General features: G+C 39.7%; 1 protein-coding gene and 1 pseudogene across 2 annotated transcripts; both read left to right on the top strand.

The window, feature by feature from the left end:
- The first annotated feature begins 12,224 nt into the window (after nucleotides 1-12,224).
- Nucleotides 12,225-49,428, top strand: LOC149194096 (uncharacterized). Its single transcript, XM_089405035.1, has 4 exons — nucleotides 12,225-12,666; nucleotides 48,219-48,332; nucleotides 48,986-49,162; nucleotides 49,302-49,428. Exons 1-4 carry the CDS (start codon nucleotides 12,623-12,625, stop codon nucleotides 49,342-49,344), a joined length of 378 nt encoding a protein of 125 aa, XP_089261161.1. The 5' UTR covers nucleotides 12,225-12,622; the 3' UTR covers nucleotides 49,345-49,428.
- On the top strand, nucleotides 49,302-54,953 carry LOC149194095 (protein TPR3-like; annotated as a pseudogene). The gene is made up of 18 exons (XR_016255075.1): nucleotides 49,302-49,428; nucleotides 49,585-49,700; nucleotides 49,889-50,027; nucleotides 50,197-50,301; nucleotides 50,604-50,663; nucleotides 50,802-50,875; nucleotides 51,059-51,154; nucleotides 51,237-51,345; nucleotides 51,670-51,797; nucleotides 51,909-52,143; nucleotides 52,257-52,411; nucleotides 52,491-52,559; nucleotides 52,757-52,885; nucleotides 53,749-53,808; nucleotides 54,018-54,212; nucleotides 54,323-54,448; nucleotides 54,542-54,637; nucleotides 54,756-54,953. The product of XR_016255075.1 is annotated as a protein TPR3-like (transcript).
- The last annotated feature ends 17,136 nt before the right edge of the window (nucleotides 54,954-72,089 follow it).

Here is a 72,089-nt window from a genome sequence, read left to right as displayed (position 1 = left end):
CCTCCACCAGCGACCACCATTACCTCTTCATTATGCTCATGCATTAGAACCACATGGGATGGTATGATGGTGTTAAACCAACTCTTCCCTATGGATGTATGTGGCTATTTGGCACTCCTTCTCAAACATAGGTTATAGAGTGGGGCAATAAAGTCATTACAAATCCTAGGATAGTAGTGAATATGCTTCATATTCTAAATATTTTTGGCAAAATACATTGCTTGCAAGATACATTCTAGATCCAACCCAAAGGACATGTTAGGGAATGGGTTAAAAGAACATACTTAACAATCCAATGGTTAGGAGGCCATAAATAATTTGAAACATTAACCAAGGAAAGGATTCTTGAACTTATATATTGCATGGACCAAGTTGTTGGAGATGATCTCCACCTCATTGAAGATGGTTTTGTTTTCATAAAGCCCTAGAGCACAAGGATCCAATTCTTATAGAAATGGGTTATGTCTTCCTCTCTATATGATATTCTCATTAGGACCATGGAATCTTACTAACTAACAACTTGAAACTCTAAGTGGAGTACCACCCTTAGCTAAATTCCTCGAATGATTTGGTGTTATCCCATCACTTCACTAGTGTTTTAGGGGTCATTGGTTTCTCTATGTGCTTCCAACCACTCTCATATTAATTTCTAAGTGGGAGTGGGAAGATTATACATCCATTGTATGCTAGTAACATAAAAAAACCATCAAGTCTCCCTAATTTGGAGTAGATTTATGTAGTATACATCTGTATGATCTATCAATTGTTCCATATTATATGGGCAAGGGAAAATGTATACTTTGGTTGATGTTTAGTGAATGTGTAATCGTCAAATCATATCACCATGATCCCTTTCTCCTTCAGGCATGGGTTCCTCCAATAAAATTTTGGGTTTAATAAGAGGAGTGGCCACTTTATACATCTAGTAGAGTTGCATAAATGAACCACAAGTGGAAAGTTCCCATGTGAGTTTAATATCTCAATACACTATAATAGTTTTTCAATCAAAGTCGTTCTATATGGCCTCTAATATATGTTGGATTCTACACTTCCACTTCCTTTTTATCTTTCTAGACACCATTATGCACACAATATACAAAAATTGGATTTTATCTAATAATAAAAATAAAGTATTCTCACCAAAAACTTGAATCATAAGAATTAAAAAATACAATGGGGGTAATGAAACACTAAAACATGGGTGTATTTCTCTATGAAAAGCTCTTCAACGCTTTTGATATTTGTGCAAAATAATTAAAATAATTTAACAACTACAATTTTTTAACAAGACACTATCAATGAAGATTGAATATGATGAACCTATTCATAAACCTCATAAACAAACATTCTCTAATTGATCCCTTTGTTCTTAGGTTGGACACATCCTCTATCTAATCTTTGATTTATGATTAGATTGTGAATGCAAGGCTATGATCCCCAATGTTGCACCTTTTCTTCATGTTCTACCAAAATCTTAATTCCAACGTTGCCAAAACGCATCATTGGTATCAAAAATTCTTTTCTTGGATGGCTACATGCCACGATGCTTTGGTGATTCAATCTTGATGTGGTTTCCTTTTCTTGGAATGTTGCAACCACCGAACATTCTAATCCCATGCTTTCACCATGCATTAACTATATATGTTGACTTTGTTCAACATTCAAGGCATATCTAAAACTAAATTACTCACAATCAATAACCAATCACCATGAGACTAACAATTTGTATATTAATTATTAACTATCAATTCAAAAATTGAACTTTTTGAAGTAGACATTTTTAGGTTGATGTTTTTAATCTATTAACCAGACTTATCATCGTGACGAAAAAGTTAAGGAGAAGAAGGAAGGAAAGAAAAGATATTAATCCAAGATGGAGAGGGGGGGTGGGGTGAGAAAAGAAGGAAGAGAATGGTCAGCTTAGAGAAAAAACCTAAAAGATAACAAAATATTGCATTAATGATACACTATTAAAGAACAACATTCTTTGAATGAATCATTCTTTGTGTTGAGTTTCATGGATAGTATAGGAAAGTTTGTTGATCAAGTTTTGTAATTTTTCATCATACTCCCAAGAGCTTTCTCCAACCATTTTCTTAGTCTCCTTTAGCTTAGTCAAAATTTGTTGTTCAATGTTTATCGAGTCTAGAACTTAGCTATAAATCGCACCTTTAATTCATCTAAGGCCCTAGTTGCACCTTAGGGATCAATCTATATGAACTTAATGCACCATTATAGAAGCTTCCACCACATTGTGGTTAGGAACTTTATTGACTTAGGTTCTAGCACTATAATCCATTTTACCCTCCAGATGAATCCACATAAGAACCAATCTGGTTTTTCATAACCATCACCCTTCATAAAGATCTTGGAACTACTATAACCATATCATTGGTTGGATTTTTCACTAAGATAAAACCTTATGGACTTGTTTGAATAATTAGGCCTACTCCCCCACTTGAACTAAAATTCAAACATAACATATGCCACTTCTTTTACTTGTATTTCCACCTTCATTTTGTTTTTCACTACTACTATACCCCAAACTACTAAGAAAAGCTTGTCCTTTCAAGTCAAAAGTAGAAGAAAAAGTTGGGACTACCTCTAGGATTTTAAGATTCATAAGGGGATTGGTTTGGATTGGATCCACTTTTCTTAGAGTGTAGCATGTCTACTAATTGACCTTCCTCTAGCTCAAATAATTAGAACACATTACCAAGTGTTTCTTCCTCTTCTTCCTTTGTGATGATGTCTCTCTCCATAGGCTAATCAATGCCTTACAAATTGAGGCTTCCTTTTGGACAATCATGATCCATATAATAGAACATGCTCACCTCCTTGTGCCATCACTTTTCTTTTCTCTTCCAACTTTGTGGACATATTCTCCCCACCTATTCTTCTCTCTAGGCTCTTTCCAATTATTAAATCCCCTTCTCTGAACAAATGTTTGGTATTCTCTCAACACCTTTGAAACCTTTTGAACTCTTTTACTCATGCCTCTATGTTTCCATCCTCACTAATACTCCTCTTAATTACATTAGTATCATGATGAATCTCCTTCATTCTATTCATCCACCATTTCTTAATTATTGCATTTTGTTTCAAATCCTATTTTCCCCTCTTTAGAGCATGTGCTTCTTCCATGGCACCTTATTCCCTTAGTTATTCAATACCATTCAATCCATTCTAGGTCACCCCCAAGAATTGGTGCCTACAGTTCCATGGCTGGAGAACTAGGAAGAAGATATGGCCCATCTAGTACTTTAGGAAAAGGACCCTCAAATGACCCTTCCCCAACAACTATTCTAGCACACACTTGGAGTCCCCGTAGACATGAAGAGAGGTAATATTCAGTGAAGCTGAAAAATATAAAAGGACCCATGCAAAAAACACCTATACTTTGATGTTTGACCCAACACCAGAATTCAAACAAATATGGTAAGACACATTTCCAGGAAGGAAAAAAATGGCACCCCCTCCACAAACCCTGAATTGATATGCTCCATCAAAGAAGCCAACATTTGCAGATAGTGGACTGGGAGGGAAGTGAAAGGATCGACTTCATGGCTCCTTCCAAGGCTTGACATAATATGAGAAGAAACCCATGATCTGGACTAGGATGCCATTGATTTCTATAGGTTTACCCTCAAAGATGAATTTATTTATGACTTTCCAAATACCCCATGCAATGAAGATGGGTAAAGCTTTATAAATGCCCATGTTTTTCTCCCACCAAAGAAGGCATTGATCAAGAGGCGCCAATGGGCCATTATCTAGGATGTTTAATAACCCGAGGGCTTCTGACCAGAGAGTCTTGGAAAATTCACACATAAAAAATAAATGATTAACTATTTTAGAGTCCTTTGAGCAAAGGACACAAACATTTGGCCCTGAAAATCCTTTTTACAACAAAAGGTCCCAAGTTTGAATTCAATTTTCTAATGCCAGCCAAATAAAACACTTCAATTTCAGTGCTATAGGCCAATCCCATATTTTCTGGTGCCACCAATTTACCATTTACATAGGAGAGCAATTAGATATGGCATTGTAGGCACGACGAGCATTAATTTGTCTAGATGAGGAATTCCAAGCCCAAAAAATAGAATCATCCTCCTCATTTAGAGTAAGACCACTGAGAAGAATATTTTTTGTGAATAAATCCCATTCCTCAACAAGAGGACCCTGAAGACCCAAATCTGGAGCACTTTTCCACCTGTCAACAAGAGGCTACTATGAGGAAGACATAAGAGCATGGCATAATCTAAAAAAACTCTGAGAGTTGAGATGATTGATGAGCTCATAAGATAAATGGAAGAAAGAATATCCCCTTGTAATATGAAATGACCCCAGTTTGACCTGCTTCCCATTACCTACTTTCCATATCATCCATTTATTAATCCAAGGTATAGTGGTCATCATTCCCCTCCAAATTTTCAATCGTGTAGTGTTTTTTGGTGGTCTAAAGGACCTGAGCCAATCCTGCACAGGATGATTGTGCAAGTATCTGTCCAAAATTATGTTGCTCCAAATATCATCCTTTCTGATTGTTCGTCATGCACTTTTCATGACCAATGCAAGACTGAAACAATGGAGGTTCTTGAATCCCCAGAAATTACTCATACATTGTCGAATCTTGTGAATGGTAGACTTTGCAATATTTGCAAGAGAAAACCAATACATGGGGATGCTTTTCCAAATTTGATTTAATCAAAGTCATTATTCCACCAATTGAAAGCCATTTATAGCACTAGTTGTTAAATTTTCCTTCAATCCGCTTTATTAACCAGTTCCAATCCTCCACATGATAGTAGTTTGGCTTGAGAAAAAAGTCCAAGTATAGAAGACCATGATCCTAGGGAGTCATCTTATATGGTAGCATTGATTCAATATTCTAGATAGTCTACTTAGGGACATTATTATAAAATAAAGCAGGCTTATGTTGATTGATCAACATGCCCAAGGATGAACAATAGACTAAGAAAATGCTTCTAAATATTTTCCACTCATCTTTGGAACCATCACCCAAAATAAGGATATCATCGACAAACAAAAGAAGTGTATTTTGGATTGAGAAAAATCCCAAGTATAGAAAACCATGATCCTTGGGAGTCATCTTATATGGTAGAACTGAATCAATATTTTGGATAGTCTGCACAGGGACATTATTATAAAAGAATGTGGGCTTATGTTAACTAATCAACATTCCCGAAGTTGAACAATAGACTAAGAAAATACTTCTAAATATTTTCCATTGATCTTTGAAGCCATTTTCAGGAATAAGGATATCATCAACAAACAAAAGAACCTAGGAAGATGTTGAATGAATTGAAGTTGATTATGGATTAAACAATCACCAGGATCCCTAAAAAGATCATAAAAGTGGGTCCTTGTTATAATTTCCATATCCTATTGAGAGGCATAAGAATTATGCTTAGCATCCAAGATGTCCCATTTGGCATTCTTATTGTTCCCGTAGGAGGTAAACTTATTGAAGAATTTTGTATTATGGTCACACTCCTTTATCCTGATTTCCCTACTTTTGAGTCTCCAAAGTTCCTTCTTCGATTTGAGTAGACTTGCTTTCCTTTCGGCTAAGAAACGTATCCTTTTTTTTCAAATCATCTGGGAACCCTGTATGAATAAAAACATTTTGACATAAGTATATTTTAGATTTAATTGACTCTAACTCTTGGCATTGCTCATGGATAACAGTTTGGGATGAGGCTTTCACATGGAATTTAAAATTTTTCATTTTATCAATCCATGAATCCATGGAAAATAAGGAAGGATCTACCATATAATTATTCCAACATTCATACACAAGGGAAACAAAGGATTGCTCATTGAGCCAACATCTGTTAATTGTGAAGGGATACTTTGAAGAGGATTTATTAAAATTTAGCTGCAAGAAAATAGGATGATGATCATAAATGACTTCCTGACAGATCCAAGATCATTATTTACCCACTTTTTTAATTAAAGGATCAACGACTAGGAATCTATCAAGACTCTTTGCCACCCCCTTAGTCCCTGATCTTCCATTTTTCTAGGTTGGTCCAAGAGGAGACAAACATATGTCGATAAGATGAGACTCATAGATAATCCTGAAGATCAATTGTGCAAAAGGATCAGGTAGAGCATTCTCACCCCAGATTTCTCGGACAAAGGAGGAAAAATTTAGATCACAAACAAGAATAAGGGAGTGTTCCAATAAAATCCCACTATTGAACATGTGGTTCCAAAAGGATTCTCTTTCTTGATAGGGTCCATAACAATTTACGAGGATTACTAGATCATCAAATCCTCTGAAATGGCCTTCCAAGATAATACTGACCAGAGAAGAGCAAGGTTTAAGGGTAGCTTCCCTTGGATTCCAAAGGAAAACTTGGCCCCCAAAATGACCATCTATACCCACAAATCATATACATCAATCTCAGAAAATTTTGTGGAGAACATCCTTGGCTTTCTTCGCAGAGACCATGGTTTCTTGGAAGAAGATAATCGAGGGCCACTGGATGGACATTAATCTACAAAGGGCTCGAATATTAGGAGGACTCCCAACTCCCCTGATATTCAAGGACATGATAATCATTGGGAAAAGAAAGAAGAGGGTTGCATCATTCCAAGGGCCCTATCAGATTCATATAAATGCATGGTTTCCACCAATGGATCACCCTGCAATCATCAAATCCTCTAAAATGGCCTTCCAAGATAATACTGACCAGAGAAGAGCAAGGTTTAGGGGTAGCTTCCCTTGGATTCCAAAGGTCAACTTGGCCCCCAAAATGACCATCTGTACCCACAAATCATATACATCAATCTCAGAATTTTTTTTGGAGAACATCCTTGGCTTTCTTCACAGAGAACATGGTTTCTTGGAAGAAGATAATCGAGGGCCATTGGATGGACATTAATCTACGAAGGGCTCGAATATTAGGAGGACTCCCAACTCCCCTGATATTCAAGGACATGATAATCATTGGGAAAAGAAAGAAGAGGGTTGCATCACTCCAAGGGCCCTATCAGATTCATATAAATGCATGGTTTCCACCAATGGATCACCCTGCGAGATAAATTCGCGAGCCAATTCCTTTTTATTCAAGCATTTCTTCCTAACAATGATATTATTGAACGATGAGAATTGTTTTTCTTACAGAGGAGTATTAGACAGAGGGAAAGGATATGATGGAATAACTTAGGGGTTTAATGTTGAGGAATAAGAGTGGATTAGAGGGGATATGTTCTCTTGATGAGCCTTCTCCAAAGAAGCAAAGGTTTGTGAATGGATGTCCTAGACAGGGCTAATGACTTTCTAAAAAATCTGAGGCAAAGAAAGATGATCTCGGGATACCAGAAGTGTGCAAAGTGGGGTTTTGGTGAGAGGAGTAAGAGGGATTGAATATAGTGGGGATGGGGGTGACAAATGGAGGAGGAATGTTGCACAGAGAATCTTTAACAACAGAAGGATGCATGGTGGAAGAGGGCAAGCTACCATGCCTAGGATTATTAACAATAGATGGTTTAGAAACAGGATTTGCAAGACTATCCAATGATAAAACATCATTTGTTGAAATAGAACGAAGAAGCTTACCCGATATAACATCCATCAAGGTCGAAGAGTATGTGGCCATAAAAGAAGGATTCCCAGAGTTGACACATGACTGGCTAAAAGAGGGGTACCCATTGTAGGTATTCCTCTGAAACATTAGTATATTTCCTATTTGAGTGCAAACCATTTTTACTCTGGCTAGGGTTTTGATTACCCTTCGAGCTCAAAATACGACATGTCACTTTAAGGTGTCCCATTTAGTGACAGATATAGCAACATGACAGAATTTCCAATAATCCATATGTTGTGTAAAAGAAACATCACCCACAAAGATGTCCATTTCAGCTAGCAGTCCCTTTTGTAGGTCCATCTCTACTAACACCCATAAAATCCTCTTGTTAAAGGATACCATAGACATATCCTCAAAGTAAATGAACTTTCCAATATTTTTAGCCACTTTCATAATTATTTGCCTCGTCCATAACTCCAGCGGGAACCCTACCATTTTAACCCATATGTAGTGTGACTTGGGTTTTGCAGTGAGTGGGTTAAACCCTATTTTCCATCTCTACAACCATAAGAAACCTTGTCCAATGACCCAGGCTCGAGGTCGGATAGTTAGCAGGTCACCTTCATCCAAAACATGGAAATGAATCCAATTATTCATAAGAAAACTGAAGGTTGGACAATATTCAAGCAATGGATTCTAGTGGGTTGTCAACTAGGTTAATATCTGGTCCCTTGAAAGAGTAATGTAATGAAACTTTCCCATCAAATATTGTGTATATAGGCTCGCAACATGACTCACTTCTATATTGCTACCTAAAGAAAGATTGGGCTTCTCAAGACCAAGCGTAAGAGTTGAAAGAGAGTCTGGGAGGCCTTGTCTCAATGGAAAGGGCAAGAAAGGATCCTGAGGCTGTATTTACATATCATGGACCATCCATGCATTCTCCCAGATTCCACAACCTCTGCTTATTTACTCAAGCATTTCATTAGCATGAAAGCAATGATAGAAGGTAATCAACTCCATGTATGTATGATAAAATTGGATTCAACCCTAGTCTTTATTTGGAAAACAATTTCTTAACCATGTTTATCAAAAGTTGTATATGATTAAGGAATGTGTATGATTAGTTATCTTTGTTGTGGACTTTGATAGTCTGACTCAATGATTGATATTATATTCATCTTCATAAGTATGTTGCGCTTGAGATGTGATTGATCTAGCATTGGATAATGGTTGAATGCAGTGTGTGATTGTGTCTAGGGTGTGTTGATGTGTTAACTGGCATAACAGAAGCCTGGTTGTAGTACAAATAATGATGCTTTTATAATTTGATTGTTTTGAGTTTACCGATGATAAAATATGCCATACCAAAGAACCATGGTAGGGATTCTGCAATGCTAATTGAAGCTTATTAACACTTGATGTTGGCATAAATAATATTTCCACTCAACAAGACTTGTGTTCTTCAGATGCTGAATTTCCATGATGGAAAATGTGAGAAAATTTTCAAGCTTTCAATGTGCCATATTTGGCCTCAAGCATTTTGCTTTTCTTTTCAGCATGTATTGTCCCTCTTCTTTGTTTGATATTGTGACAACCCCTAGTTAGCCCCAATAAGTTTCCAATTATGATAAGAACTATAAAATATTTTGATTAAAAATGGGCTGAGTAACTCAACCCTAGCTATTCCAGGGCTTCCAGAGTATTTATTCAAACCCACAACCATAAGGAATTATGAGCATCAATCACAAAACAATCAAGTGGAAAAACCCACAACACCATGGCTATCCAGGAAATGGAAAGGCAAGGCTAAAACCACTGTTAATCCAAGCAATCCTCCATGCCAATGACAACACATAACCAAATAATCACATGCATATACCATGCATCCATAAATCAGCAAGGAAATCACACATGCAACCTGTTACCTACAAAGAAATCTAGCTGTAGCTATTGATCCACCTGTTCCCTTGCGCTTTCCTACTTTCCTTTGCCTTCTTTCTCCAAATCCAAGTGAGTACTAGAGTGATCCAAGAATGCTCTAAGTGTGTAAGAGTATGAGAGAATGGGATGATAGAAGAGAGCTCCACCCAAAAACTATCAAAAACTATGAACTGGTCCTCATAAGCCCTTTTATCATTGAGGCCTCTAGTTTCCCCAGTTTCCTTCAATTTTACTCACATGCAAATATGTGACCCTTCACCTTCATTTTCTCCTATTTTTCTTTATTTCATAAATAAAGTGCCAATTAATGCCTGTTTTCCTTTGCCAATTTCCATAGCCATTAATTATTCACTAGTGATACCCATCACTATGTTTTTCCCAACATTCAGCTTGGAATATGTGTCCCATGACCTTGGTTTTATTTGTATTTACATAGGAAATCAACTAGGGGTTGTTATAAGCCCGCATTTGATCAGCCATATCCCATGTAGCTTCATTGGGGCCAAAGTGCTTCCACTACACTTTAACTTGCTCGATTCTGGAGCATGAGCACCTTTCGCTGCGAAATGCATTGAGGTTCCGACCATAATTCTCCTACTGGTTCCACATGCAATGTAGACCAGTCAATTACATGATCAACATCCTTCACATACTTCTTAAGTAATGAGACATGAAAAACATCATAGACTTTCATTGTTGGAGGCAGTGCAAGTCTACAGGCCACTGGTCTGATCCTCTAAAGGATCTCGAAAGGCCTGCAATATCGAGGTGCTAACTTGACACATGATCTAATCTTCAAGGAGCTCCTATTGGGCTTGATGCGCAAGTACACATGTTCCCCAACCTGGAACTCCTTAAATGCCCTGTGTTGATCTACATAACTCTTCTACCTGTCCTATTCTACCTTTAGATTCTTCTTGATAACCCGCATTTACTGTTCCATCTCAACCAACATCTCTGGTCCAATCAATACCTTGTTCACTGGATCACTCTAGTTGATGGGAGTAGTACAACTCTGTCAATATAGTGCCTCAAACAGACTCATCTTCAATGACTCCTGATACCCATTGTTGTACGCAAATTCTACCAGTGGAAGATACTCTTCCCACTTCCAGGGTATTATCGCTTGAACATTTTTGTAGAAGGGTGGGGATGCAAGTCAATATTAGCAAAACGAAAGTAGTGGTTTTCTCTAAAGAAATAAAACATAACCAACATAAGTTTTACTTTGAAGGTAACATTCTGAAAGAAGTTGCGATTACAAATACCTCAGAATTGACTTCAACAAAAATCTACGTTGGGATGGTTGTAGAAAGAAAATAACTTTGGGGAGTTGGAAAGCATTTTCTGTTTTTCAAAATAGGTGTAGAGAGACAAAGTTATGGGACTGGAAAACCACTCAAACTCTTTTTGGGCTTCTAGTGATTCCAATGATTCTCTATGGTTGTGAACCATGGGCTAGTAGTTCATCCGACATGCAGTGGAAACAAATTGAGAAAATTCAGAAGCGTTTGATTACAAACAAATTCAAAATTAAAACTGCAGTTCCTTATGTTATCTTGTTAAGTGAAACAAGGGTTGCGCCTATTGAAGCAATTGCTATGGTGCGAGCCATAAAATATTTAAAAAAGTTGAGTAGATGGAAGAGGGCAGATGGCCTAAGGTTGTCTTTAATGACATATTGAACAAAAGAAAGAAGACTTGGATGCAATAAAATAAAAAATGGTTTAGTAAATGGGGTATTTGCTTGAACACGTGTTCCATAAATAGTAAAGAGATAAAAGCTTTTGTTATGATAAGTTCCACAAGCATATTTGGGATAAGGAGCCAGGGAGAAAGAAAAAATACTATATTAAAGTGTTTAATCCCACTCACAATCATCAACAAAAAGCGTATATAGAGGCCAATATTTCTTGGAGAGCCAAAATTCTTATTGCTCAGTTAAGGACTAATTCTTATCAACTTCGTCGTGAAACAGGGCGCTTGAAAAGGCCAAGAAAAGTGTGGGATGAAAGAGTATGTACTTTTTGTTCTTCCCGATAGAATGCGAGGCCTTCAAAGACAACAAAGAAAGTTATAAACATATTTCACAACTAGCTCTTGGGATAACCTATTTAGCGAGGGGTTTGTCGAGAAGCTGGGAGCATTTATTTTGAGGCTTCACAGGAAAATAATTGAATACACCAACCAAATAAAGAAAATAGCTGAATACACCAACCAAATAAAGAAACAATATGTCCCATAAATTTAGTGACATTAAAATAATTTTCTTTCTCTTTCCTCTATCAGGACGCTCCATTTTAACATCACCTTACCTTACCTTACCTTACCCCGCACCTTTATGTTTATGTTTGAATAAGATTGTCAGCGAGAAGTACAATGATGTGTGGTTTGACGATAAGTTTACCGGGGCGAACCCTGGGAGACTGTAGTTCAAATCTCATTGAGTACACTGGTCTACTGTGGTGGATGCTTGAGAAGCGGATTCCCCAACCTGCCTTGGTGGCACGAGAGTCTTGCTTTGCTGAAACCATAGGATCTTAGTATATCGACTTGCAGACAGTTGGATGTACTCTTGGTGTTATAGTGGCAGCTATGAGAATTGATCCTGAGTCTTCCATAGATTAGGATTAACAGTTACCGATTCACCATGTGATTAAAATAAAAAAAGATTGTCAACGGGAAATTTGAAGGCATGCATGGGCGAGGCATTTGTGTCTAAAATTTTATTAAATGCTCTCATCGAGAACCAAAGATTCATATGTGCGGGAGACCTATATATCTAGCTGAACATTGGAATTCTTGCATTCAAAAACTTGAATACCAAAATTCTCGTTGGGGTGCTTGGATTCAAAAAAACTACAACCTGATTTCTCTGATATTTTTGCAGTTAAATCTTAAATACCCCATCAGTAGTTTTTACAGTTTCTGATTGGTTTCAGCCTGCAAAATGTATGTCATCAAGGATGATGGCAGGCACGAGGCTATGCATTTTGATAAGATCATAGCCAGGTTGAAGAAACTCAGCTATGGTCTCAACTCCGGTCGCTACGATCCTCTGCTTGTTGCACTGAAGGTTTGCATAGGGGTTTACAAGGGGGTCACTATGAGTCAGCTTGATGAGCTGGCGGCTAAGACTGCAAATCATTCGGAATATGCCTTGGTAAGTCAAAGAATTCCAACCGATTTCTTCCTTTTTCATTCGAATGTTTTGCACATATATTGAAATCATAATCATCCGGAAGATTTATTGATTTCTGTGTTTTTCTGTTTATTGGATGTGGGCTGCATTTGGCTGCAAGGGTTGTTGTTTCAAACCTCCATAAGAAGCCCCGTACCAAATGCACATGTGCTAAGTGACAGAAGCCCTTCATTAGAAGTCCTATTCTTTAGCTTGATTCTTTGACTGTTCAGTGCCTTTCCAATACTCAATTTTTTTCTTGATGCTTGTATATGCTATCTCCACTCAGCACCATCACAAAATCATTGCTGGCATACCCTATCGTAAGCCTGTAACTATCAATATTACCTTTCCTGAACAAAAAAAAGAAAGTGTGCTAAACACTGAAGTCCAAAATGAGATGCAACAAGAGAACCATGCTCTGCAGTGTATAACATACTTCAAAATATTCTGAACCAGGTCTTTGTCTTTTGTATTTTGTCATACATATTACCATACTTTTCCTGACTGATCTTGTATGTGATCTCATCATTTTCTCTAGTAATACTTTCGCTGCAAACCATAATCTTGAAGTGCATTAACTCTCTAATGGAAAGCCACTAATTATATCCTTACGATAATATGCAGGCCCATATGGTAGCTTGGAAACAATCCAATTCTTACATCCTCTACATCGCCCACATAATCTCTTAGAGCTGATAACATGTTAAGTGTACTATTAATCTGGACAAAGTAGGCTTCTAAAAGCATCTCCATTTCCTGCCCATAAAGAACCATCTTTACTCCCAGTCGTCTTCTTGATTGAAGTTCAGTGACTAATGTGAAAAGAATATGCTTCGAGGTCCCATTGAATAGGGGCCTGAGTGAAATAGAAGATTTTGATCCTCCTTTTCTTTAAATAACAAAAACAAGGTACGCTTTGGCACATGCAAACAAAGTTACCTGGCGTTTGATTTTGGGCTTTCATTGCTCTGCCATCAACGCTTCTGTAGTCTTTACGCTGGGCCAAAGGCCTGTGAACTTTCCAATCAATGCTTTATATGAGAGACTAGGAGCATTCTTCCTTGGATATGGACATTGGAGCTCCAACAGGATAATTGTTAATTTTAGGCAACAATGGTACGTTTTATGCTTTAGAGCAATTTTACTTCCATTTCTTTATTAGCCCAGTATCAATAATCAGATTAGCAATCACATCAACATGATAGTAAAATGCAGATAGAACATAAACATAAACAATAGAAGACAAGCCAAGACAAGAAGACACAAGATGTGGCACCAGCCAGGGACAAACCCTAATGTGGGGAAACCCTTGATCAAATCTTCTTTTAGTCTTCAATAGTTCAGCAGAGAGATAGTACAATTTACAAATCTGATAATTTATAACAACAGCAAAAGAGCCCTAAACAAGAAAGTCAATGCTGGTCAACATGGCAGATTTGACTCTCAGCAAATCAGTCAACTTCAGTCAACTTCAGCCTCCAAACAACAAGATAAAACAGCCCTCAAAACAGTCAAATTCAGCCTAGTCAAACAGCCCACCTGCGGTCAACCCTAGCTGCAGCCAACGCTGGTCAACAGTCAATGTTTAGCCTTGATTTCTGTGCTAAGAAATGAGGCCTGCCCAAACAGAGATAGCCCTCACAAAAATGCAGTCAAAGGAGGTCAACACATGCTGGTCAATGCTTGGTCAACTGTCCAGAAATTTGGTCTCCTGAAATTTTGCTCTCCTGAAATTTCGAACATGTGGAGAGAGGGGCCTAGAAATCCGTACCCAATCAATGAGGAGAGAGAGAGAAAAGTGTGAAGATGAGTGTGTCCAAATGAAGCTAAGGCATCATGTATTTATAGCAAACGTTGAGGATGAATAGACGTGACTCTTGGGCTTTTGAGCTTACATAAGTTTGCTGGACGACTTTGACAATTTGTCCATAATCAAAATAAATTCATAACTTGTTAAAATTGACAATTAGGGCCAAACTCCATGTGGGTCACCTCATTTATGGTAGCTGATATTTTCCCTAGATTCCTCTTGTCGAGAGGTGTTGGATTGATCTAAAGATCATCCGGTTCCGACAAGTATTTATGGAGATATGAATTTATTTGTATTTACTTGACAAATTGTCAAGGTCGATCAACAGTTAAATGTGTGGCACACATGCCCAGTGAATCATATAAATACAAGAGAGGTTGATTCATTTTCTCATCATCTCATCTCCACATCTCTTCTCTCTCCTAGTCTCTTGGGTATGCATAGGAGGAAGAAGACTCTCTCACGTGGGAAGAAGAAAGAGGACGCAGTTAGGGCAGCAAGTTGTGACGTGGAAGGAGGAGGACGTAGGAAGGTACAACAACACGTTTTGGGTGCTAGAGGACTACGTTGACCAGCGTATAGGCTCCCTTGACTGCGGATTTGTGTGGGGAGTCTCTCTCTTGCTAGCCGCAGTTCAAATCAGCCTTGTTGACCTCTGTTTGACCACTGTTTTGGGGCAGCGTTGACTGGTTAGGGCTGACTCCAGGAGCTGATATATTGACTACTGTTTTGAGGACTGTTTTGGGTTGCTACGTATTGTTGTTGAAGACCGAGTTCTTCAATTTGGCTAGAAGTCAATCCGACGCTGTTTGACCAAGTTTGACTTTGTTGATCTAGGGTTGCTGCTAATGATATAAAATTACAGAATTTTGATTTTGTACTATTTCTCTCTGCTGAACTATTGAAGATAAAAGAAGATTTGATCAAAGGGTTTCCCCGCATTGGGGTTTGTCTCTAGCTAGCTGCCACATCTTGTGTCTCTTGTCTTGGCTTGTTTTCTATCGATCGTTTAATGTTCTATCTACACTTTACTTAATGTATATATGATTGCTAATTTGTGGCTAATAAGAAGAAAAGAAGTAAATTGCTCTAAACATAGAACATACCATAATTTAACATGGTATCGGAGCTAAGGTGAAGACAAAGCCCACACAAGAGCAAGAGCAAGAGCAATCACCAAAGGCTATTGAAACAATCTTAAAGAAGTCATGGGGTCCTCAACACACTTCCTCGTTGAAGACAAACTCTGTGAGAAGTCTGACTATCACGGATGGAAGATGTCTCTCAATCTAATATTGGAAGAGTAGGAAGTGTTAGACCATGTGAGAGGCAATATTGTTGCGCCTCCATCAAATGCATATGTTGCTGCTAGAAGCAAGTGGACCAAGGGAGAAGTCAAAGCAAGGAAGATTGTCCGGGACTCTATTGACAAGTGCCTGGTGGCCTATGTTTCTGAGCTGACCACCTCCAAGGAAATCTACGATAGATTGGTGAGTTTATTTAAAGCTAATGATGCAAATCAAGTTTTGTTCCTTAGAAATAAGCCGAAGGAAATTAAGAAGGGAAAAGATGAGAGTATGCAAGCATATTTCTTAAGGATCACTGAGATCAAGAATGATCTACTATCTATTGGGGAAGTAGTTCCTGACAGGGAAATGACACTCACAACTCTTGGAGGACTACCACCTAAATGGTATATATTCAGGACTACTCTTCTCAACAATAATGTAATTCCTGGATTTGGGGAATTGATGACAAGATGCATTCAAGAAGAAACAAGGATGGAAGAGTAAGAAATGCCCGCACTTAAAGGCCATCTCTCTGCCTTTTCTTCTCATGCTAAAAGAAGAAACAATTCTGGGGCTAAATCCAAAGGAAAGGCTGGACCAAAAGGTGGAAGAAAAGGTCGATGTTACAATTGCAACAAAATGGGCCACTATGCGAGGGAGTGCCCTGATAAAAGAGACTCACATCATGACGATGATCAAAATCACTTTCAAGGCAATCAAAGGAATGGCAGGTCCAATGGTAGAGGTAAAAGAAATGCTAGAAATCAAGGAAGAGGACAACCCTTCAAGAAGGCAAGAAACTCCAGATATGAATCTAATGTTGTTAACAACAATGTTGCACGAAGCGGGAGCGAAGCGGAAGCGCGAAGCGGAAGCGCGGAGCGCGGAAGCGTCATTTTCCAAAAATCTAGGGAGCGAAGCGTCCGCGGAAGCGTCTGCTATATATATATATTTTTTTATATTTTTTTGCATTTATACTCAAAACAAACATCCCAAATACCAAATTAATTGTAGAAGACATGAAAACATGCATATTTTTGCATAAATCAAGATAGATATGGCATCCATGATTCCATTGTAGTTACTAGTATGTACAACAATCATCTATATTCTAGCTATTACAAACATACATCAAATTTTGAAGCATATTATAAAACATAAAACATTTAAGCATATTATAAAACATAAAACATAGAGCATATTATGATTTATCTAGCAAGTGAGCAACTGTCAACATTTGTCATGTCCAAAATTCAAATAATAATGTTTACAAAATATGTCACTTGGTCACCGCCAAGCCAAAAAGGTTCAAAATTCAAATTCACAAGTCTACAAGTCTAATGAGTAATCTATGACAAAAAGAAGTAGATTGTGAATATATCTACTAATCTCTCCTCCTTCCACCACGAATAGAACGTGATGGCGGGCCTCCACGTGGTGGCAATGAAGAAGATGGTCCCTGTGTAAGTCGTGGCACTGGAACTGATGAAGAAGAACCTCCTCTAGTAGAAACCAAGGGACCAGATGGGGGTGGGGGTGGTGGCATATCAACACCCGTGTCATCATCCTAGAATCGCTCAAAAAATTCATGCAAACAAAAAACACTAGTTAACAAAAAAATTAAAAACATGAATTCTTTATAAGGGAAAATTGGAAAATTCATACCACAATGGACATACCTGGATAAGAGAATCCTCTAATTGCTCTAGTCGCAACACTCCATCCTCCAAATTGGGCTCCTCTGGATTCTTGTCCCAAGTCAACAAGTCTTTATTAGACTTTGCATCTTCACAGTAATGGGACAACAATCGCAAGTTGTAATGAACATAAACCAAGCTCTCTGCCCGGTCTAAATTCAACCTGTTCCTTTTAACACTGTGGATGAAAGAATAAGAGCTCCAACACCTCTCTGCAGAAGAAGTGTTTACCACCTGTGATAGCACCCGCAATGCCAAACTCTGTAGAAGTGGAGTAGGCCCTCCATGCATGTTCCACCACTCAAGAGCAGAAAAATTCTCTCGATCTTGAATTGCATGCATGCTCGAAAATGGACCAGTGCTGCTCGTATAGTTGCTCACGTGTCTCCGTACCAATGCAGCCTCCTCCTCATCAGGGATTAATCTACTCAATGCAGCCATATATTTTTCGTGAACCTCTTTATCTTGGTGTGGTCTTCTCCTGACTCCCCCCCCAGGTGCTGGTTTTGAAAGCCATGATGGATGATAGTATTTAGGTGTCAAAACATATGCTAATGCATGCAATGGAACATTTAGGCTATCCCATCGTTTTACCACCTCTTCACGAATATATTTGTACAAGGTGGTATCTCTAGGCTCAACAATGTCTTTAATCTGCCCCAACATGCTATCCATTTGCTCATACACCTCCCCAATTACTGGTCGATCTGAATCTGCAAACTTGATCATGTAATAAATTGGTTTGGTGAATTGCAAAACATATTTAACCTGTGACCAAAAGTAACTGTCAAGAACAATGTCCTTGACTTCATTAGCACCATCTGTGTCATTGTTAATTTCATCCCATGTTTCAGCACACACCAGATTAGTTAAAGCTTGTCTCACCCTCACTAGCCGCCTAAAGGTGAGGTAATAACTAGCAAATCTTGTCTTTGCAATTTTAAGCAATTGCAACTTGGAGTAAGTGCCATAGAAGTAGTTTACCCTTGTATGCCCTGTGATGAATTTAATGAGCTGCTTCCCTTTCCTGTAAACCTCAGCAATCCACCCACAATCTTTGTGTTTCACAATATCATGCATCAAAAGGTTCAATGTGTGAACCAGGCACCCAGACCAAAAGATGTGTGGATGAGTACGCTCAATAATTTTTCCTGCTAACTTACAATTTGCTGCATTATCTGTGATCACTTGAATCACATTATTCGGACCAACATCTTTGATTGATTTCAATAGGAGATCTGCAATGTTTTGTGCAGTTGCACTGATGGAGGAGGAGTCATGAGATGCAATAAATACTGCACCACTAGAAGAAACACCAAGAACATTTATCAAATGTTGGTTTCTAATATTTGTCCACCCATCTGATACAATGGATACCCCATAATCCACCCACTCATGTGTAAAACGTGTCAAAGCTCTTTGAACCTTAGCTTTTTCTCTTTCTAATAACACTGTTCTAGCTTTCTCATAGTTGGGGGCCTTGTATCCTTTTGGGGCTTCATTGATGGCCTTTACCATGTCTTGCCAATAGGGAGAGCGAAGCACATTGAATGGTACACCGCAAGCACAAAGAAAACGGACTATCTTTCCATCCACATCATCCCTCCCAGTAACATTAAGGAAATCCCCTATTGTTTTTCTACCTCCAGAGGTTGCAAAAGTACCATGAGGAGATGGGCAACTACCAAATTTAGAGGTTGCACTTGATTCAGAATGAGTTTTTTGTTTCTTGTTTTTTCCTTGTGCAGCCATCTCTAATTTGATGTATTTTTGTCTTTGTTCACTTGAAATGTTTGGGCAAATGTTTACCCCCACGGAACCCTTTCTTTCATCACTGTCTAGCACCCCACAAAGATGCCTCCTCAGACGGGTATATGAACCCGTATATGGTTTTCCTCCATGACAACCATGAGGGCACATCCATTTGTAAGATCCACCACCCTTTCCCCCTTCAAGTTTGGTCACAAAGGTCCACAAGGGATTTGATGTACCTTTCCCATCTTGTGCTTCAGTGTCCTCTTCAAGTTCATCCCCTTCCTCTTCAAACCCTTCCTCCTCATCATACATTGGGTCACTACTATTAGGACCAAGTTCATCCCCTTCCTCTTCCCCTCTATTCCTCACCCTTGCCATCATTAAAACCAAGAGTGGAATGATACATAGAAGCCAAAAGAACACCATCTTGGAATATGGATATAGGTGGTGGACAACCTGTAAATAAAGGAGCAAGTAGAAACAATGGGAAAGAGTAGGAGAGGGAGGAGAAAAATACAATTTTTTTTTCAAAAAAACAAGGGAGTTTGGGGTTTGAACTTACCTCTTTAGCTCTTGTAGATGAAGTCCTCCAAGCTCTTGCTCCAAGCTCCTCCTCCTTCTCCTAGCTCCTCCTCCTTCTCCTAGCTCCTCCTTCTTCACTCCTCCAAGCTCTCCTCTCTTCTCCTCTCCTTTCCTCTCTTCTCTTCTCCTCTCCTCTCTTCTCTTCTCCAACTCTCATAAACTCAAAGTGAGAAAATGAGAAGAGAATGGGGGCTTTATTCTTTTCTAAAGTCACCCTAGACTCACCCTAAACCAACCTAACCCACCCCCTCATGCTAGTTAAGACTCAAGTTAAAACAAATTAAAAAAAAATCAAGTTAAAAAAATGATGCCGCGGGTTGCTTCCGGAATCGCCTGGGAACCGTGCGGGTGGCGTGCGGTTCCGGGCCGGAAGCTTGGCGCCACCCCGTGCCCGAACCGCCCTCGGATCCGCGGTTCCGGGGTGGCCGCAACCTATATGGCAGGAACCGCGTCTAAAAGACGGAACCGCGCCCCCTCCTCCTCAGAATCGCGATTCCTAAAGGGATTCCGGGACGGTTCGCTCCGAACCGCGGTTCCGGGTTTGGATCCTCCGGGGGGGGGGGGCGATTCCTGCAACACTGGTTAACAATAAGCAAGATAAATATTATCTACCAGCAGCCCTCTCTATTACTGCTCCCTCGGACTCGCTGGGAAATTGGCTTATTGATAGTGGTGCCACAAGGCACTTCACTGGTTACAAAAAAGCTCTCTCTAATCTGATAGAGAAGGACACCAACCTGAAAATTGTTCTTTGGGACAACTCAAAATATCCCGTGAAAGGTGTAGGGAATGTCACTCTTCAATTGAATTAGGGAAATACAATTCATTTACAAGAAGTATTATATGTACCTGATCTCAAAAAGAACCTGGTGTCCATTTCGGCAATGGAAGACAAAGGCTACAAGGTGGCCTTCATCGATGGCAAGATACGTGTATGGAAAAAGAACTTTAAAGATGCTTTCACTCTTGGGTTTCCGCTGCGTGGCATGTCTTGTGACACATCTCTTCAGTTCGAACTATGGCATCAGAGGTTTTCTCACCTTCATTATAAATCTCTGCCCGATGTGAGAAAAATGGTGACAGGGATGCCCGAGTTCAGAGTAGAGCAAGAAGATGTATGTCCAGGATGTGCCAGAGGAAAGCTCAAAAGGGGCCATTCCCCTCAAGCCAAAGCAAGACATCCAATATATTGCAATTGGTTCACTCAGACATATCCGGTATAATGCCTGTGAACTCCTTGGGAGGATATTTATATTACCTCACTTTTACAGATGATTATTCTCACAAGACTTGGACATACTTCTTGAAAAAGAAGGATGAAGTGTTCTCCTGGTTTCGTCACTTAAAAGCCTTGATCGAGAATCAAACCGAAAAGAAGATCAAGATCTTAAGCACTAATAATGGGACTGAGTATGAATCCAATGAGTTTCATGACTTTTTCAAAGAGGCTGGCATTAAGAGGGATACTACTACACCATATACTCCTGAGCAGAATGGTGTGGCGGAAAGGAAGAATTGTACGATTGTGGAAGCTGTCCGTGTTATGCTTCATGATCAAAGACTTCCGAAGTTTCTATGGGACGAAGCTGCAAATACTGCCGTATATGTACAAAACTGATGCCCTCATCAAGCATTGGGTTCCAAGACTCTCGAAGAGATGTTCACTGGTAAGAAACTTGACGTATCTCATTTTAGAATTTTTGGAAGTCCTGTATATTTTCATGTGCCGAAGGAGAACATGAATAAATTGGGTGAATTTAGAAAGAAAGAAATCTTCGCGAGCTATAGTGAAAATTCTAAGGGCTATAGAATCTATGTGGTTGGTAAAAGGGAAGTCGAGATTAGCCATGATGTCACCTTTGATGAAGATATAGCTCTTAGCAAAGTTGACAATCTTCCTACTCTAAACGGATCTAAAGAAGTCGACACTAGGGAACTGAAGGAAAAGGAAGATGAGACGATACTCGATGTGGAAGAACCTATGGATCCTATTGACCCCCCTCCGCAAGAGCCCTCCTCTTCTAGGAAGAGGCCTTCATGGTTTAGGGGGACACTTGATGATGCTAAAGGACACGTTGCACCTGGGGGAACCTTCTGGGAAAGTAAGAAGCCAACCAGGTATCAAGGATACTTGACCATCACGAGCACGATCATCCAAAATGAGTCTTCATCATTCACAGAAGCCGTCAAGCATCAAGTATGGAAGGATGATATGATTGAGGAATATGAGTCCATCATGAAAAACGATGTCTGGGATGTGGTCCCTAGACCCCAGGACAAAGCAGTTGTCACTTCGAAATGGCTTTACAAGATAAAGCATGTAGTTGATGGAAGTGCGGAAAAGTATAAGGCTCGTCTTGTCGCTCATGGCTTCTCTCAAAAGGAAGGTATAGACTATGACGAGATATTTGCACCTGTTGCCCGATATACCACCATCTGCTCGATCATAACCCTTGCTGCTTCGCAAGGATGGAACCTACATCAGATGGATGTCAAGACTGCGTTCTTGCATGGGTTGATCAAAGAGGAGGTCTATGTGGATCAACCTGATGGATTTGAGATTCATGATCGAGAATCTCATGTGTGCAGGTTGAAGAAGGCCCTCTATGGGCTCAAGCAAGCACCCTGAATGTGGTATGAGAGGATTGATAGCTACTTGATGAAACTGGGATTCACTAGGAGTGAAGCCAACCCTAACCTTTACTTTAAGGTTGAAGATAACAATCCTCTCATACTGGTGCTATACGTTGACGACCTCTTTCTAACAGGGGCAGACCCTCTCATTCGCAAATGTAAGAGGGAGTTGGCTTCTGAGTTTGAGATGAAGGACCTAGCACTGATGCACTATTTCCTAGGAATAGAAGTCTGGCAGAAGCCAGGGGAGATTTTCCTATCTTAAGGAAAATATGTGGTGAAGATATTGGAGAGATTCGGTATGGTGGACTGCAAGCCCGTAACTACCTCGATGGAGCTTGACTTCAAGAAGTTAAGCGGTAGTGCTGTCGGATTTGTTTTACGAAATGCTACCGAGTATAGTCAACTTGTCGAAGCATTGATGTTCTTAGTGAAGTCCTGTTCGGATATATGCTTTGCATTCAACACGTTGAGTCAACATATGGTTGAGCCTCACCACACACATTGGATTGGTGCCAAGAATCTATTGAGATATCTTCGTGGCACAATCACTCATGGGTTGAAATACACCGCCGGAGATGTGAGACTACTTGGATATACTGATGTTGATTGGGCAGGCAGTGTGGTGGACCAAAAGAGCACTTCCGGGTGCTGTTTCTCTTTGGGATCTGCCTTGATATCCTGGATGAGCAGGAATCAGAAGTCGGTGGCTTTGAGCACCGTCGAGGCAGAGTACATTGCTGCTAGTATGGACTCTCGTGAGGCGGTATGGTTGCGAAAGCTCTTCAGTGAGCTGTTTGGATTTACATTGGATACCACTGTGATCTTGTGTGACAACCAGAGCGGGATTCATTTATCAAAGAATCTCGTATTTCATGATCGCTCCAAGCATGTCGATAGTAGGTACCACTATATTCGGGATATGGTGCAGCGGGGAGCAATAAGGCTCCAACATATCGGTACTGATAAACAGGTCGCGACATTTTGACGAAGCCCCTGAGAAAAGTCAAATTCTTGACTTTCCGAGAACGACTTGGTGTCATTTAGAGACCCTCTTATGAGGGTCGAGTATGATATTGAGCTCTGGGAGCTCCAGGGGGGTGCGGGGTACTTCTTGGAGCGACATGCGACCACAGGGCGACTCACCATCCCCTGGTGGTGCACTACGTACAGGGTGAAAGGTTCAACCTTCCCCTGTGACACCTCGTGGCGACTGTAGGACAGGATGATTAGTTCTCCTGTGGGCCAGGATGATTAGTTCTCCGTGGCGACTGTAGGACAGGATGATTAGTTCTCCTGTGGGCCAGGATGATTAGTTCTCTGTGGCGATTGTGGAACAGGATGATTAGTTCTCCTGTGGTGACTATTGGACAGGATGATTCGTTCTCCTGTGGACAGGATGATTAGTTCTCTTGTTGAGGCATCTTACCCATGCAGTTTGGGACTCATGGGAAGTACCTCTCATCTGATCAATGAGTAGGGAAATGGGGTTAGGGACCATTAGTAGTACTATCGATGGACGCATTGTTGTATCTATTGTACTCCCTATGCTAGGATGACCTCCATTGATTTGGGATCAATGATACTGATCTGGGATCAGTGAGAGTGGTATGACACACTCTGAGACTGACTTCGGGTCAGTGGAGGATGGTATGATACATCCTCGATCATTTCTTCTTCTTCATAGTTCGAGCAGAGCAAAGCAGGGCCAAGCTGTGCAGGGCAGTGCATTTGATGGCTGGGATAGTAGCGACAGTTAGACGGATTGCAGATGGAGTTCTCCCTAGTTGAGAGGGAGTGTTAAAATTGGCAACTAGGGCCAAACTCCATGTGGGTCACCTCATTTATGGCAGCTGATATTTTTCCTAGATTCCTCTTGTCGAGAGGTGTAGGATTGATCTAAAGATCATCCGATTCCGACAAGTATTTATGGAGATATGAATTTATTTGTATTTACTTGACAAATTGTCAAGGTCGACTAGCAGTTAAATGTGTGGCACATATGCCCAGTGAATCATATAAATACAAGAGAGGTTGATTCATTTTCTCATCATCTCATCTCCACATCACTTCTCTCTCCTAGTCTCTTGGGTATGCATAGGAGGAAGAAGACTCTCTCACGTGGGAAGAAGAAAGAGGACACAGTTAGGGCAGCAAGCTATGACGTGGAAGGAGGAGGACGCAGGAAGGTACAACAACATGTTTTGGGTGCTAGAGGACTGCATTGACCAGTGTATAGGCTCCCTTGACTGCGGATTTGTGTGAGGAGTCTCTCTCTTGCTACTCACAGTTCAGATCAGCCTTGTTGATCTCTGTTTGACTACTGTTTTGGGGCATCATTGACTGGTTAGGGCTGACTGCAGGAGCTGATATATTGATTGTTGTTTTGACCATGTTTGAGGACTGTTTTGGGCTTCTACTTATTGCTATTGAAGACCCAGTTCTTCAATTTGACTAGAAGTCAATTCGGGGTTGTTTGACCAAGTTTGACTTTGCTGATCTAAGGTTTGCTGCTGCTGATATAAAATTACAGAATTCTAATTTTGTACTATTTCTCTCTGCTGAACTATTGAAGATAAAAGAAGCTTTGATCAAAGGGTTTCCCCGCATTGGGTTTGTCCTTGGCTAGCCGCCACATCTTGTGTCTCTTGTCTTGGCTTGTTTTCTATCGATCGTTTAATGTTCTATCTACACTTTACTTAATGTATATATGATTGCTAATTTGTGGCTAATAAGAAGAAAAGAAGTAAATTGCTCTAAGCATAGAACATACCATAATTTAACATAACTTCATTTGTACATGTCGGAATCAGATGATCTTTAGATCAATCCTACACCTCTCAGAGAGCGAAATCTAAGAAAAATATCAATTGTCATAAATAAGATGACCCATGTGGAGTTTGGCCCTAGTTGCAAATTTTAACACTCCCTCTCAACTAGGGAGAATTCCATCTGCTAATCCATCTTGCCAATCTGTACTATCTTTGCCATCAATGCACTGCTCTGCTGAACTATGAAGAAGAAGAAGTGATCGAGAATGTATCATACCATTCTCTACTGACTCGAAGTCAGTCCCAAATAAAAGAGAGTGTCTCATACCACTCTTATTGACCCGAAGTTAGTTCTAATTAAAAGAGAGTGTCTCATACCACTCTTACTGACCCGAAGTCAGTTCCCATTGATCCTAGATCAATATCGGTCATCCTAGCATAGGGAGTATGGTAGTACACGATGCGTCCATCGGTAGTACTATGGTCCCTATCCTCATTTCCCTACTCATTGGCCAGATGAGAGGTACTTCCCATGAGTCCCAGACTGCATGGGTAGGATGTCTCAGCAGGAGAAGGATGAACCACTCATCCTACCTACATGTCGCCAAGGGGTATCGCAGGGGAAGGCTGAACCACTCACCCTGTACACAACAAACCACTAGGGGAAGGCTGAACCACTCACCCTATGGTTGCTCATTGCTCCAAGAAGTACCCCAAGCCCCCTGGAGCTCTCAGAGCTCAATGTCCATCTCATACAGGACCCTCATAAGAGGGTCTCTCCACGACTCCAAGTCGTTCTCGGAAGGCCAAGAACTTGATCTTCCCTAGGGGCTTTTTCAGAATACTGGCGACTTTCTCATCAGTCCTAATGTGATGGAACCTTATTACTTCTTGTTGTACCATATCCTGGATAAAGTGCTACCTGATATCTATATGCTTGGAGCAATCATGAAACACAGGATTCTCTGATAATCGGATCCCACTTTGGTTGTCGCAGAGGATCACGGTGGTATCTAGCACATGTCCAAACAACTCATTGAAGAGCTTCCTCAACTAGATAGCTTCACAGGAGGCCATACTAGCAGCTATGTATTCAACCTCGACGATGCTCAAGGCAACCGATTTCTACTTCCTGCTCATCAAGGATATCGAAGCAGAACCCAAAGAAAAACAACATCCAGAAGTGCTCTTGCGATCCATCACATTGCCAGCCCAATCAACATCAGAATAACCTGGCAGCCTCATATCTCCGACAGTGTATCTCAGCCCATGAGTGATTGTGCCCCAAAGATATCTCAGAAGATTCTTGGTACCAATCCAATGTATATGATGAGGCTCAACCATATATTGGCTCAATGTGTTAACTGCAAAACATATGTCCAGATGAGAGTTCACCAAGAACATCAGTGCTCCTATGAGTTGACGATACTCAGAAGCATTTCCCAATTCAGGTCTAGCAACACTACCACATAACTTCTTAAAGTTAAGTTCCATCGAAATAGTCTAAGGCTTGCAGTCCACCATACCAAATCTTTCCAATATCTTCACAACATATTTTCTTTGAGAGAAGAAAATTTCACCTGGCTTTTTGCTAGACCTCCAACCCTAGGAAATAGTGCATCGGTCCTAGGTCCTTCATCTCAAATTTAGAAGCCAACTCCCTTTTACATTTGTGAATGAAAGGGTCTGCACTTCCATCAGATCCATGCTTGATTTTGTAGAGCCACTTAGAGGTGACAACTGATTTGTCCTGGGGTCTAGGGACCACATCCCAGACATCATTCTTCATAATTGACTCGTATTCTTCATTCATAGCATCCTTCCATACTTGTTGCTTCACGACTTCTTCGAATGATGAAGGCTTATTTTGAATGATAGTGCTCATGACGGTCAAGTATCCTTGATACCTGTTCGACTTCTTTCTTTCACGGAAAGTCCCCCTTGGTGCAATATGTCTCTCGGCATCTTCGAGAGTCTCCCTAAGCCATGAGGGTCTCCTCTTGGAGGAGGAAGGCTCATGAGGAGGAGGATCTATAGGATCCATAGGTTCATCAACATTAGGCATCGTTTCGTCCTCTTTTTCACCCTGATTTCCGGTGTCAGCTTCTTTGTCCTTCCTTAGGATAGGAAGGTTGTTGATCTTCCTGAGGGCCATATCTTCGTCGAAGGTGACATCATGACTTATCTCAACTTCCTTTTGACCAGCCACATAAATTCTATATCCCTTAGAATTTTCACTATAGCCCACAAAGATTCCTTTCTTCCTAGATGCACCCAATTTGCTTCTTTTCTCTTTCGGCACATGAAAATATACAAGACTTCCAAAAATTCTAAAATGAGAGACATTGGGTTTCTTACTAGTGAACATTTCTTTGAGAGTCTTGGAGTCCAATGCTTGATGAGGGCATCGGTTTTGAACATATGCGACAATATTTGCAGCTTCAACCCATAGGAATTTCAGAAGGCCTTGATCATGCAGCATGGCACGAACTGCTCCTACAATAGAGTGATTCTTCCTTTCAGCCATACCATTCTTCTCAGGAGTGTATGGCATTGTAGTCTCCCTCTTAATGCCAACTTCTCTACAATAATATTGGAATTCATTGGATTCGTTCTCGGTCCCATTATCAGTCCTCAATATCTTGATTTTCTTCTCGGATTGGTTTTCGATCAAGGCTTTGAAGTGTTGGAACCAGGTGAACACTTCATCCTTCTTCTTCAAGAAGTAGATCCAGGTCTTGCGAGAATAATCATCCGTAAAGGTGAGATAATATAAGTATCCTCCCAAAGAGTTTACAGGCATCATACCAGATATGTCAGAGTGGATCAATTGCAATATATCTAAGGTCTTGCTATTACTTGAGGGGAATGGTCCCCTTGTAAGTTTTCCTTCGGCACATCCCGGACATACACTTTCATGCTCTACTTTGAACTCGGGCATACCTGTCACCATCTATCTCACATCGGGTAGGGCCTTATAATGAAGATGGGCAAACCTCCGGTGCCATAGTTCAGATTGTAGAGATGTGTCACAAGACATGGCTCCCAATGGACTTCCTCCAACTTGATACAAAGTGTCAACCCTAAACCCAAGAGTAAAATCATCTTTAAAATTTCTTTTCCAAACACGTACCTTTCCATCAATGAATGCCACCTTGAATCCTTTGTCCTCCATGGCTGAAATGGACACCAGGTTCTTCTTGAGATTGGGTACATATAGTACTTCTTGCAAATGAATAGTGTTACCTTGATTCAGTTGAAGAGTAACATTCCCTAATCCCTTCACGGGATATGTGGCATCGTCTCCAAGGATAATCTCCAAGTTTGTCTCATTTTCTATCGGATTAGAGAGGGTTTCCTTGTATCCGGTGAAGTGCCTTGAGGCACCACTATCAATCAACCAATTTCCCAAAGTGTTCGGAGGAGAGGCAATGGAGAGGGTCGATATAAGATAGTACTCTTTTTCCTTATTGTTAAAAACATTTGATTCTTCATACCTGGAGTTCTTTGATTTTTTGGAGGGTCGACCATTTCCTTGGTGTCCCACATTCCTTTTTCCTTTGCCATTGGACCTACCATTCCTTTGATCGTTATTGTTGAAGTTTCCCCTGATCATCATCATGCGATGTGTCCCTTCTATTTGGACACTCCCTTGCATAGTGGCCAAACTTATTGCAAACAAAGCACTTGCCCTTCCTTCCTCCCTTAGATCCAGGATTTCCATGGAAATGACCTTTAGACCCTGCGTTATTTCTCCTTTTGGTATGAGCGGAGAATGCAGTGGGGTTGCTTCTATTAGAAGGCATTTCTTGCTCCACTATTCTTGTTTTTTTTTTGAATGCATCTCGACATCAATTCATCAAACCTTGGAATTCAATCATTGTTGAGTATAATGGCTCTAAATACATACCACTCAGGTGGGAGTCCTCCAAGGGTGGTGAGAGTAAGTTCTCTGTCAGAAATGACTTCTCCAATCGAGAGTAGATCATTCTTGATCTTAGTAATCCTCAAGAAATAGGATTGAATGTCCTTGTCCTTGCCCTTCTTAATATCTTTCAACTTATTCTTGAGAAATAGAATTTGATTAGCATCACTAACCTTGAACATGGCGACCAACCCGTCGTAGATCTCCTTGGTGGTCTTCAATTCGGAGATGTAGGCCACCAGATGCTTGTCAATGGAATCCCTGATAATCTTCTTTGCTTTGACTTCAACCCTATTGTACTTGGTCTTCGTAGCAGCCGATGCATTTGAAGGAGGTTCAGGGATTTTACCCTGCACATAGTCCATCACTTCTTTTTCTTCCAAGGTCAAATCAAGAGACATCTTCCATCCATGATAGTCAGATTTATCATGGAGCTTCTCTTCAGCCGGGAAGTAGGATGAGGAACCCATTGAGCCTTTTGTCCTTGTCCAACTGTCTTTGTTGATTTCTCTTTCACTCTTGCTTGGGCTCTGTCTTCACCTCACATCTGATACCATGTTAATTTTAGGCAACAATGGTATGTTCTATGCTTTAAAGCAATTTCACTTCAATTTCTCTATTAGTCCAGTATCAATATTCAGTTTAGCAATCACATCAACATGATAGTAAAATGCAAATAGAACATAAACATAAACAATAGAAGACAAGCCAAGACAAGAGGACACAAGATGTGGCACCAGCCAGGGACAAACCCCAATGTGGAGAAACCCTTGATCAAATATTCTTTTAGTCTTCAATAGTTCAACAGAGAGAGATAGTACAATTTACAAATCTGATAATTTATTACAGTAGGTAAAGAGCCCTAACCAGAAAAGTCAATGCTGGTCAACATGGCAGATTTGACCCTCAGCAAAGCGGTCAACTTCAGGCAACTTCAGCCTCCAAACAACAAGATAAAACAACCCCCAAAATAGTCAAATTCAGCCTAGTCAAAGTTTGGTCAAACAACCCACCTGCAGTCATCCCTAGCTGTAGTGAACGCTAGTCAACAGTCAACGTTTAGCCTTGATTTATGTGCCCAGAAATGTGGCTTGCCCAAACAGAGATAACCCTCACAAAAACGTAGTGAAAGGAGGTCAACACATGTTGGTCAACGCTTGGTCAAACTGTCCAGAAATTCAGTCTCTTGAAATTTCGGCCTCCTGAAATTTCGGACGTGTGGAGAGAGAGAGGCCCAGAAATCCATACCCAATCAATGAGGGGAGAGAGAGAGAGAAGTGTGAAGATGAGTGTGTCCAAATGAGGCTAAGGTATCATGTATTTATAGCAAACGTTGAGGATGAAGAGACGTGACTATTGGGCTTTTGAACCTACATAAGTTTGCTGGCTGACCTTGACAGTTTGTCCATAATCAAAATAAATTCATCACTTCATTTGTACATGTCGGAATCGGATGATCTTTAGATCAATCCTACACCTCTCGGAGAGAGGAATCCAAGAAAAATATCAGTTGTCATAAATAAGATGACACGTGGAGTTTGGCCCTAGTTGCCAATTTTAACAATAACAGAGTTCGTCCTCTTTCAAAATAAAACTTGCATTGGATGAGATCACTTCGCTAGGTTTGAAGAGCTGATAATGAGCTTGAATGCTTTGATCTTAGAGGAGAGAGTCCCATTAAAATTTGACTAGTCTACAAGGGCCATTTTTTTTAACTTAATGAAAGGCCAGTCTTATCCACCAAGTATACCCCTCAATATTAAAATCAACAACGGAGAGCAACATGGGACAATATATCCATGCTAGTCAAGGAACTGGGCACCAAGGTGCCCCCACAAGTTGCTAACCGAGTATAGAGCAAAGCTGGTGGGTTTTTTTTTAATATGTCATCCATTATTCTTTGTATTTCTCTTCCGATTAATTATGCTATACATGTAATGATGTGATTATGGATGTGTCCTATTGTGTGGTTCCACAGTCAACTCAACTTTATCTTTGCTGAAAGTTCAGAAGGCCACTACTATACTAATGACTGTCATATTTGTGAAGGCTAAGGAAATAATTTACTCAATAAAAGCTGCTTAGTTCTTATATATTTATTGACCATGATCTGTTCAAGGCATGATGAATGCTATTCCCTACAAAGAAAAAATGGTTATCCTTATATATTGCAATGAAAATGTAGATACCAACCAATTTCAAGAAGTAAAATGGGTTTCAATGATAGAATTATAGAAAGCACCAAGTCTTCAAATATCCCTTATCTAAAGCACAAGCAAAAAAGAACTTTAATGCTTACAAGAAGCCAAAACAACAAGTAATGAAGAATCTAGACTACCTGACTACAATACGCCAAAAGGAACATCTGTCATAAGTCTTTTTAGAACTACCCACTCAAATGTGTTTCACAAGACCAAGGGATCATATGCATTTGATGAAATATCCTCTGAGTATCGAGGTGCGTTGTACCATCTTTTGTAACCTCTTAATTTATTGGAGAATATATCTCCAAGAGGAAAGAATTCAAAGTGCTCACATTCATTATTCAAAACTTTCATTTCAGAAGCAAACCATATTGATCCATCAAGGCCCCAATCTATGGAAAGGGGTGCGATGCCAATTGCATCTTAATATAACAATGTCTCCATAGAAACCTATTATTCAAGCCAAGTTGATACATGTGTAACAAAACTTGAAATTTTGAGATTCTTGCAATGCCTCACAATCCTCAAAGGATACCTTTTTTGTTCATGTTGCAAATTGTAGTAAGCGTGCCCTATAGTTTCTATTGAAACATTATATCACCTTTCGAAAACAATGAATAGTAGGAAATACTACATCGTAACTAGCATACTCTATGTTTTCTATCTGATCATTAGGAACTTCTTAGGCGCTCTTCGAGACTTGGGCGATTACGAAGATGCATTCATTTCACCTTGGCATTCGAAATTGATATTTGGCATGGTGAAATGTTGAATGTAACACTTGGATTGTTTATGTTGTAGGCTTGGCGCTTTTAGATACTCAACACTTGGATACTTGATAGCTTGATTTGGTGATTGGCTCTGTTGATACAAGACAATATTTTTTAATTAAAAGAATAATGACCTACATATGAACCCGAGAGAAAATAGACCATGTAGAAAACCAATTCTTTACCAAAAGCTCCAAATATTTTATAAAAATTATAAAAAATTGTTAAAATTGGCAACTAGGGCCAAACTCCATGTGGGTCATCTTATTTATGGCAACTAATATTTTTCTTGGATCCCTCTCATCGAGAGGTGTAGGATTGATCTAAAGATCATCCGATTCCGATAAGTATTCATGGAGTTATGAATTTATTTGTGTTATAAGACAATTTGTCAAGGTCAGACAACAACCAAATAAACCCAACATGTGCTCAAAGTTTTAGTATAAAAGGAGATGACTTGAGAGTCATTTCACACACACTTCTCTCTTGATTTCTCTCCACTTGTCTTGGGTTTTAGTGTGAGAGAAATCTAGGAGGAAGTAGCCCTAAGATGCAAGAGGAAAGGAGGCTTAACAATCAGCCCTAGCCACAGTCCTAGCCCTAGCTTCTATACATAAGCTAGTCGTAGACAAGAAGAAGAAATACACTGCCCTAATCTAGAGGACGCAAACATGAAGAGAAGCCCTAACACTATCAAAGAAGGAGGCCTATAGCCATATACGCTAGTCCCTACAAAGATGCAGTCAAGGAGGATAATAGCATGCCCTAGTCGCAGCATTAGGAGGCTGCCCTAGACGACGTGGAAGGGCTATATGGACAGCATATCTCTGAGGTAAGTTTAAGGGCTAAACGCAGTTAATTTAAGGCTTGTTTCAGGGTGAAGGAGGGCTGAGTTCCCTCTCTGGAGGAGCCGCAGTCATAGGATTGATTTGAGGGCACTTTAGAGGAGTGCAGATCCATGGAAGGGCAGCCACAGTAATTACAGGCAGGTTGAGGTTGTTAAAGAGGGCTAGACTGCCCAGAACCACAACAAGAAGGGTCAGCCTCCTAACAAAGGGAAATTGCACTCCTTAACTGCAGATCTGGGCAGAATCGAAGGTTGGATATGGGACTGTAATGATGCCCTAACTAGGTGTACGTGGCTGCATAGGAGTGGACCTTGAATAGTGAACTGTAGCATGCAATAGATGGTATTTGACGATGAGGATGCTAATGGATGAGGGTCTTAGGACATGGTACAACAATGTTCAAAGGGACAACAACATGTTGGGACAGCACATGATGGGACAACAATGACATGGTGCAGCGATAGCCAATTGGGACAACAGTGTAGTAAGCAAGGTACAACAAGCACATGGTGGCAAGCATGATGCTGCAAGCACATTGTGCAAGGTGCAGTAAGCACATGGTGGCAAGCATGATGTTGCAAGCACATGGGACAATAATGGTACATGATGCAGTACAGTGAGGTACAAGATGAGGCAGCACAACGAAGTGCAACATGATGACGAAGTGCAGCACAATGATTGGTGATGGAGTCACCTTGGAGAATGAGTTGATGCAGCATGTCTTCAACTGAGTTCAGCTACCTCATGTATCATCTTCTTAGAGATGATATATGCTATTATAAGTCAAAGTGTTGACTTCTGTTGTAAATGTACTATCTCTCTCTCTCTCTGCTGAACTATTGAAGAACATATAAGAAGAATTGATCAAGGGTTTCCCCACATTGGGGTTTGTCCTTGGCTAGCGCCACATCTTGTGTCCTCTTGTCTTGGCTTCTCTTCTGCAATTTATGTTTATGTTCTATCTATAGTTTACTTTAATGCTGAAGTGATTGCTAATCTAGAAAAGATATTGAGCTAACTGTGAAAATTGAAATAAATTGCTCTAAGCATAGAACATACCTAAAATTAACATGGTATCAGAGCTAAGGTGAAGAAAAAGCCCAAGCAAGAGTGAAAGAGCAATCACCAAAGATTGTTGGGAAAGGACAAAAGGATCAATGGATTCCTCATCCCTTTTCAAATTCATCGAGGGTGAAATCGAAGCAGAGAATATTATCAGAATGGTGTAGCGGAAGCTTCTGATGGCCTACCTAAAGATCACTTCAACAGGAAGTAAGGATCTAAGGGTGGAAGGAAAGGCAAATGCCTTGTTTCTAATAAGTTCGGCCATTATGCGAAGGAGTGTTCGAATGGCAGGGACACATCACTTGATGACGATAACAATCATTCTAGGGACATCTTCAATGATCAGAGGAATGACAGGTAATGTAGGTCATCAAGGAAACGACCGATTGTTCAAGAAAGCAAGGAACCCTAGGTATGAAGAATCAAATATTGTTTTTGGTAAGATAAAGCAGCATTATCTTATATTGGCCCTCTCCTTCAGACTCTTTGGGAATCTGGCTTATTGATTGTAGTGCTTCAAGGCACTTCATCGGATAGAAGGGTGCTCTCTCTAATTTGGTAGAGATGGAAACAATCGTGGGATTATACTTGGAGTCGATGCCACCTATCCCGGAAAGGGTGTAGGGAATGTTACCCCTCAATTGAATGAGGATAACTCGATTCATTTATGAGAATCTCTTTATGTATCTGATCACAAGAAGAACCCAGTGTCCATTTTGACAATGGAAGTCAAAGGTTTCATGGTGGCATTCATCGATGGAAAGGTACGTGTTTGAAAATAGAATTTTCAAAGATGCTTTTACTCATGGGTTGAGGGTTGGCAATTTGTATCATGTTATAGGATGGTCCATTGGGGATCATGTCAATTGACATATCTCATCTATAGCACCGAAGGTCTACTTATGGGGCCCTACCCGATGTGAGTAAAATGGTGACAGGGATGCCTGAATTCAAGAAGAGCATGAAGGTACATGTCTGAGATGTACCGAAGGAAAATCTTACAAGGGACCATTCCCCTCATATAGCAGGTCCACAGGTTTGGAACAACCCGAGGGGTTTGAGATTCATGATCGGGAATCTCATGTATGCAGGTGGAAGAAAGCCCTCTATGGCTTGAAGCAAAACACCTCGGGCTTAGTATGAGAGGATTGATAGCTGTTTGATGAAGCTAAGATTCACTAGGAGTGAAGCCGATCCAAACCATTGCTCGAAGGTTGTGGATGATAGACCTCTCATACCGACACCTTCTGAGGACGACCTATTTCTGACAGGTGCAGACCCTCTCATTTGTAGAAGTAAGAGGGAGTTGAATTCTGGATGTGGAATGGTAAACTGCAAGCCCGCGACTACCTCGATGGATCTTAACTTTCAAAAGTTGTGGTAAGGATACCAGACCTGTTTTGGGAAATGCCTCTGAGTTTCACAAACTCATACTAGCATTGATGTTCTTGGTGAACTCCTGTTCGGATATATGTTTTGCAATTAGCATGTTGGGCTCATATTTGGTTGAGCCTCACTGGATTGATGCCAAGGATCTTTTGAGATATCTTTGGGGCACAATCTCTCATAGATTGAGATACACTGCCGGAAATATGAAGCTGCTTGATTATTCAAATGCTGAATGGGTAGGCAGTGTGGAGGATCTCAAGAGCACTTCTAAGTGTTGATTCTCTTTGGGTTCTGCTCGATATCTTGGATGAATAGGAAGCAGAAGACGACTGCTTTGAGCACTGCTGAGAGCGAATACATAGCTACAAGCATGACCTCGTGTGACGTTGCTTGGTTGTGGAATTTAGTGAGCTGTTTGTACACATGATGGATACCACCGTGATCTTCTGTGTTAACCAATGGGGGATTCAATTGTTGAGGAATCCCGTATTCTGTGATTGCTCCAACATATACACATTAGATACTACCTTATCTGTGATATGGTACATCGATGAGCGAGGAGGCTCCATCGCATTGAGACTGATGTACTGGTCGCAGACACTCTGTCGAAGCCCCAGGGAAAGGTCAAATTTGTAAATTTCTCGTATGACTTGAAGTTGTTGAGAGACCTTCTTATGAGGGTCTTGCATGATGCATGCATTGAGCTCTGGGAGCTCCAAGGGGCTTGGGGTACTTCTTGGAGCAACAAGCAACCATAGAGCGACTCACCCTCCCCTAATGGTGCGCTATGTACAGGGTGAATGGCTCAGCCTTCCCCTGTGATACCCGTGTCGACTTAGGGACAGGATGAGTGGTTCTCCTATCAAGGCATCCTACCCATGCAGTCTAAGACTCATGGGAAGTACCTCTCATATGGCTAATGAGCAGGGAAATGGGATTAGGGACCATAGTAGTACTATCGATGGATGCATTGTTGTATCTACCATACTCCCTATGCTAGGATGACCTCCATTGATCTGGGATCAGTATGAGTGGTTTGAGACACTCTCTTGTGATATTGATCTAGGATCAATGAAATTGACTTCAGGTCAGTAAGAGTGACATAACTCACTCTCTTGGAACTGATCTGGGATCAGTAAGAGTGGTATGACACACTCTCTTCATATGGAACTGACTTCGGGTCAGTAGAGAATGGTATGAGACATTCTCGATCAATTCTTCTTCTTCATGGTTCAACAGAGCAGAGCAGTGCAGGGCACTGATGGTAGAGATAGTACAACTAGACAGATGGATCAGCGGATGGAGTTCTCCCTAGTTGAGGAGTGTTAAAATTGGCAACTAAGGCCAAACTCCATGTGGATCATATTATTTATGGCAGCTGATATTTTTCTTGTATCCCTCTCATCGAGAGGTGTAGGATTGATCTAAAGATCATCCGATTCCAATAAGTATTCATGGAGGTATGAATTTATTTGTGTTATAAGACAATTCGTCAAGGTCGACCAACAACCAAATAAACCCCATATGTGCTCAACGTTTTAGTATAAAAGGAGATGACTTGAGAGTCATTTCACACACACTTCTCTCTTGATTTCGCTCCACTTGTCTTGAGTTTTAGTGTGAGAGAAATCTAGGAGGAAGTAGCCCTAATACACAGGAGGAAAGGAGGCTTAACAATTAGCCCTAGCCATAGTCCTAGCCCTAGCTTCTACGCATAATCTAGCGACAGTCAAGAAGAAGAAATACGATGCCCTAATCTAGAGGACGCAGTCATGAAGAGAAGCCCTAACGCTATCAAAGAAGGAGTCTTATAGCCCTATACGCTAGTCCCTACAAAGACGCAGTCAAGGAGGATAATAGCATGCCCTAGCCGCAGCATTAGGAGGCTGCCCTAGACAGCGTGGAAGGGTTGTATGGACAGCGTATCTCTGAGGTAAGTTTAAGGGCTAAACGCAGTTAGTTTAAGGCCTGTTTCAGGGTGAAGGAGGGCTGAGTTCCCTTGCTGGAAGAGCCACAGTCATAGGACTGATTTGAGGGCACTTTGGAGGAGTGCAGATCCATGGAAGGGTAGCTGCAACCCTACACAGTCTTGCTGTAGGGTGCCACATTAATTACAGGCAGGTCGATGTTGTTAAAGAGGGCTAGACTGCCCAGAACCACAACAAGAAGGGTCAACTTCCTAACAAAGGGCAACTGCACTCCTTAACAGCAGATCTGGGCAGAATTGAAGGTTGGATATGGGATTGTAATGATGCCCTAACCAGGCCTACGTGGCAGCATAGGAGTGGACCTTGAACAGTGAACTGTAGCATGCAACAGATGGTATTTTGACGATGAGGATGCTAATGGATGAAGGCCCTAGTACATGGTACTACAATGTTCAAAGCACATGATGGGATAACAATGACATTGTGCAGCAATGGCACAATGGGACAACAATGACATGATGCAACAATAGCCAATTGGGACAATAGTACGATAAGCAAGGTACAACAAGCACACGGTGGCAAGCATGATGCTGCAAGCACATTGGGCAAGGTGCAATAAGCACATGGTGGCAAGCATGATGTTGCAAGCACATGGGACAACATGTGGCAACATGGTGCAAAAATGGCACATGGGACAACAATGGTACATGATGCAATACAATGAGATACAGGATGAGGCAACAAAATGAAGTGCAACATGATGACGAAGTGCAGCACAATGATAGGTGATGAAGTCACCTTGGAGAATCAGTTGAAGCAACATGTCTTCAACTGAGTTCAACTACCTCATTTATCATCTTCTTATAGATGATCTATGCTATTAAAAGTCAAAGTGTTGACTTCTGTTGTAAATGTACTATCTCTGTCTGTCTCGCCACTGAACTATTGAAGAACATATAAGAAGAATTGATCAAGGGTTTCCCCACATTGGGGTTTGTCCCTGGCTAGCACCACATCTTGTGTCCTCTTGTCTTGGCTTTGTCTTTTGCGATTTATGTTTATGTTCTATCTGCAGTTTACTTTAATGCTGATTTGATTGATAATCTGGAAAATATATTGAGCTAACTGTGAAAATTGAAATAAATTGCTCTAAGCATAGAACATACCTAAAATTAACAAAAATTCATGTGCTAAAATGGGTCAATTTGAGCTATACCAGATACAATTGTGTACTTGGGTTTGTTGGCATTACAGGATAAGGAATGTGTATGCTCATGCTCATGTGAGGTCTGGTCAGGCCTCCCCTTTGATAGCAGATGATGTTTATGATACCACCTTGAAGGTACTTCTTCTGACTATGTGATTATGGCTATGTGCTTCCCTTCATGTTGTGGTAATTTGACACATTGCTATGTTTAGTAGTGAAGAATAAGGGATTATGCGTCTTCCATAATGGTAGGAATATGAAGAGTGAACTTATAAATTTACCCTTCTTGGTGAAAAACCTGGTAAATTTCATGCTTCTCTGACAAATAGAAATTCATGTATGTGATAATCTTATTTGCCACTCCATTATAGTAAGAGAGGCCCAAGCTCAACTTGCCTCAGTTGCCGGCCAAAATGCATCCCCTTTCACCTTTGCTTTTACTTATGTGGGATTTAATCCATGTTAAAAGGGTGGAATTACATAATTGGGTAATTTCCCATAATTTTTTTGTCAAAATTTTATAATTCCTACTAGGGCATCCAACTCATAACCGCTTTTAATTATAAAATCATGTACCTTCTTGCCTTCTTGTAGATCCAGTAATTGGGCACATGCTACAACCACATTCCCAACTATAGCTGGATTTGGTTGCACATTTGTGCACTGCGTTTCACAAAACAATAACAAAGCCTCGTTGGCATGTCCATTCTGAACCTACTCGACGATCATAACAGTCCAAGAAACCACATCTCTTACATACATTTTATCAAACATTTGGAGCACATTCTTCACAATCCCCAACTTAGCATACATATCTATAAGAAAAATTCCCACTGAACAATTTTGTTTTGCAACCCATTCTTCCTATTCTTGGCTATGTAATAATGAATCCCCTGGGCCTCTTGTAGGGACAAAAGGTTGGTGCATGCCTAGAGCACAGTGGGAATGGTGACATTGTCCAACTGTGTATTGCTATCCAACATTTGAGATAAAAGGCCAAAGACTTCCTCACCTAGCCATTTTTAATAATTAGATTCCATAAGAAAACATCCCTTGAGCATATTTTGTCAAACAGTTTGTAAACCTATTAAACATTTCACCCATATGCTTCATCTTTAGTCCATGTAGTCCCACTTGGTTTCTCGGCTCTCTCAATATCATCGTGAGAAGGGTTTGCCTTTTACAGATTTGAAAGGGTTGCAAAGGTATTGATCACACTAGCCAACATGAAATCATTTATCCTGATGCCATACACATGCATTTCATTGATATTGTGACAACCCCTAGCCACTTCTCCATATAATTATTGTGAGTAAAAAGAAGATAGCTAAGGTCATGGGACACATTCCAGAGTTGAGGAAGGTAAACTGCTTGGGATCTCCTTTCTGGTTTTGTCACAACCATGGAGGCTGATAGGTAGCAGGGAGGGGACTGGTCTATTTACGTTGCCAGCAAGATGCAAGGACAAGGACACACACACACCTTTGCTACAACATGCATGAAAACTTTATATATATATATAGTGACATGGCCATTCACAGGGAAATTCATTGGTGGCTAGAAGGACGTTGGGGTGAGCTAGTTACCTTCCAAAACAAAACAATAACAGACAATAAAATGGGGATGCATGGAGGTAGGTGGCATAAATCAGTTGGCCTGGGAGTTTTGGGGAAGACATGCGCAAACTACCGAACATCGTGAGTAATGTGGTCGATTGCCTACACAAATATTTTGGGAAGCTTAGGGATCATGGCCTTCCCATTCTTGATTAGTAAAAACTTAAAAAGGGTGGAACCCTTGACGTTTGCTCGGTCAAAAGGAGGGACTGAGATCCTGCCTTCAAATGTTGAGAGGGTTGAGTTGAGTGAGCAGAACACATGGTGTTTGAGTTTCAATAGGATTTACAATCTTGAAGGGAGGAAAGACTTCAACAACGCGACCTTCATGGTTGTTTTAGTGTTCTCGCCAATGCTATATATAGGAGACCAATCCATCCATTGTCCTTATAGAAGAAAGACTTGAGTAGAAGCTAGGGTAACCATTCCCAGCTAGCAGAATTGGTTGTCATTAAGTAGACCTCCTTCAACTCTGGAATATGGCACTGGGGTGATTGGGCTGCAAGAAAGGCCACAATGCAGCCCAATCTATGGTTGGGTGGTGAGTTGCAGTCCCGAACTTAGTTGCCAAATTTGATTGAGATAAGTATCTCTCATGCTTAACCTGTATCATAAATTTCTTGCTTACTCCAATTGATCTGAAATAATGCTGGTAGTGGGCTAGATATTTTGTGTGTTGCAGTTGCTAGTATTATGCTTAATGATGATAAGCTTCGCAGTTATTCTACACCAAGGAGAAGAAGTGAACTGTAGCTTGTGATAGGTATCAGTAAGAATACATGTGCCATGATTTGAGCACAATTCTTGCATATTATAAGTTGCAACACCATATTGTGTCTTGGATATTAGGCTAATTCCCATTACACCAAGTAAAGGCAGTGAGCTAACGATCATGATTTGTATCACCGGGAATGGTAGTTTTGTATTCACACGGTTTTCGGTGGAGTACCTGTTGGGAGGGGCAAGTGGAGCAATGCACATTTGCAAGCTTGCAAGCAACATACCCATAAAAAGGGCAGGTGAAGCCATGCACATTTTCAAGGTTCCAAACATAATGTCTATCACATCAAGGTTCTGGACAGAAAGTATGCATGGTGGATGCCTCCGTCATTGCAAACAATTTTGGTTATGTATTTGAATGTATGTTAGTAAGCTTTGGAATAAATTTAACTATTTTGGCTTTGGAATAAATTTAACTATTTTGAATATCGGGCCTTAACTTGGGTTCCTTTTACTTGTATTTCTATTGGGAATATTTTTCCTGTAACTATGGCAATGCTTGTTCTGTGATTGAACTTATTTTCTTAAGCTCTGGATTAAAATTCACTCTGTTAATATCGGGACTTAGTTTGGTGTTCTTCTATGAGGAATGCGATGTCTATAGATCCCATCATGTGTTCCTCTCATGAAAATGAGGGTATCAATGTGTTAAAATGATCTTGTGTAAATGTAGAAAACACGTGAACCAAATATTGTTGGGCTTTGGATTTGCACCTTGCCCACATCTGCTCTAGACCCTACTGGTCCACTAGGGGTAAGGGGTGAGGATTGGAGGGTTGAGGGAGAAAGAATAGGCTTATAAAGGAGTTTCTTAATCCCTATAATCCTTGGAATCTTGGATTCCCAAATGGTCTTTGACAAATAGTCTTTATTGAGAAGTGGGACCACATAGGGCCAAGTGGACCTAGCCCAGGTTCGGGGATGGAATATAGCAACCAATGATGTTCCTATCCTGGACAGGTGAGGGGAAAGGACAAAACAAGAATATTTTCTTCAAAAGGTTGAATTGATCCTATTAGTGTCTAGCATTGTGGATGCTTAGGCAAAATTCGGTCCTAGAGCTAGGGCTTGAGATTCCTAGAGATTCCATTGTTAGAATGGCCTCAAATTTGGAAGAGAGGGAGGGGACCCACCAATGTAGTAGCCTAGAGGAGATCAATTTTTCCTTGGGCCAATTGCCAAGAAATTGATGCCCTAGGTGACCCACTGGGGCTAGACTAAAGAAAAAGGGGGAAATGGTGAAAAGAAGGTTAATATGATCACCCTTTTTATGGAACCAGTGCCTAATTCACTTGGGGATATGGAGTCAAGGATGGTAATGAGTAAGAACTTGGATTCTTGATCAAGGAGGCCCAAAAAGTCAACTTCATCCAATGTAGATAGTAAGAAAAGAAAAGCGACTTTCAAGCATTTATACTTTAAAGAAAATGATGCAAGCTTCTCAAGATAAATAATCTCTAGGACATTTCATTCATATAACATTGGCCCATACATTTAATAACTAAAACATTGCTCAATTCCACATTACAGCAATGCAACGACTAGCCCTAATATTAGCAGTATGCAGCAACAAGAATAACAACAATAAAAAGCGCTTACAACGTTATAGAATATATCCAACCAACAATTCGTTTGCATAACAAAGCTTCAAGATAAGAGAAATAGCCCACATCCATACATCAAAATTCATCCATCTCCAAAAATATTCTCCAAGGAAAAAGTGCGAAAATTCTTTATGAGTAGAGAGATCCCAAGTCAAGTGATGATACAAATGAATGTATCTAACATCAATATATAGCCTCCTGAGGAGTTCGAATTAGCCTATGGGCCCCTAATGATAAAATAATGTGCAAATAATAACCCCTAAACCATACTAGCTCATAATGTAAAAACAAGCCTCGCAAGGGGAAAATAATGATGTATGCATGTTGTAGGGCCCTCTAAAGGCTCAATAACATCCTGAAGTGCCATATTGAGGAATAAATTCCTCGAAATATAATGGACAAGGGGGTGGCCCCTTGTTCTCCAAGTAGTAGACTTGTGGTTCTCTCTGTGAATCTGAGGGCACATCAATGACCCCATGGGTCTCCATATGAATCAGAGATGTCTGTAGATCCTCTGCAATGGTCCAGGTGGTGGAATGAATGTTGCCATGACATTGTACAAGTTCTGGGACACCTGCCAAGAGTGTGGGGCTCCTATGGGGGCCTGTTGGGCATAATGTACCAATCATGTCACCATCATCCCAAAAGTGGATCGCTAGTAGTCTCTGAACATCCATGAAGATCTGTGGAGTGCTGTCTGCTGCTGTGGAGGCCCATGGCTCTCTATGCACACCCTACATGTGCCAATGTGGACCTCTGGGGGTCAGGATCCCATATAGGGAAGCCAAACCCAAATGGAAACCACCTGTAATCCTGCATAAGATCCAATGCGTCCCATAGGCTTCCAGTACAATCAGTCATTAGAATAATCGGGTAAAGGAGCTTACAAACCATGGATAACAAAGTGGGCATTTCATAATGGCATGCCCTTCCGTAGTGGGCTTTGGCATGTGCTAGTGTCTCCAAACTCCAAAGGGGGTTAGCCAAGTACCTTATTAGGTGGTTTCAACCCTTAGAGGGGATAGTATGTCCAAGGTACACCCTTCTCATATGGGTGGAAAGTGACAAATAGGTGAGTTGGAATAGGGAATGTGAGGGGCAGTCCTGGGCCACATAATGGGGCATAGGGGTAGCTAGATAAGGGGAAGCCCACACTTGGGTATATAATGTATAGGAGGGAGTAGTCATGGTACATGAGGTGCCCTGACCTTGATATATGCCTTTTGCCTTTTATGAATTTTCTTTAATTAACTGCTCAGGGCTCAAAGGACAAGAGCATGATGTGTGTAATATAGCAGTGATTACCCCTTTTGAGGTAGGGTGGTTCATTGCCCTCTAGGGGTTGGGACAATCATGGGTTCTTGAATGATAGAGGAGGCTCATCTAGGGCCTATGGAACCAGGGTGATGACCATGGATGGGGTAGAGCTCATGTATCGGCTTTTGCCCACGTGCTAATTATTTTTGTCCCGGCCATCTTTTGCATTTTGTGGTACAATTTCCTGTTAAATGTGGCCACTTATGCTTTTTGTTCTTTTTTTAGTTGCTTCAACCTCTCGGGCATCATTATGGGCCTGACCCAAGGTGGGGGCTTAGGGGATAGGGAGGCTAGCCCTATGTGGACCCAGAATGGGAATGTGGACCCAGGTGGGAGAAATGATGAATGGGGGTATAGTGAGTGGAAAGGGAGTAGTATGTGTGGGTAAAGGAGCGGGACCATGCACCCAAGGTCGGGGTTTCCCAAGTAGTACCACCCTAGAACCAAATGGCCAATAAAGGAGATCCCACGGGACTAAGATCCAAGGGTAACAACCAAAAGAGATCAAGGAGACAAGAGTACAAACTAAGCCCACTCTTTTTGCCAAATCCCTCCATCAATCCATACCCAGAGGTATCCATGTTAAGTAAACTCAATACTCAATTATCAAATGGCAAGACATGCCTTGAGATTCGGGAGGCCCACCTTCAAACATACGATGAATACAGGTGGGTGAGGAAACACATGGCTAGCTCAGGTGGCCGAGAAAAGGCACAACGAGCTAGTAGGAGACATCAAGGGGCTGCTGGCTGCCGGCTGAGGCTCATCATGGAGAAAAATTTCTCTTGGGGATATCACCCACAAGGTGGTGGGTAATAGTATTCTCATATTCAAAGTTTCTAACATTATACAATGCCTTGGATCTGAATGTCAATATATTTAAGATGGTCTCCCTCTGTTCTAGACTTTCTACTATCCAAGTTGTGGCTTTATAGATTTCCAAGTCTTATATGATGACAGAGATTATTTAATCTCTAGGATATTGTGATCAAAACGTGGATCATATGTTGTGTCAAATGATGTTTAAATGTCAGGATGTTCATTGCCAGGAAGCTCAATAAACTTTATTCTTAACATTGAATGCCTGAACTGAAATTCTTATCAGTGCTGTAGCTTGCTTATAACATGTAACCATATGCTTTCAGATTCTTTTGGCAAAGCTGACTCATTTATGAGACAGTGTTTGTGACTATAGCTACTGTATCTGCCCAGAAAATATTGGGCTACACGCTATATTTAGAGGCAGGGAAAGTTGCACGGAAATTCCATATCTTGAAGTCTGGATGTTGTTTTCATTGTTTGTTATGTGGTCATTACATTTGGCTTGGCTGAAATATGTGGTATTTTAGAGCAACCATTGAAGTGATAGTGAAATGTGTCCTTAAGTTGCTCTTGCGGTTGTACTTGGTGGTTGGACTTTGAATATCTTTGAAATGTAGATGTTGAATGTAATAAAATGGCACTGTATCAGGGGATAAATTTCAGCTTGAAGAAAACTGGCTTTTGTTGCTAGGCTGTATCATCCTTCGGATCTTTTTAGTATTGAGGGTTTCCCTCATGCATGATCTTTTTATGTATTGTTGTGTAATCCTTGAGCTACAACTCGATATATGTTTATTTTGTCCTTCTTTAAGATATATTTTCCTAGAAGAATTTGTGTGCCTTCTTTCCTATGGTATGCTTCCCAGTGCAATTTTTCATCAGTTCCAACTGAATAGGACTAGCAGACCTGGGTTAAAATTTATTTTCAGTCCTTTTTATGGTTATATATTAACAATGGATTTGCTGATATAATTTGGTTCTATATGGTTTGTTCTGCATTTGCATCTGTAAATATTGCTCCAGATGTCGACTTCAAATCTCATCTGCAACAGAATGAGTATATAGTACAGAATGGTGGAGACTGCTTAAATTTGAACTGTAATATGGAATTGAAAAAGCGCAGAAGAAGTGATGAGATGCTAGCCTTTTTCTCCTTAATAGAGCAAGGTAAACAGAAACTCCGTTTCACTGGAAACAACAATTTCAGGTGGTTGAATGACCATTAGGCAAATTCAGCCACTTTTCAGTCAAGCAACTATTTATTTGACATTTGGGGATCAAAGATCATTCATCTACTCCATCCAGAAGTGAGGTATTTATTACGCATATCTGGCTGTCCTCATCGTGGAATAGGATTAGTTGTACATGGCTACCTTTTGAAGCTATTGCTTCAGTTGTATATACCATTGAGGACAACAAAATTTTTTGCCTATCAAGTGATTGCTGTAAAGCAAGATTTCGATGGCAGCTAACTGTATAATTATAATTTTGCTAATATAAATAAATATTTCATATGACAAAAAATAAAAATAAAAAACTCTTTTCACCCCATTCTCATAACCACACATTGGGAGTTGGGTGACATAGTAATTACCTTTGGTCAATAAGGGGGTGTGTTACAGATAGTTTCTGGGCCTTTGTAACACAGCCATTCCAAACAAAAGACTCGCCTATTCCCTTGCAGAATTTCAGCTACTAATGAAAGGAAATGCATAACATCAGAATAGCATTGCATCCACACTACTACACTGGGATTTCAACTGGAGAAATCCCTTTCCAGGTGAATAAAATCACATGGAGACATTCCTATATTTACAGAAAAAATGTTTACATCAGCAAAGAGAAAATGCAAAGGTTATATACAATGAAACTTATATTATCTTCCATAAAAATACTAGTGCAGAAATAAAATCAGAATACACCACGGCATCTAGGGATTTGACATCCTTATCAGCCAGGCACCTTTGGCCAACAACTGCATACATACCTCACCCCTCCACATGGAACAAAAGACAAACAAGGAACTGACCTTATGGTCAAAAACAGGCTTACATCGAATTTCCAAAGCGTAAATAGAGCAAAGATCCTTCGGCAATGTACACATCAAGTAATTGCAATCACCCAAAAGGACTGCCCTGCAATGAACCCTTTCCTAGAGCATAACTGAGAACTAATCCTGGACACACTACGAACCTTTCTTTGCAAACTAACAATCCTAGAAAATATGTTTCAGTGTCTCGAACAGCTGGCATATCTGACAAAGACCATCAGAAAGCTTTCTATTGGCCAACCTAACCTTCGAGGGAAGCCCATGATATATAACCGACCACATACAAAGAATCTCAATGTGAACACAAAATAGTCCACACACTATGAAGTTGACAAACCCACATGTATGTTGGATTAGTAGAAACTCAATGAGCATTGAGGACTAGGGCTAGAGCATGTTGTTGATGTAAAATGGACTAAAGCCTCCTGGAATCATACTTTTGAAGAGGGCGACAAAGCTCCAACCTGAATCATGTGGGTAGATTGAGACTTTGTAGATGGTGTGCATGTATGCCTTTTTTGTGCAGCTTCAGGGATAATGGTAAGTGAGCATAAGATGGACTATTGGTTGATTAGATTGGATAGGTTACCAGAGTGGCTTCTTGCAGCTTGGACTTATTTGGAGTGAGGCTTTCACGTGTTGCTATGTGGGATTGGTGTTTGCAACAGTTTCAAGCTAAGCATCATGTCCAACAACATAAGGATCTACCAATTTCCAAGTAATTAACAGTGGTCGGGAGGATGTGTTATGTTTCACGTTAGTTGCCCTAGTTAAGCAAAATGTTGGTCTTTGGAATAGATCTCACATTCCTGTTTATGGTCAAAGTATGGTGGAGAGAAGGTCGATTGCCCAAGAATGAGAGAGCAATTGGTTTGATGGATATGGGTACTTGGAACTTGGAAGTTTATCCTTGCTATGAAATCATTTGAAGGGGACTGCCCTTGTAGGGGCTATTACAAGATTGGTTTTCTTCAGTGTAACATGTTGGCAAGGTGCTGGTAGTCTTTCTTCTTCCCACCTGTTCTAGGTCTCTTGTTTATCTTCAAAAGTGTTTGGATGATAGTCAGCTTGTTTAGATGGAACATGGATGTGAGCAGAGCAGGTTGTAATTTGGTGAGATGCTTTATTTGGAGTTGGAGGGCAGTGTAGTTGTATTGCTTTTGGGCTCATCATATAAGTAGACAGGGCATTTAGTGGTTTGTTTTTCTCTCAAGTATAAATTAATTGAGAGAAGGATAATAAAAAGAGGTTAAAGATATTAAGTATAAATGAAACGTTATGTAATACACCTTAGTTTTGGCGGTGATGCTTTTGTTACATTAATTGAGTAAAAAAGTCACACATATATGCCATACCACAAATGCTTCAATTTCAGTCACCTTGAATGTTGTATATTTTCTATGTCTGATGCTCAGACATGTTTGAATTGGTGACTGATACTTCATACATACATGGGATGTTGTCTCAGGAAAGACCAAGCAAAAGCAGTGGAAATTCTAGTGAAAGACCTGAAGGTGTTGTCATCTTTCAATGAAGAGCTATTCAAGGAAATTACACAGCTTCTTACTTTATATAATTTCAGGTTTGTGTGTGAAATTATCAGTTAATCTTCGCTCTGCTACAAGTAAGCCTGTGGGTTACATATATACTCTTTTGTTTCTCATAGATATTCTTAAGGAATCTCATGCTACAACATTATCAGTAATGTTACACATCTTGTCATAGTACATTTTTGTTGCAGACAGAACCTGGGGGATTTCCGTGATTGGTGACATCCTTGCCATCTGGTTGTGATCTCTTTCACATAGATGCTATTTTTCGCCCTTATTTATTTATTTATTAGTGTTGTCTTTTTGTTATGTTTGGTTGAACACCAGGGAAAATGAGCAACTTTCCAAGTATGAAAATACAAGTCAGCAAGGAATATCATGTTATTCTAGCTTAAAAAGCTTATTGAGGCCAATCCTCTGTTCTGAGACAAGCTGCAGTTTCCCTCTCTGAAAACTTCTCGCTTGCGAACACTTATCAAGCAAAGTTTTATATACATTTTCTTTCGAGTTGACTTGTTAGGCAATTGTTCAAATTTGAGTATTTTATGCCTGCTGTATAGTAGTTGTTGTATTCAGTTTTGATGACCAATACCAATAGTAGATTATTCTATGAGCTCTGTGCTGGGTGCAGAATCCAGATTACTGATTTCATATTCCTGGTATTGGTGTTTGAAATTTATGTCAGTTTGAATTGGCAACATCAACTCTATAAAAATTCAAGGCCCAGCCCAGACAGAAAAACACTGTTGTTGATCACAGTTCTGGACAGCCAAGTGGTGCTCGTGCACCATCTCCTGCAACTAATCCTCTTATGGCAACGATTCCGAAAGGGGGAGGCTTCCCGCCATTTGGTGCTCATGGGGTATGTTGAATTACAGGTGGATTTTTAAAAATTTCTTAATAAAATTGCCGATAGTTGTCCATATAAAGAGTAGTTGATTCGAGTGTGTTTGAATCATGAACAGTTTTGTCTGATATGCTATTTTAATGTTTATTTCCAGCCCCCATTTCAAGCAGCACCTGCACCTGTTGCTACTGCCTTAGGAGGCTGGATGGCTAATGCCACTCCTGCACCTCATCCTGCAGTCTCTGCAGGGCCAATTGGACTTAGTGCTGCAGCAAATCCAGGTAACTTATACACCAGCAATTGACACGGAAGTTCAGTTGATATGGATTATATAGTAAAATTATGATTATGGTTTATATAGGAAGTGATGTCATTTATATGTTGGCATCTTTAGCTTTTATATGGTTGAGTAATCCCATTTTGATTTGTTGCTCTAGCTGCTTTGTTGAAGTGCCCGAGGACCCCTCCTAATGCTCCCTTAGGGGATTATCAGTCAGTTGATTCTGATCACATTCTAAAATGAGCAAGGACAATTGGGCAGTCTGGTGATGAGGTATTCTGACTTTTCTTTCTCCATATAGTTCATTTTCACTGTCAAACATCAACTAATGTAATTTATGGTTAGTTAATAATGAAGAAAATGTAACAGGTAAAAATCTTCATTCAAGTATCAATGTGGTTGTTTGTAAGAGCAGCAATATTGTTTGAGGATTAGGTACTTTAACTATAACGAATTTGCAGGTTAGCTATCCTGGTCCAAATCTTCCACAGGGCTTATATTCACAAGATGACCTTCCCAAGATTGTTGCACAAACTTTAAATCAGGGATCTCCACTGGAGAGCATGGTTTTTCATCATTTGCAGCAGACCATACTTTTAGGTATGGCTTTGTTTTTTTATAATGCTTATTTTTTCTGTTTAGATTTATTTATATGCTTAGGAATACATATTCTGTCTTTAGAAGGCATGAGTCCCATTATTTTTCTTCATATTTCATAAAGTAAAGAATTTTATGCTGCTAATATGCATTCATTGTTACTGTGGTCCAGTTGGTACACGTGGGTGAAATTGGTGTATTCCCAGGTTCACAGGAAAGACTGGCTCACAGAAATTTCAAGGTTTCGGATCATGGATCTTGTTCAGCTTCCATGCAGGTAACATATATGACCTTTACACCTTTATAGTCACAAAAGAAAATTTTATCTGTTCCTGGAATTAACCTATTGTACATTATATAATATATATTATAAACCTTTATTCTGTTTCCCTTGATGTATCCTGTGTGGATTTAGGCTGGGAATGCTTTAGGTATCTACACTGACTGGTCTTTACTTGTCCATTTGACTGTTGTTGGTCATTTTTGGAAATAATTCATTAGTATAACTTGTATCTTTCTTATCCATTCTTTGTAATGAATTTTCTGAGTAATCTGATTGTCCCATTTTCTGGACAACAGGCAGCAGTTCTCAAGGATCCTCTTGTATCAGTCAATCGTGTCTAGATGGTTCTTTGTTTGGTATGTAACTAGACCAGGAAGATTTTAGCTTCTGCTAATAGTGAACTTGTCTATATAGTTTCTTGGTAATGAGATGATTGAACCTTCAACCCATATTTGAAATATAGTGTATGAGTATGTGTTTTTTTAAATATCCAGGAGTAGCTTATTCAAAGCACATAGTGCACATATATTGCTTCCATGTTGGTAATGACTTGCGGTAGCACTTGGAGGTATTTGGTCCCTCTCATTCAGTCTTCTTGTAATAAACGGTAAACCTGAATCTAGTTACAGGGAAAATTGAGGGCTATGTTACTGAAAATGCTTCTTGTTTCTCCATGTATTGTATTTGTTGTATTGTTTGCTTTAGTGAATTCACTGTTTTTTCACATCTAATAGATTATTTCTTTTGGAAGATTGACGCCCATGTTGGAGGTGTAAATGACCTTGCTTTTTAACATCCCAACAAGTAATTGCGTATTATTACCTGTGACGATGACAAAACAAGAAAGGTTTGACATGAAACTCTATATTGTGACAAAGTGCGGGGCTTAGAAAATTTCAGGTTGATAAAGCTGGTTGGTGCAACAACAGTTATGGGATGCTGTTATTGGTGTAATTTGTAAAGAAGTATACTTTTGAAGGTCTTCATGAAGCATCCGTGTATTCTGTATTATGCCCCCATTATAAAGAAAACATTCAAGTATGCGCTCTTTGTTGTGATTCAGATTTTTTTTAATACGACTGGGAGAATGTTTGCTTTTCAGGAAAACATTGATTTCGTGGATATGACGATTCCTCAAGCGGAAGCTTTGTATTGGACTCTTCTTATGTATCAGTTTAGCCCCCGTGTATTTTGTATTATGCCCCCATTATAAAAAAAACATTCAGGTATGTGCTCTTTGTTGTGATTCTGATTTTTTTTAATACAACTGGTAGAATGCTTTTTCTTTAGGAAGACATTGAGTTCGTGGATATGATGATTCCTCAAGCTGAAGCTTTGTATTGGACTCTTTTTATGTATCAGTTTATATTTTCACCAGCTGTTGATGGCAAGATAAAGGCTTGGTTATATAATCTGATGGGTTCCAGGGTTGATTATGATGCTCCTGGTCAGTGGTGCACTCCAATGGCTTATAGTGCTAATGGGACAAGGTTGATTCATCCTGTCATTTCAGCTCTTGCTTTGTGCTATGCATTTTTTCTGTTGATAATTGAGTAGCTCTACAATACATGGAGAATAAAAACACTGGCGACTTGACGCAGGCTCTTCTCATGTGGAACAAGCAAAGAAAGATAATCTTTTCTTGTTGAATGGAATGAGAATGAAGGTGCTATAAAGTGTGCTTATCAAGGATTTTGTAAGCGCTCTTTGGATATTGTGCAGTTTGATACGACTAAGAACTGCTTTTTGGCTGCCGGAGATGAATATTTGATCAAGTTTTGGGACATGGACAACACAACCCTGCTGACAACTGTTGATCCTGACGGTGGATTAGTTGTATGGTTTGACATAGTTGCTTATTTTTTATTTATTTTTTTATGTGAACTAATTGTATAGCTCAAAAGAAAGACTTTCGGGTTAATTTAGCTTTGATTTTTTCCTATTTTCAGAGTAATCCTTGTCTCTGCTTCAACAAGGGACATTATTGGCAGTTTCAGTCAGTGATAATGGCATCAAAATTTTAGTCAATGCTGATGGCCATCAATCGTTATGCTCATTTGAGAACCGTACCTTTGATGCAGCAAGAGTTCCTTCTAATACGAAGGCAAGAGTTGTACATTTATTATGTGTCTGGCTTTCAAACTTTACTTCAAACGCGGCTAAACTGAGATTTGGTTCTGCAGGTGTCAGTAGTAACTCAAATGGCATCTATAAGCACACCTGGGGCACAAACTGTTGGGGGATCTGATCGGGTTGCTTCCGCAGTTTCCATGGATGGACTGGAATGTCTACTGTAATACTATAAGATATCTCTAGACTACAAGGATAAAGACCTTGCAGAAGGCATTGATTGCCAACTACTTAATGTTTTTGAAGTATACTGAAGGCTGTGGAAGTTGTATGGTAGGGAGAGTTTAAATGATTTTCTGTGCTTTTTAATATGAATAAGCCTGTTTCTTTTCAACAAAAGGACATATTCAAAGCAAGAATGCTTGCAAATGTGTACACTAAACAATTGAAAGTGATTGATTTTTGTGTCTGTCAGAATGGAGTGGATTCTAGGAGTGTTAAGGATAAGGTCAGAGTCGCAGAAGATTCAGTAGATAAAAACAAGAACTAGAAACTCACTGAAATAATCAAACGAGCTCAGTGCCGGTCCTTGAGACTCTCATATAACCTACCAACAAGCAAGGTGTGTATTATCCCAGGTTGAATAGCTCATAATGGATTACCATGGGAAAAAATATCCTGTATCAGTCTGAGCTTGTTATTAAACTTGTGATATTGTATAATGTGCCACATTTATGTTGAAAAGTAATTTGTATTGCATGGTTAGAAGCATCATTGTGAAATTTCATTGGTTATTTTCATTTTCTTTTGATGTAAGGGCAGTAAATATGTACTTGTCCTTGTCAGTGCGTATGAACCTGTACCTTTCAATATTTCTTAATATGCAACTCATTCAGTCCTATATGTTTATTTACTGCTGCTGAGTAGTTATGTCTTACAAATCAATGTACTCCACAGGTGCCCATTTGATGGATATTATCTGGGTCTTGCCCTTATATTTTCTTTTGTATGAACAAATATGAGTGCTTCATGGTCATAAACTATTAGTTTATCAAATTTGTTAATCTATCTAGGACACATGAGCATTGAGGACATCGACCTCCTAATTTTGTTGAATTGTTCACACTGTTTTTTCAAAACTTCTAGCTTGGTACATAAAGTTTCTATTTCTTCTCAGTTAAGTGTCATGCCATGTATGATTTTGGAGCATTCTTTGGCACATACTTAGCTTTTGATTCCCAATGCCTTTCTGTAGAGTTTGGATATAAAGTGAGAATTGGTACATTTCAGTTTTGTAGCTTACAACAAGAGCCTTTCTTTGTAGAGATTTAGTTCTTTATTATAATCACTTTATACTTTCATGAACTGCAGATTTCAAGATTAATATATACTAATTCAGGAGTTGCGATTCTGGCATTGGCTTCCAATGCTGTGCACAAGCTCTGGAAATGGCAGCGAAATGATTGAAATGCTAGTGGCAAGATGCTTATGTTATCCTTTGTTTAAGTCATGCTCTTTTTAATATATGATATCCTTTATGAAGTTGTTATACCAGTTAATTGAGAGAGATCAAGTTGATTAGTATCTTACAAATTAATTTTGAAGTTTGTACTGAATGCATTTGGTATATCATCTAAAAGGAGTTCTTTTCACAGGCAGCAACCAGTATTCCACCTCAGTTATGGCAACCTGTCAGTGGCATACTTATGACAGATGGCATAAGTGATACTAACCCAGAGGATGCTGTTCCCTGCTTTGCATTATCGAAGAATGACTCGTACGTCATGTCAGCCAGTGGTGGAAAAGTTTCTTTGTTCAATATGATGACATTCAAGGTGGTGCTTCAGATGTTGAATGACAAGTATCTAGCTATTTATATACCATATTCTGAGGAACTTCTCTTTTAATAGTTTTATCACTCTTTGCTTCATTGTGTTTTCTGCAGACAATGACAACTTTCATGGCACTATCACCACCAGCAACTTTTCTTGCTTTCCACCAGCAGGACAACATAATTGCTATTGGCATGGAAGACTCTACAATTCAAATATACAATGTTCGAGTGGATGAGGTTCTGGCTCAATCTTTGGTGGAATTTTCAGTGATCAAACCCCTCGTGGAGGCACTTGCATATAAATTTGAATAAAATGCCTTTTGGATGCAGGTAAAGAGCGAGCTTAAAGGACATCAAAAGAGAGTCACTGGGCTTGCCTTTTCTCATGCACTGAACGTGCTTGTATCATCAGGAGCAGGTGCCTAGGTATTTGCTACATGATACATCCTGTAGCTGTAATCCAAGCCTAGGGTGCATAATTATTTTCGCTAACTTATCCTGATCACGGCTAATGCAGTAGCTCCTGGGATGTCTGGCACTGCAGCTTTGCATATGGGGAACTGATGGCTGGCAAAGGCTTAGGAATAAATTTTTACAGCTACCACCAGACAGATTGCCACCACAGGCAGAAACCCGAGTGCAATTTCACCAGGATCAGATACACTTTTTGGTTGTGAATGAAACCTAGATTGCTATTTATGAAGCTAATAAACCTCGAGTTTCTCAAACAAGTTTGTTTTAAATATCTGACAACCTTTCATTGTTTTGTTTCCATTCTTTTACTCAATTTAATTCGTAAGTCGGTAAGTTGGTGTGTATCTCTAAATGTCTAGCTGGTAATGGTTCTGGTTTCTGGCAATAGATCCCTGTGGAGTCACTTTCTGCTCCAATATCCCATGCTACTTACTCGCGTGATAGTCAACTAATATATGCTAGTTTTTTTTTTTTTTTTTTTTTTGGCGGGTGGGTGTGTTCCATGTTGGATCACTGCGATTACGATCTCGAATTAGTCCATCTTCGTATCTTTCATCCAATGTCAGGTGAGTCATACTAGAAATAATCTGATGATGGTGGATAGGTTTTTGGATGTTTCATGGGCATGTGGGATCCTGTGCACTGGTCCATGGGTGGGTATGTGGACTGTGCAGTAGGTTGTCATAGTATTCAAGAAGATCCCTCCAGTGAACTTGAGAATAATTGTAAAGAATGAAGACTTAGATAACCTGGTATTTCAGGTTCAATATCTTTCTAATGCCCCCTAAATACCCACATTTATTCCATGAAATGAAAAACGTTAGCCCACTTCCTCCAAGAACTTGCAATTTTAGAAATCCAAACACATGGAGCATAACCTACAAACCCTGGTAATGTTGAATGTAGGAGTTTAGTTATATGTATGTTTAGACATATAATTGCAGATTAGCTTAGTTGTTCTTTGTACAATAATATGGTATAGTATAGTTAAAAGTGTCCATTATCATGGGCATTTGTCCTGAAAATAGGCTATTTTCTTGAGCAATTTTCCTCAATGTTGCGAAAATCGATATCAGGGTAATATCGGCGAGGAAAATAATGGGGAAAAAATTGGGAAAAATGGGGAAAAAATCGTAGAATACAAAAATATTCAATTTTTTTCATATCTAAAGCATCTACAACATAAAATAAATACATTGACACATAAATATGATAAAAAAACTAATATATAAGATGTGTAATATCATTTCTAGTGCTACATCACACATAACGGTGAATCATGTCCTGAATAGTAAGTCTTGACTCCTAAGTTCCAACTCAACCTCAAAATATCAACAAAAAATATAATAATGTATTTCATATCATGAGTCATAATGTCATATACAATGAAATTAACCAAATAACTAAAGTCTAATACTACTGATTTCCTCTGTCCCTCTTGCGAGAAAATGCAATAGCTTTTCCTTTCCCTCTAGATGTAGATGTCGGTGGAGTTGGTAGTGGACTCTGCTATGCTCTAGAACTTGAAGAAGTAAGAGCTAGAGGAGGTAGACCACATCCTCTACTGGTGGCAGGGGTCGCTCGGGTAAGTGGTGTCACCTCCTCCTCCCCCTCTACGCCTTCCACTACCTCCTGCTCTAACAGATCATCGGCAGACTCCATGAGAGGCCTCTCAGCTCAACCCTTCATGCAGCGGTGGTGTCAATCTCATCTAATGAGATGGCCTCCATATCAGGTATCCTCATAAGTTGCTTCACCCACAATCGAAGATTGTAGTAGACGTAGACCATGTCATTAAGTCATTGGGACTCCAACCTATACAAAGATCATAAAATAATAATTATAAAAAAAATATTGTCTAATGAATTCAAAAAATTAATTGGAAATTTGCAATATTTTAAGTTTTAAGTTTAACCTGTTGCGTTATTTGTTGTGTATTTTTTCAAATACACTCCAGTTGCGTTCACATCCTGAGGAGCTACATGTTTCGCTGAGGATTAAATGGCAAACTTTTGTAGATGGGGTACTCTGGCACCATAGATTCTCTACCATGCATCTACAACAAAATTACAAATAAAATAAACATAAGAAAAAAATGAAATTTGAAAGTTGAAGCAAAGTATGAAATTATGAACTTGAAGAGACAATGAAATTTGAAAGAAATTAAAAAATACTTGGCATTTTAGTTGCCCTATCAGTCACAGCGATCTCAAAGCCAAATGTGCCACCTGCCATCCTATATATCTCCATTTCTTTGAAGATTTCTGCACGTTTTGCTGGAGATTGCACCATCTTCTGAACATAGGTTAAGAATCCATCCATGATCTCAACATCAAATACGAATCCAAATGGGTAAGAAAATGCGAAGTTCAGGTAGATCCCTGCAGCATGAATGTGATGATGGAGTGTGTTGTTCCATCGTTCATCAATCACTTCCTATAGAAGGAGTTGTTTATGAAACCCTCATCTCCCTTATCATCATAATAGGCTTGAATGGATTCTTTGGCCCTGTCCATGGCCTCATACAAATAGCCGATTGGGGGCTTCTCACCATCAACTAATCGAAGATCCTTTACCAAAGGTTCAGAAACGGTGCACACCTCTTGCACTCTCGCCCAGAACTCTTTCTGGTATGAAACTAATCTGCATACGACCTCTCCCTCTGGTTTCCGGCTTACTGTCAAATCACGCCACTGATCGGAAAGAAACATTTTCTTCACATCCCACATAGAATTCAAGAGGGGTTGAAGAGATATGAAACTGGTGGCAAACTGTGTAATGGCAAGACACACCGACTCCTTGTTGTTGGTGATTTTTCATCAAGCTAAGCACAAATGCATGATTATATATAAATTTTGTAATGCTTTTTGATGAGTCAACAATATATTTGACAAAATAAATTTTTCCTATGTCTTCCAACATCAAATCAATACAATGTGCAGCACAAGGTGTCCAAAATAAAATAGGATGTCTCTCCATAAGCATCCTGCCAGCAACAACATAATTTGCAGCATTGTTCATTATGACTTGGACAACATGTTTTGCACCTGCCTTCAAAATAGACACATCCAACAAATCACATAAAGTTTTTACATATTTGATATGTGAAGATGCATCAAAAGATTTCATAAACATTGTTCTCTTGGGACAACTAACCAAGAAATTTATAAGGGTTCTCCCATTTTGGTTAATCCAACAATCTGGCATCACAGTGCATCCTGTTTGTGCCCATGATGCCTTAAACTCCTCCAATCTTTTGGTGCAGTCAACCTTTTCATCTTGAAGAATGTGGCCTTTAAAGTCATCATAAGAAGAGATTTTGTACCTTGGGCCAACAGTTGCAATAGCATCAATAGCAGGCTGGAAAAATGGATTATTCCTTGCAACGCTGAAAGGAATGTCACTCTAAAGGAGAAACTTGCTCAACAACTTGTCAGCTTGTTCTTTCTCATTTTTTTTAAGCATTGAAGTGATAGATGGTTGTGAACTAGATGTGGTTCTAGGAACAAAAAATGATGAGACAACTACAGGGTTGGTTGTGGACATTGATGCTGAAGTAGAATCAGTGCCACTTCCATATTCACCGGAGCCTAACACCCTCCCTGCTAGTTGCTTCTTCATTTATGCTTTGGCCACTCTCTCTTGCTCTAATCCTTCTAATGATCTCATGGCTTTTCAGATGATTTCCGCATTTGTATTGTCACAAGGCTCTACATCATATACAGGGATTTGTGCAAGGTGATACTTCAATCTATAAACCCCCCTCGACATATGCTGCCCACACAACTTGCAAGACAAGTTCAATCTATCAAAATCTCCATCAGGTTCACCAAATTCCCACAGAGGGTCCAATTTCCTTGGCATTTTTGTAACTTAGTTGAACTCTTGAGTTTTAATGTAAGATGAAGTTTGAACTTTGACGCTGAACCTATGGCACAATAAGAATTGCAAGTTACAAAATAAAAATAAAATTACATACATGACACAAGTTACAACACATTGAATTTTTAACAATTTAACAAACAAAAAAACTTCAACTCAATCCAAAATGAACTCTCTCCACTCTATGCAACAAAAATGAAAAAACACCATCAAATCCACTCGAAAATCTTTGATAAACAATGGGTTATAGAAACTCAAGCAAAAATAAGAAAAAAACCAAAACAAAATGGCTAAATTTGGTGCCCATATTTGGAAACCATGGTTTGCTGGAGAAATTTGATCCAAAGACGAAGTTCTCTTGCTTGGGATGCTAAAATCTCCAAGTTTTCTACTCCTTTGCCATAGTAGACGCCTTCCAGGGTTCCTTTCCTTCTCAGCTCTCAATTCACGCCGTTGTCTGTTCAAAATGACAAAAAAAAACATGTTTTCCCTTATAAAAGTGCGATGTTCGCCACCCCCACGATAACTTCCCATCGAATCCCGATAACTTTGAAATTATTGCGATTTTTTGAAGTTAGCGCGATTTTTTCAACGTTTTTTTGAAAAAAAAATTGCGTAGTAATCGAGCGAGTTTATTGGGATTTTGAAAAACTCACGATTTTTTATTGTTATCCCGATTTTCGCAACACTGATTTTTCTACCATCTAATATGTATTTGTGTTTCGTCTTCCTTTATGTTGCAGCTCTGGTGTGTACCCACTTGTAATTGCAACTCATCCTTTTGAGCCAAACCAATTTGCATTGGGATTATCTGATGGGGGTGTACATGTTTTGGAGCCGTTAGAGTCGGAAGGAAAGTGGGGTACTGGACCACTTGTGGAAAATGGGTTGGCAAGTAATGCTTCCATTGTTCTTACAACTGGAACTTCAAGTTTAGAGCAAGCTCCAAGGTGATTTGTTTCTATTGAATATTTGCATATTTGCACTGAACCAACTCCTATCTCTTACGTGGTGATCACATATTTTAATGTGGGTCCCCCATTTATTGTGTAGCCTATGAGCTACGACATTGAGTGCCTTTTGTATTCCAGGTTTACATTGCATACTGTGATGCCAACTTGCATCAATGCTAGTGGCTCCATGTCTTTCTAGTGATATGCTTTCTAGTGCAAAGTTAAGATTATTGGAAACTGAGTATAAATATTGGAAATTAGTATATGCAAATTTATGAGTTTTATCTTGGTGGAATGTCATTTAAATTGTTCCATTCCATAAGATGCTTTGTAGAAAAATCATAATATTTTTGCAAACCAGCCAATAGTTTTGGTAGGGGCTTTTGTTTTTGTTAGTTGTGTGTCACTATGTTCACAATTTGACTGGATGTTGCTTCGTTAAGATTTTAAGAATACTTTTGTAATGTGGGGTCACAACTTTGCAGGGTCGAATTACTATATGTAATCTAGCAACTTCTGGCACCAATCCAGCACAAACTACTGGTCAATCACAGAGGAAGCTTTACATTGGTGGCCTTTCACATGAGACATCAAATGAGGCATTCATATCAATTTTTTCACTGTATGGAAGGAAGGTTTTGTTGCATATGGCAAGTATACAAACAAAGACGGGGAATTTAGTTTTCTGCTAAAAATGAAATTATTAAGCGGAAACTTTAGTTTCTTGTAATTCTGCCATCTGAAAGTTTTATATATATAGTTTGGCAATATCGTTTTATATTTCTACTCTGAAACAATTTTTTAAATATGGGTTTTGCATTTGTGACATTTAAGTCTATTGGTGTGGCCCAATGTTATCAGAACCGAACCGGTGATTGAACCAAAAAACCTTGTGGACCGCGAACTGTTTGGCACTGGATTTGAACCAATGAAAAACCGGAAAAAAACGGTTTACTAAACACACAAAATATTCATATTTTAAAGAAAACATATATATTTATGTGCATCCATATGAATCCAAACCATTATAGAATCTGTCACTATAATCATTTTCGTGACAAACCTTAAATGTCACTACAACACCTATACTTTTATGACACAACTTTTGGTGACATTTAATTTTTGGTGATGGAAGCTATTTTCACTGTCACCAAAAAGCTTATGATGACATTTTTTGACCCTCGCCAAAATATGAAAATGTGACAGTCAACGAATATCGCCATATATATATGCATCAACAGTGAGGGCCATGAAAAGTTCATCACCATAAATAACTGTTCATATCAAATGGTGATGGTCACTATCTGTCATTATAATCAATATTTGTGACAGACCTTGAATGTCACTACAACACCTATATTTTCAACGATGCCGCTTTTGGTGATGTTCAGTCTTTTGTGATGTAAGGTATTTTGACTATCACCAATGGGCATATGGTGACATTTTTTTATCGTCACCAGTGACCTATTTTGTTGTAATGTATAACTGCATCACCTGCCACCATGCTTGCCCTTGCATGTGCTTTTGTTGTGTCTCCAGCAAATCCTTTGAGAGAGTTGTTGAAACAATAGAAAATGTTGTTAGAATAAATTCTCAAAGAATTGCAAAATTTCCCTGTATGTATTATTTGTAAATATAGTTAATGTGCAAATTTATAGAAACGAGGTGGAAATCATTAGACAAATTATTTTATGTCTTTTTCAGTTTTTGGAAATACAAATGACCACTAAAATTACAAAATTCCTCAATTGAGCAAACACACCAAAAGACAAACACTTTATAATGCAACAATATTTTAGTGACTGGTCGTCCTGACTCCTTTTGGCCCACTGCATCTTGATTGTTTCCTATACGCCTTTAGTAGCCTACATTCTTAAATAACATGCTAGAGAACATCACCACAAATTTAACAACACATTTGGAAAAAGGGACCATAGTTAAAAATATTGTTCAAAACTATGCATCGTCTAAATAGTTCAGTTCTTCATTTGGGGTTTTATTATTTTCTTCTTGAAAACTTGTCTCTGTGTTTCAAAATCTCTTACATTGGTGCTCCCAAATGCAAATTTGCCCATGTTATTTTCATTTTTTTTGATCTCACCTACCATTGAAGGAGATAAAGGTGATCAAGCATATTATGGAAGTTGTTACAAAACACCATTTTTATTATGGATAAATACAAGCATGACAATGTTGGAATCCATGTTGTTGCAGATTCACATAATCAAATTATACTAATAGATTTTTGGTAGAATTCTTGAATGAATAGTAATTACATCTCAATTATTTGAAAAATAATTTAATAGGTATATTTTGCATTACCAAGTTACTTGTTGATATTTTCAGTATATTACAAGATCAGTGTGCTTGTAAATTTTGATGGGTTGATGCCAAGTTTTAACACTTCTACAAATTAACTTTAATAAGTGTAAAAATGATATACTATTTAAAAATATGGTGAAAACAAAAAAAGTTTTTCGCAATCAACATAGTTTATGGTTAAATTTCCTCTATGTTGTAATGTCCCTGTACCCATAGGAAGCTAATGACGGATTCCACTAGCCTAAAGTGGTTCCCGTAGGCTAAAGCGGTGAAATAATTAATAAGGGGACTTAAATTTGCCTAAGGAGACTTTACTAAAGAAGGAGAAAGGATGATATTTCCTAGGCAAATTGGATGTCACTTTAACTTTATAAAGTGGAGTATCATAAAGTGACTTTATAAAAGTGAATTTAATAAAAAGAAAAAAGAAAAAAATAATAAAGAGAAAAAAAGGAAGGTGAAGATGAAAAGACAAAAGGGAAGGAGAAGATGAAAAGACAATCCTAAACTTATTAAAGAAGGGAATTGAGGAGATTCTAATTCATTCGTGCATTGTGTGAGTTTAAGAGAGAGCTCTTTGAAAGAACTGGAAGAGGAAGCTGAGGGTTTTGGAGCCCTAGCTGCCATAGCAAGCTTCGATGTTGCAACGAGACCCCCTACTCTAAGAGTGAAATCACTCAGATTTCACCATAGAGCTTCAATGGAGAACAAATTTTTTGAGAAATATTGAGGTACTCTAGCTTATCAATTTTTTATATCTTTATATTGCATTTTCTTATTTCCTATGACACACTGAAGGCTTCATGGATAATGAAGAGTCAAAGGCAAATTAATATCATTAAATACTCCAGTTTCATGGGACCCACGAATTATTGAGAGAGCTGCATATTTTATGGTGGGGCTAGTTTAGATCTCTTTTTTAAATAATTAGAATGGTAGGGGCTTGTGTGACAGAAGTTGGAGGCAGAAAGGCAGCACGATTCCCACAAAGAATTTAATGGTTCAATCTCTCATTTCAGGCAGATACACAGAAAGAGAGTCAGGTTTATTTTTTGGTGGTTGAGCATATTTCCAACTGCTGGGTCATATTTCTTTTGCAAGGATGAGTTTTGGGCTTACAGGAGTCGCATTTCTCACTTAACTCAGACTGTGGTCACTTCCTTCTATTGCTGAACAAGCTTCATCATGCTTGGGATTGCATCTTGGTAGCAAAGTATAAAGTAATGATTGTGGGGACAAATCGTGACACAACTACGCAAAGTATTAACTTTTTGGGCTGCGTGTTACACTTTTGGTTTGTGCATGGTGGTTGTGGGAGACTCAAGGTCGAGTTCCCTTTGTGTTGACAACAAACATCACTCTACTCACTGTGTGGGAGCTTGTCTAATATCACAATCAGGTTCTGGAGCAAATATACATCTGTGTGGTAACTCTTGTCCCTGTTAGAGGAACCACTAGCTTGGGAGATGGCCATGGACTCAATTTTGACTGATCTCAAGTCAACATGGTGTTATTTTCTCTCTGTTAGCAGTCATATTGTGACATTTATTGGGGTTGATAATTTTGAATCAAGCAGCAAATTCAGACTTCCTCTTTGACTGGTATTCTAAGGCAGACTCACTCCCAGGTTCAACTGTTCCCTCCTTTGTGTATATTGTATTCTGAGCATAAAAATAAATAAAGTAAGAAAGTTGTTCCAATTGTTTCTATTCCATGTATTAGCTGCAACTAAATTTCTGAGTGTAGAATGAAACTGTCTGAACCTCTGGAAGGTGATATTTAGTTGCTGGTGCCTACTGTTATAACTTTTTGGAGTTAAAATTCTGATAATCACCTACAACAATGTATAAACAATCTATTTGAAGAGACAGTCCACTGAAACTCAAACTAAACTCAGAAATATTTAAGCAGAAAATCAGAAATTTGTGAAGAAGGAATCTTACAGTGGTATCAAAGCCTTAATCTTGGTTCAACCTGTGGGTTTGGCTTGAAAATAGTTGGCTGGAAAATTCATGATAGAGGAAAATCCATACACGGGGATAACATATAGGAGGAAGCATACTTATAGAGAACCAACTCCCCTTTCAGAGGAAGATATCCTTGATATAGAGAGTGAAGAGATGCCAGAAGGGGGCAAGGGGTTAGAGAAGACACCTGAAAGACCAGATATGGGGGATAAGGAGGAACAAGCTTTTAATAGCTTACTTAGAACCATAGATGACTTTTCCAAGGGCCAAAAAGAAATGGTGGAGGTGATGAAGGGCATGACACACATAAGGGCTTCCACTGGAAAAGAGCCATTGAATGGCGAAGGGTCTAACTGTGCTGAAAGTAGTCATGCTCGGACTTATGTGCATAGCCCATCCCGCACTGATAGCAAAATGGCCAGACCCAATATGCCTTAGTTTGTGTAGTAGGTTGTAGAAGACTTAACAGAGCAAGCTGATTTTGGAATCCCTTATGCAGATTACATGGAACAATATCAATCTCTAGGACGTGATTTCCGCGCTGCCATGAGCTTTACTGATTTCTGCCACCTTCAACTGATGAGCAGGCCCAAACCATCTTAGAGGTTTCCAAGGCAGAATCATGAGTTGCAAAAAAACTGGGGAATGTGACCATCCCCTTTTTTGATGGGTCGTCCAAATGTTTAGATAGATCATGGGTGCAAAAATTGGACACTTATTTTTCGCTGCATCATATGACAGAGGAGGAGGTTATCAAATTGGCCACCCTTCACTTGGATGGTGAGGACCATGAGTGGTGGTACCATGGGTTGGTGACGTTGGGTGTGATGTTCCTTATGGCATGGTTAGGATGGACTTTCAGAGTTGGGGGCATATAGGTCATAGGGACAAGTTTCATCATCAGTGGGCCCAAGGGCCTTTGGAGGGGTTTTGAGGAGTTTTTATGAAGTCCAATGGCATTCAATTGTTATATTCCATCATCCGCATAGTTTTCTTTTCATTCCGTTGCATTCCAATAACTTTCAAAAAACAGAGTTATTAATGGGCCTGACTCAATTAGTTAGCTTAAGGTGGCATTTCGGGAGGAATGCTTGGCAGAACACATTAGCGTAATAGCTCATTGGAACCGAAACGATCTACAGGATGGTATAGTTAGAAGTGATTTTCAATGGCCTAAGGAGGCATGGTGGCCAGTTTACCGTTTTCCCACATTAAAAAAAATATTTTAATTAAGGGAAACATGCTCAATGATTAAAATAATAATAAAATAGGAGCTTCTAGAGGGGTCCATCAGATCTATAAAAAGAGGAGGAGACCATTAGTGGACATCTTGGATTTGATATTTCTTCTTATATCGGAGATTGAGAATCTGATTCTCTAATTCATTGGTAGTCGCAGGACGGAAACCCTCCGGTGATTTAGTGAGGTTGGGTGACTACCCATCTCCCCTTGGTTAATTCATCCAAAATTCATAGGAGAGCTTAGCAATTGCATTTGAACTCAGTTTTAGTGGAGGGCCATTGCAACATTGTAGTAGATCTTCAGATGGTCATCATTGCAACTATCTTCTATGGAGGGTTTATATGTAAATTTCTCAGTAAATAAATAAACTAGATTATTCTCATTTCTTATGTCTTTGCAATTGTCACATTTATGGGTTTCTTTGCAAATTTTATTTGTTGTGCTCTTGATTTCACTGAGGAAATTTGTGGAGTAATTTTTGTAAGAAATATTTGGTGAAAAATTGTATTTGGGATATTACAGTAATATTAGAGTTGTGCAACCTGCCAGGATTTATTACCGGATTCGCAAGGCTGATTTATCAATTGCATGAGTGGGCCGAAGTTGTCAATTGTGAAAGCAGGGCCAAGAATTGTTTGTGAAAAATGAAATTGGGCCAAGCATCTAGATGCCAGGCTAAAGATAATCCGAAACCGTAAGTGTCCAAAACCAAAATAATTTTGGCCTAAATCGAGAGGGTTGCAAATTCATTTATTTTGCTGAGAATCCATGTGAAAATTTGGAAGCGTGAATGTCAAACTATTTGGCTGAATTGTCAACTCGTTGGGGCTAGAATTCTACAGAACTTGGTCCCTCATTCGAAAGTAGGCCCACGAATCACGTTGCCGAATAGGTGAAGAGGTGGTCTCATCGAAGTAGGAGTCAGAATACCGAAGGGAAATTTTCCGTGCAGGCCAGTTGGTGTCGAGAGGGATGAAGTTTGCACTACCGTCGGATGTGATGAACATCATAAGCAACCCACGTAAAGAGACCACATGCATGATCATTAGGCGCCTCAGGGCCACATTCTGTTGACCCACTGCCGCTTACGTTCCGAGCCTATTACAATTTCGGGGTCGAGAACGAAGCAACTGCGTCGTTTCTCTTCCCTACGCAAAACGAGCAGGAGAGGCTTGAAAAAAATTGAGCTATCCCCGAATTGTGAGGACGAATAGTTGTAGCATAAGGCCACATACAGAGTACACACTAGGCCAAGTGGACATCCATACAGAAAGTCGGAAGCCGCGTCAAGAATAGTTGTGATCGATTTTTCTGTGCCGAGTCCATCCGTTTAGAAGCTCCACATTAAATCAGTGATAACAAGTTCTCCAGATACCAGGCAATTGTGGGGAGCTGATAGTCGAACTTCTGGAAGGATTGTTTGAGCCACTTGAATCGTGGGGTGACTGGTCAGCGAACAACTGGCTTTCCACGTCAGAGGTTGTGCCCATCGTAACCACATGCTGAATTTCACTCGTCAACAGGGATTCAATTTGTATGTTATACAGGGGTTGAGTCTGTTGTTCGATCCCGAGTACTGCAATAAACTTGTTGAGGACTAAGAAAGGGTCGTGCAAACAGAGCCTAAAATTGTTCTTTGATATGCATAGGTATTGCGTTGCTTAGATCACACCGTATAGGGTTCAATTGCAACCTTCATGTTCCCAATGTGTTATGTCCGGATAAGTGCATCGTTGGAGTTCAATTAAATCATGGCATCGTGAGAGTCGCGACACGTCGAAATTTCCACGTAAATTGCAAAGAAGTCGAGTTAAATTCCTAAGTCTGCGGGGGAATAAATCATGGAGACCGAGTGAATGGTGTTCAAATTTCAGGAGCCGAGAATCATTTCTTGCCTGAGTCGAGTACACTAGTTTTTTTTATGAGGTATGCATAAATAATTGAAGATGTGTTTCCCCACCTGTAGCTGTTAGTGCGAAGAGAAGCATTGAACTCAATTGGTATGTTCCGAATCGAGAGTCGGATTAAGGAGGACATAATTCGCCCATCTTCAATTAAACGCTGCGGGAAACTGAGTCATTATCTCAGGGAGACCAAAATTCTAAGGATCGATCAATAATGGGGACAAATTGCTCATAACTCCCCATCAATTAAAGGTCGAGCTCTGCGGTAGCAGAAGGCCGGGTCCTCAATTCTTTAGCAGCATGCTGGGGAAAATTTCCTTAAAGCAAAATTAAGTCAACAAATGTATGGTGCGATTTAGCATATCAACATATGGATCTCAACAGACTATCTGCAGCGCATAATCTTGATGGGCGCATGAGTTGAATGTTGTGCATCTATTGTAGTGGAACCAAGTTTAAAGAACTGACTTAGCTGAATTATGACGCAAAGATTGATTTTCACCCCTGTGCGTGATAACAATCCACTAATTCCATGTTGCGTTGAGTTCTATGGGATTGGCACGACTGTGGTTTTAAACAGAGATAGGACGTTGATGGTATTATTCTATGGAGCATTCACTAGTTTAGAGATGATATTCAGAAGGCTGACCGGCTGAACCATCTATTCCAGGTTCCTTTATCTTCTTTGCCTTACAAATATTTGTGAAGCATGATGTCACTTTTGCACCCTGATGATGTGCATACAGTCTATTGGTATCTGCTCATTATGATTGAGTCCTTAGAAGTCAGCATCTCTATTGAGTGAGTTCTGTAATATGTTGTAGCCAGTGAGGTGTCTTATTGGCCTTGTAATAGTCTAATCCATCTTCTTTGTATGGCTGTGACCAAAGTCTAGTTTGTATTGCTGAAAAGTTTAGCTGCATGTATCTTGACACAAAAATTGTGTGTTGGGCTGTGGTGCCATGTATGCTAATAGTAAAAGGGTGAAGGGAATGCGTTAAGTCGGCTGGTCATATTCTATTGTGTTATCAGTCTAGTCTAATAGGAGTCAACTTGGTATACTTTCCATCATTGAACAAAAACATGGATGAAGCATTCACAAATTCCCTTCATAAACTAGCAGCGACAATCAACAGATCCCTTTCCAAGGGGATAGCAAGAGCAGCCACAAAATGAGCATAAGTTGGGACACAAAATATTTAAACTTGGGACAAATTTGAAACACACGAGGGTCATGGTGAAATCCCTTCTCAAACTAGAAGAACTTGCTTCACTCCTCTCCAAGGTGCATCAATCAGATGGTGAAAACTTAATTTGGGTCTTAAAACCAGTTATGCTTGCCCTAATACAAAACAAGTTCTTGGAGTACCCTTGTGAAGGGGTCACACTTCTAGTTGCCTCTTGTCTCAGCAGTATCATAATGCTTACCGCACCTATACCTCTTTGCAGTGATGACATAATGAGGAGAATCTTTAGTATGATGGTAGAGACCTTTCAGGATTTGGATAACAGTGAAGGTCCTACTTTTGGGAAGAAGCTTGAGATTCTAGAAGCCATGGCCTTGGTTAGATCTTATGACCTCATGTTTGACCCGAAGTGTGACAATTTGATCCTGCAAATGTTCCAATGCTTCTTCAACATTAAGAAACATCATCCTGGTATAGTCAAAAGACACATGCAGTCCATTTTGTCCTCATGTATGGAAGGCCATGATTCCATTTGCAGGAGGTTGCAATCTAAGTTGTTGGCCATTTGGAGGGAGGAACATTTGGTTTCACCTATTGCTTGTGAACTAGTCGAAAGGTTAGTTGAGCGGAACATTGGACTATTCAAGAGACGATTGACCCAGGGGGAGTTGCAGTGGATTTATGATGACCAACCATGTAGCGGGAATGAGTTGAGGAGGAAGGGTCTTTTCTTCATTTGCAAGGAACCCTGGGGACCTGAACACTCATGCTTGGAAGATGAAACGAAGATGGAAGAGGTAGAGGAGGAGGATATTCCTTCTGTATTTCAGGATGAGGACTCTTCTTTGGATGAGTCCATGGGTCATATAAGGATGCCTCTGGGGAGCATGAGCAGTCATGTGGAGTCGTTGACAACATGCCAACTTTATATTCCGATTTGTATGGTGAGCAGTCAGTGGACCCTATGGGAGACATTTAGGATGATCAGTCACCCGTGATGATTCAACATGAGCAGGATAGGGTGGAGCATGAGTCAGCTGATAAGGAGGATGTGCACAATATGCATGATGATGATCCTTTTAGGGAGAGTCAGTTGGAGGTTCATATTGAGCCCGTGTTGGATGAGCAACCACCCTTGGGGTCAACCATTGATGAGGAGTAGACAGATGTACAAACATATAGTAGAGGTGGCAATATTTGCAGAAACTTATCTTCAGGAGGTGCTAGATGCTGACAAGGTAGTTTTGCAAAAGATCAGTCCACTGGAAGGTCATGGAGTTTTCAGACAGATGAGAGAGGATTTTCTGGAGATGGTGGTGCATCCATCTTTGGGCCCGCCCATTGATGAGATGCAGATAGGTGCAGTGGCAACCAATAGAGCTGTGGTATTTCCAGGCCGCAACCCTCTCCAGGAGTACATAGACAGGGCTTGTAGCACATCTTGCCCACTTTTGCCTATTATGGAGAGAGGGGCAGGTTTCCTTGGACATATTTTGTTGGTTGACTAGGTAGAGCATCAGGAGTTGAGCATGGACCAATATCAACCTAGTAGACATATTCCTTGCACAGGTGTCCATACATTATATTGGAGAGAGATCATGCGTTGGTATCCTATTGATGGAGTATCATTTTAGTCAGAAGCATTGTACTGCAGGAACCCTTATATGTGATAGGTACTATATGTTTAAGTTGGCAATAGGATGTAGGCTGGCCACTCATTAGTATTTCAACACATCATCAGCATGGTGAGATTCACCTTGGTCTATGCCAAGGGTTGGATTGAAGAGAGGTGATGAGTTGGTATTTAGTTGAGGGAGCAACAACCATAGCTAGAGACAGAGCACAACTAGAGCCATGGGATAGGGGTGCTGATGAGTGGCCATGGTGGCATTGGGATCCGAGAGGATCTGTTGATGGCAGTTTGAGTCAGAGTTTAGTCTGGGATCTAGGCATTGAGGGATCTGTTCTTGGTTGGGTGGCACGGAGGTATGGCATCACCCAGTGGTTTGTATGGGATCCAGGTATTGATTCTCAGTGGCATGGGACTGCCAGATTTGTTGACAGATATGGTTACTTGAGGGAAAGCATCTTGGGGCAGAGAATTTGTGATGTTCCTTTTTCTGGTGTTCCTTATGTCATGGTTAGGATGGACTTTTAGAGTTGGGGGCAGACAGGTTACAAGTACAGGTTGGCGTCATCAGTAGGCCTAGGGGCCTTTGGAGGAGTTTGAGGAGTTTTTATGAGGTCCAATGGCATTCACTTGGTATATTCCATCATCCTCATAGTTTTCCTCTTGTTCTATTTCATTTCGACAACTTTCAAAAAACAGAGTTATTAATGGGCTTCACTCAATTAGTTACGCTTAAGGTGGCATTTTGGGAGGAATGCTTGGCAAAACACCTTAGCGTAATAACTCGTTGGAAGCAGAACGAGAAGATCTACAAGATGGGATAGTTAGAAGTTATTTTTAGTGGCCTAACGAGGCATGGTGGCCAATTTACCATTTTCCCACATTAAAAATAATATTTTAATTAAGGGAAATGTGTTCAATGATTATAATAATAATAAAATAAGAGCTTCTAGAGGGGTCCATCAGATCTATAAAAAGAGGAAGAAGAAACCATTAGAGGACATTTTGGATTTGATATCACTTATTGTATGAGAGGTTGGGAACCTAGTTCTTTACTTCATTGGCAGCTACAGGATGGAAACCCTCAAGTGATTCAGTAAGATTGGGCGAGTACCCATCTCCCTTTGGTGAATTTATCCAGAATTCACAGGAGAGCTTAGCAGTTGCATTTCAACTCAATTTTGGTGGAGGGCCAATGAAACATTATAACAGATCTTCAGATGGTCATCATTGCAACTATCTTCTATGGAGGGTTTATATGTAAATTTCTCAGTAAATAAATAAAGCTACATTATTCTCATTTCTTGCGTCTTTGCAATTGTCACATTTTTGGGTTTCTTTGCAAATTTTATTTGTTGTGCTATTGATTTCACTATGGAAATTTGAGGAGTAATTTTTGTAAGCAATATCTAGTGAAAATTTGTATTTGGAAAATTATAGCAAGTACAAGAGCAAGAATATGGCTGAGATGATGGCCCCAAAAAGATTTATAATAATGCTGCAATTGGCCTCCAAAACAAACTAAAAATCAATAAACTACAACTTTTGAACCCTGAATAGATCCACCAAGGGATGAGATGGGTGCTCACCCACTCTCACTGAATCAACCAAAGGTTTCTGTCCTAGGGATACTGCTGAAGTAGAGAAATAGGTTCTCAAGCCTCTCCACAAGAAGTAAATACAAATCCAAGATGTCCTCTAATGGTCTCCTCCTCCTCTTTTTATAGATCTGATGGACCCCTATACAAGCTCCTATTTTATTATTAGTTTAATCATTGAGTACATTTCCCTTAATTAAAATATATATTTTTTTTAATGTGGGAAAAGGGTAAATTGGCCACCATGCCTCCTTAGGCCACTGAAAATCACTTCTAATTATCCCATCATGTTGATATTCTCGTATCGGTTCCAACAAGCTATTACGCTAAGGTGTTCGTCCAAGCATTCCTCCCGAAATTCCACCTTAAGCATAACTAATTGAGTGAGGCCCATTAATAACTTTGTTTTTTGAAAGTTGTCGGAATGCAACAAAACGAAAGGAAAAACTATGCAGATGATGGAATATACCAAGCGAATGCCATTGAACATCATGAAAACTCCTCAAAACTCCTCCAAAGGCCCCTTGACCAACTGTTGACGCCAACCTGTACTTGCGACCTATATGCCCTCAATTCTGAAAGTCCATCCTAACCATCCCATAAGGAACATGAGAAAAAGGAACATCATATTGGGACATAACAACATCATCTCATACACAAAGTTCACTCAAAGGCTTATTGAGCGCTTTGACAAGAAGTACCCAGAGATACATTTTAGA

Source organism: Pinus tabuliformis, chromosome 2_2 (genome assembly GCF_031772625.1).
Source record: "Pinus tabuliformis cultivar Carrire ecotype Pingquan chromosome 2_2, CPIR1, whole genome shotgun sequence".
Lineage (NCBI taxonomy): Eukaryota > Viridiplantae > Streptophyta > Pinopsida > Pinales > Pinaceae > Pinus > Pinus tabuliformis.
This window is presented reverse-complemented; position numbering and strand designations above follow the sequence as displayed.

Coding starts and splice junctions, on each gene's coding strand:
- LOC149194096 (XM_089405035.1), top strand. CDS start 12,623: ATGAGCTGGCGGCTAAGACTGCAAATCATTCGGAATATGCCTTG. Junction 48,333..48,985: donor CTTACTTTATATAATTTCAG/GTTTGTGTGTGA, acceptor AATTTATGTCAG/TTTGAATTGGCAACATCAAC. Junction 49,163..49,301: donor CGCCATTTGGTGCTCATGGG/GTATGTTGAATT, acceptor GTTTATTTCCAG/CCCCCATTTCAAGCAGCACC.